At 58.6% G+C, this 69,153-nt stretch overlaps 1 protein-coding gene across 4 annotated transcripts; it reads right to left on the bottom strand.

The window, feature by feature from the left end:
• Positions 1-35,768: 35,768 nt before the first annotated feature.
• Positions 35,769-67,871, bottom strand: Nfam1 (NFAT activating protein with ITAM motif 1). 4 transcript variants are annotated; one of them, XM_071609423.1, is made up of 6 exons: positions 67,544-67,848; positions 52,732-53,067; positions 51,432-51,544; positions 47,065-47,163; positions 39,044-39,130; positions 35,769-37,659 (listed from the first exon to the last, which is right to left on the bottom strand). In XM_071609423.1, the coding sequence occupies exons 1-6, from the start codon at positions 67,659-67,661 to the stop codon at positions 37,600-37,602; spliced, it is 813 nt and encodes a 270-aa protein (XP_071465524.1). In that variant the 5' UTR covers positions 67,662-67,848; the 3' UTR covers positions 35,769-37,599. The 4 variants fall into 4 exon arrangements, with proteins under 4 accessions (XP_071465524.1, XP_071465525.1, XP_071465526.1 ...); XM_071609424.1 differs by lacking the exons at positions 35,769-37,659; positions 39,044-39,130 and adding an exon at positions 40,241-42,102 and having other exon boundaries at positions 67,544-67,855; XM_071609425.1 differs by lacking the exons at positions 35,769-37,659; positions 39,044-39,130 and adding an exon at positions 44,410-45,667 and having other exon boundaries at positions 67,544-67,855.
• Between the last annotated feature and the right edge of the window lie 1,282 nt (positions 67,872-69,153).

Genomic DNA, 69,153 nt, shown 5'->3' with positions numbered 1-69,153 from the left:
GCTGGGCAGCTTACAGCGCCAGGGCTCGGATCCCAGACATACGCACTTTTGTTCAAACATTCCTCGGGACACTTGGTACCCCCTGGCTGGCTGCCAGAGAGACCTGGGGAGGCAAAGAAGCCCAGGCTCCACCTCACCAGGATTCTTCAAGCAGCAAACTGCCAGGAGGGCCATGTCAGAAGTTAGGGCAAGTGCCCGAGGCCAGAAACGACCCCGAAAACAGTGGTCTGCTTCCGCTTTGTGTCGGTATGAGCTGGGCACCCAGAAGCAAGAGTCCCCACTGTGGGATGAGGAAACGAGGACACTGAGGCCTGGAAAAGCGAAGTCACACGCCCTAGACAGTGACCCTGAGGAAGTGAGTAGGTGCTGCAGCCTGAATGAGATCCACCCACCCCAGGTGGTCCTGCTGCCAGCTCCTGGCCGGAGGGGGGCTCACAGAACCCAGTCTCAGGCACACACTGGGACAGGTATGGAGCTGGACCTGTCCCCTCCCACTACCCCAGGAACTCCAGGGCTGGGAGACACAGGTCTGGAGGAGGGCCTCGTCCCTGCACCCCACCCCTTCAGCAGTCCAGTCTGGGTGCCCAGTGGGACAGGAACACCAGCTGGTCCCCCACAGCAGGGTCTAGCGCAAACAAGGCCTTCAGAAAAGCCTCCCCACTTCCACTGCCCGGTGCTTTGAGGCCCCGGGCATCCCTAGGCCCAGGAAGGCTGCTTTCAAAGGGTCCCAGAAGCTCATGAAGTCTGTCTCTACTTGTCCCTAGGTCTGTTTCTCCAGAAGGGTGTAAGAGGGTCACCTCTGAACCACCTCTGTGGGCACAAGACCCCACGCCAGATGTTATTCTGGTGACCGAGTAAGTGAATAAATGACAGAGCCAGTGCCACCCCACCCAGTGCCGCGGTCACGCCCACAGCAGCCTGCTCCCAGGTAGAGCCCTGGGTTCTGTCCAGTGAAAGGGACCGACTGTCTGAGATGAGACCAGCCTTGGCCCTCAACCACTGCAAGTCAAGGAAACTGAGGCTGGGAGGGCCGGGGCCTCGCCAGAGGGGCCTCGCCAGGATTCGAACCCGCAGGCTGTTTCAGCGGCAGGCGCTGCCCTGCCTACGTCCACCCGCTCACACCTCGATTCCACGCCGCCCTGCCCCCACCCCACCCCAAGGGACACAACCATGCCCATGCCTCTGACAAGGACCTCTAGCTACAGAGCAGTCGAGGACCCAACCAAGGTCAGATCGTGGCACACACAAGGCCTGGCTCAGCGGCTGCCTCCAGCCCCTGGCGTCTCCTCCACAGCGAGGCTGCTCCTTCCCCATCATCAGCGATAAAGAAGGGAAGGGGGAGGGGAGGGGAGCGGAGGGGAGGGGAGCCCCCCACAGCCCGCAGCGGGCTCCTTTCTGGTCAGGGGAAAAGCCTCTAATGAAGGCCCCACGATGCCGCTGAGCTGGCGGTGTCAGCCCGGGAGCCCCGCGGAGCTGCGGGCCGCGCATCTCTGCCCCCAATTAGCACACAGGTCCTCCATCAAAGCACACGCCTGCTGCCAGGAGCAGAGGCCACGGGGACCGCCCTCCCAGCAGTGGGAGGAGGCCGCCACTCTCTAGCAGGCCCTGGCCTCTGCCCCTTGCCTTGGGGGGTGGACCCCCAGCCCCCCCACTCGCTCACACCCTCTCCAATCAGCCAGCTCAGGGCAGACGCCGTCACCCTGGGGGACGCGCTAATGAAGATGGCCGACATTAATCTCTTCCCTCTCCCGACAGGTCAATTTATAGTTCCATGGGGAGCCCTGGCACTCGGCCAGAGGGCCTGACATAACTCTCCCTGTTCCCTGGGAGGACATCGGGGGTGGGCTTGATGGGCTGAGGGGGCTTGGGGTCCCTGGGGACAAGTCTTCCACCTCAGCACCCACCATAACTGCCTCAGCAAATCCAGGCTGGAAAGGACCTGGGCCCCTGGACTTGATGCCTGCAGGGACCTGAAAGCAAAAGCAGCCCTGGCTCCTCAGTCCAGGGCACCCTGCTCGCCAGGAGGCCACCCACCGAAGGGCCAGGAAACTCTGACTTTCTGCTCTCACTGACCACAAGGGGATTCTGAGAGCCCCTGTAAGGAGCAGTCCCTCGGCTTGTGCCAGGTTCCCAGATTCACACCTAAAGGATCACCCAGCTGGCCACCCTGTGCAGACCCTGGGGACACCCGAAGCCCACTTTACTGGAGCTGCCGTCTGGAGGGGGCGGCAGGCCTGACAGCACCCCACCCCACGGCGAGCCCTAGCACAGCGCTCCAAAAGCTGGGGCCCCAGGGGAAGGAGCACTCAGTCCTCCACCTGAGGGAGGGGGGCACGGCTGGGTCCCGAGGAAGCAGGAGGGGGCTGCGTGGGAAGGAAAACCAGGCAGGGAAGACCCAGTGCCCAGGGGCTCTAAGACCAGAGGACACCTGGATCTCAGGGGGTGAGGCTAGAGGTGGACAGGGGAGGTTGAGGCGAAGCCCAGCCTCGAGGGATGGCTCAGGAGTTTGGCCTAGTTTAGGTCTGTGGACAGCTGAGGAGCCTGCCAGCGCAGAGCTGCATTTAGAAAGACAGCTTTGGCAATGGTGTCCCAGACCCATGGTCACGGTCACGGTCATGGTGGGGGAGGAGCAGCAGGTACGTCCAGGCCAGAGAAAAAAAAGACAAGGCCCTGGGCAGAACCAACAGAACACCTCGTGAACTGCATGGGCAGGGGGTACCTGGGTGTCTGGGAGGCCACTGCCCTGCGGTCTCCAGTTTGAGGACTGTGTGGGAGTGATGTCACAGGCCTGGAGTGGACAAGGATGGACCTGGGGAGCTCCCAGCAGGCCCCAAAAGCAAGGCCTGTGCTTGGGAGAATCAGGACCCAAATGTGGGCCCCAGGTTCAAAATTCTGCGCAGCACTGCTCCTGCTCCTGAGGAGGCCCATTTCCTCAGGCAGAGACGAGGCCAGAGGAGAGGGCTGCTCAGGGAGGAAGCAGGGCCTGGCAAGGGCAGAGTGTGGGCGAGGTGTCCCCGCTGTGCTGGACAGAGCCCATCTACTGGAAGCAAGCCTATGGGTAGGGCTGCCCCGACCTCCCAGTTCCAGAGGCCAGCACTGCCCTGCACTTAGGTGCTCCCTGAATCCGCTGAATGGATGCCCCCTCCACCAGGCGGTGGACCCTCCTCCCTCCTCCATCAGGAGTGGAGCTACCAGGTCCCATTTCATCCCTGGGTGATACTGGGAAGGTCCCCTTTTCCCTAGGCTAGAGGCCCAGGCCCTGAGGGACTTGCTGAAAGCCCCTCAGCTTAGACGTCATAGTCACGACGGAATCAGGGTCCGACTGACCCCAAAGCACACTCTTATGGATAGGAGGAGAAAGAACAAGGCCTAAATAAAGAGCCCAGACGCTTACAGTGGCTGCATTATGGTGGTGGGACAATGGATGGTTTTTTTTCTTCTTTTCTACAATGAAAGATTCATCCGCTGACTGCTCACTCTGGGCCCTGTGTGCCCTGGAGGGGAGAGCCATGGCTTCGGCGTCGAGCAGTACCGGGGTCAAATCCGAGCTCGGCCACTTCCTATCCAGGAACCTGGAGCCAGCTCTTTGCCCTTTTGGCCTCCGTTTTCTCATCTGTACAATGGGGACAAACGCCCCCTCACTCCAGAGGAGCCGGTCACGGCTGGCGCACAGTAGGCACGCTGTCAGTGCCAGCCTTTGAGCATCACACCCCCGCTTTCTCGCCACCTGTCCGGCCTCCAGAGGGAACTTGAGACGCCCCCACGTGCCAGACGCTGGCGCTGGGCGGGCGCCGGGCCCCCGGGGCGGACGCCCACCCTCCCCGCCCCCCGCCGCGCCCGTGCTGCCCCCTTACCCTGGCGGCCGGAGGGCCGGCATCGGTCCCGCAGGAGAGCCCGGGCAGCGGGGCCGGGCTCCGGAGCGCGGGGCGCGGGCGCGGGCAGGGCGCGCGGGGGCGCGGGCCGCGCGCTCCGGGCCGTGCGCCCCGCGGCCGCCGCGTCCTCGCCTCCAGCGCGGGCCCCGCGCGCCCCGGCCGGCCCGGGGGCAGGCCCTGCGCTGCGCCGCGCGGGGTGGGGGGCGGGCCTCGCGGGCCCTGGAGAGGCGCCCGGGCGGCGCGGGCTCCCGGCGGGCGCGGGCGGCGCCGCTGCGGTGGCCCCGCTGCTGAGTGGTGGGACGCGATTTACTGGCTGCAATTCCCGGCGCCCCTCGATGGCACTTAAGAGAGACCGGGAGGGAGCCGGGGAGAGCGGGCGGAGGGCGGGCGGGCGGAGGAGGGGCGGCGGGAGCCGTGCGCGCCGGCGGGGGAGGGGCGCGGGCGGGGGCGGGCGGGCGGGAGGTGGGGAGAGGCCCGGATGGAGGCGGCGGGCGGCCGCGGCGCGCCGGGCTGGGGTAGGGGGGGGCCCTGCCTCCAGCCCCCGCCCACCCGCGCCCAGCCCCCCACGCGCCGGCGCCGCTGGGGGCTCAGGCCGGCCCCCACTCCAGCGGCCCACCCCACCCCGCGCCTTCGGAAGACCCGCCACCCACTCGCCCTCCTGCCCCCGTTCCCCCTGCACAGACCTCCCTTTAACCAGCTGCTCCACCCCGTGCACCCCCATCACCCCCATCACCGCCGCCACTAGAGATCAGGAACTCTTGGCCCACGCGCCCTATGCCAGCCTGAAGCTATGCTTGGTTTGACACCATAGTATTTTTTGTTTTTAATTGGAATTAATTCCTATCATTTAAAAATCAGGAATTTTCACATGAAAATCCACCTAACTGCTCAATTTGGATATGAGGAGTCTCGACAGAAGCCTCCCCCTCCCGCGATGCCACTTGGTAGCGGTCTGGGCAGAAGGCTGACCTGCAGCTGGCCACAGTCCCCACTAGGCCCACCTGCCCGGCCCTTGAGGCATGCGTGATCTCCCGCCAGCCTGTCATATCCTAAAGCCTTTGCAGGCCCTCTCCATGGGATGCGTACCTCTTGCTCCCTTAAGGCCCTCCTCTGGGAAACCTCTGGGCACTGCCCACAGTCCCTTCCTGCACCCACAGCACCCCCCCCCAGAAGGTAGTGGTGCCTGCCCTGCCTGCCTGCCTCCTCGCTGGCTGGCACCTGGGCGGCCTCTGCGGCTGCACTGCCACCACAGGGCTGCTGCTCTCTGGCTGGATTCTCCCTGAGTTCTGGCTCCAGGCCTGGCCCACAGTAGGCGCTCAATAAGTGTTGGCTTAGAGGCAACCAAAGAGGAATGGCTGGGATTGGGATTCCTCCAGGCGGCCTGGGCCGCGCTGGGCACAGGGCACTGGTCCCTGCAGCTGATGTTCCTTTTAAAAGCCCCAAATGTTCCTTCCGGGCAGCTTTTGCCAACCAAGAAAGCTAATGATTTCCACGCTTCATTTTTCTCCACCTTAATCCCACTGCCAAGGCTTCTGGGCCTCTGTTGCCACTGCCTTCCAACGGGCACCAAATCCCTCCCAAAAGGTGCAACCCACCTGGGGAGGACCAGGGGAGGCCCCACTCTGCTTCCCTGGCCCATGTGGGGTCATTTTCAGGTTGCAGGGCCACAAGGTTAGAGAGTAAGAGCTGGCTGGCGCTCCAGGGGAAGGTCAGTAGCCCAGACAGCTCTGATGAGTATCCTAGGCAGGTGTCTCTGCCATCATCATCATCATCCTGCTGCCTCCTGAGCAAAAGATAAACCTAGACGTAGAGGGAACCAGCCAAGAGCTGCCCCTTTCCGGCCACCAGAGACATCACAGGTATTACTAAAGCTCTGTCACAAACCCAGCCAATATCCTGGATCCCACTTTACAGAGAAGAAACAGAGTCAGAGTGATCTCGAGGTCAAGGCTGGTAGGGCACTAAGCCAGGAGTATGGGTGACCCTCCAGAGTGTCCCTGCCCAGAAGGGAAGTGAGACTCCCTCAGGGCTGGATCCAGAGCTAAGTGCATGTGGTGCAATTGGTCTGTAATGGGGAGAAGTAAGTACCTGCATCGCAGAGCTGGCTATAGACAGGTCTCCCTCCCGGAGATCTGTGTAACCTGTCCCCACCTCGACAACCACGCCCTCACCACAGCGGCCCTGCCAGGTGCCCTCATCAGTGAGCGGGCCAGGAAGCAGACCTAGCTCGAGAGTCGGCAACTCCCTGCAACTCACCTAAACACCTTCTTGGGCCTCAATGTGCTCATCTGTGATGTCGGGGAACAACCCATAGAGGGTGAACACCCCTGTACAGGCTACGGGGATACAAGACGGTGGACCAGCAAAGAGTAGGGACAACCAGGAAGTTAAATGCTCAGGCTCTGGGGTGAGCCAGCCTAAGTTCAAATCTGGATTTTCTGACCTGTCAGCAGTGACTCACCTGCTCAGGGCCTCCACTGCCTTCTCTGCAAAATGTGTCAGGGCTGAAAAGAAGACAAATGGATTTAAGACAAGGCTGGCAAGGAGTGATGCACGTGGAACCCTCAACACAACCAGACGACCATAGGTTCAAGATTTGCCACCCTGCCCAGGGAGGAGAAAGAACAAGGAGGGAGCAGTGAGATGCACAGGCCCAGCAGGGCCCAGTGGCACACGCCCATGATGCCAGGAGACCAAGGCAGGAGGATCACAAGTTCAAGGCCAAGCTGGGCAACCTAGTGAAACTGTGTCTCAATATGAAAAAGATTGGGGATGTAGCTCAGTAGTAGAGCACTTGTCTAGCATTTGTGCAAGCCCCTGGGTTTCATCCTCTGTACTGAAGAGGGGGAAAAAAAAAGAGGGGGTCCTGGAGCATTCCTGTCCCAGCTTTACTGCACAGTTATGCAGCTTTGAATAAGTCGCTTAACCTCACTGGGCCTCAGTGACTCTGTTTGTAAAATGGGAATATTAATGAGAGTTCCCACCTTGTCAGATTGTGCTTGGAATTAAATTAGGTAACTTGGGACCTGTGCTTAGATCAGTGCCTTACACTAGTGATGTTCAAGCAGCATTAGTTTGTTTCTCATTACTCAGTCTCAAGTTCACCGAGACTCTCCTGCTGTCCCCAAGAGAGTTTGATTTGTGTGTGTGTGTGTGTGTGTGTGTGTTTGTGTGGTTCAGAAAATAATCAGACCAACCTCCATTCAAATTCCACTTTTGCCAGCTGAGCTGGCTGGGCCCTCCTGGCAGGCCTCAGTTTCCTCAGCTATAAAGTAGGGGCATAGTGGCACCTGCAGCAGCCACCTCTTGGCACTGTGCCCAGGTAGCAGCCTTCCAATGCTTCTGAGATAAAGAGCAGACAGCTCAGTGGGGGACCCTGGCCACAACTCCAATGGTGGCCAGATGGGGCAGCCCTTTGCCTGGGATCAGAGCTGAAGCAGAGCTAAGTCCAGGTGTAGGGCTGGTCTATTAGGGGAGACAGGTGGGTGCCTGCTTTCCAGAGCTGGCTCTAGATGGGCCTTACTCCTGGAGTCATGTACAACCTGGACAGTCCCTTGTCTGTAGGTCTGGGAGCTCCAGGGCTGCCTAGTGACAGTCCTTAGTAGTAGTGATTGGGGCAGGTGGTTGGAAAACCAGCTGAGCCTCTCAGTCCCAGGATTATTCTGAAGGTTATGAAGAGGGACCTACCTGGACAGAGGGGCAAAGGACCCTCAGAGAGGCCTCTCCTGAGCCACCTTCCCAGTTGCAGTGGTCCCCAATTCTGCCATATCACTGTTACTATAGTAACAATCATTATTTTTAGTCATCTTCATTCACCTGTGGATTGTCTTCATCCTCCTTCCTCTGAGTTCCAGGAGAACAGGCGTTTGGGTCTGTCTTAATCCCTTCTGTACTATAGCCCAGCATCATACAGTGCCAAGTACATAGTAGGTGCTCAACAAATATTTGTCACTTAGTAAGAATTCTCAGATGGTGACAGGAGCTCCCCTTCCTGGCATACAGCCCAGTCTGGTCCCAGCTGCTGCCCCCTTATCTCCCCACAGCTGGGATCAGGAGGAGTCAGTCCCACTCTGAAGCCGGGGAGCATGTCACCCTCCAACAGTGCCACAGGGCTTCTTGGGTGAGGCAGGGACCTGGGCAATTTCCTGGCTCACAGCTCATTCCAGGGCTGCCTGGTGACACAGACTGGCTCCCGCAGGCCCAGGGAGGCCCTGTTCCAGCAGAAGCAGCCTGGGACTCCCGCCCCAGAGCCCAGCAGGGCTTCTCCAGTCTGCCCACCCCCAGAACTGGAGGGGCTTCATGGCTGCGCCCTAGGATGTCATCTGGGGGCTGGGCTCCCGCCCCTCCCGCGTACATGGCACTCCCCCGCTACAGTTTACAAAGTGCGTTCACAGACATTATCACGTCGGCTCCTAAACGCCCCCTAAAAACCACAATAAATCTCTCGCTCTGGCTCCCGAGCCCACCGGCTGCTGCGTAATCAGTGAGCAGAGAGGCCTCAGGGCCCAGCGCCTGCCAAAGCCGCCGCGGCGCCAGCAGGGGCAGAGGGGGGTCCACGTGGGCGGGTGGCAGGTGGCGGGTGGCAGGCCCAGCTGGGGCGCTGCAGCAGCGAGGAACAAGCCTGAGGCCCAATCCTGCAAAGGCGAAAAATGCTGTCTCAACCCAGAAGGTCTCCTGGGAGAGGGGCCAGTGGCCAGCAGGCCTTGAGGGGACAGACTGGGGCACGGGAAACAAGAGAAGGAGCAAGGTTAGGGAGCACGAGGGGACGCGGAGGGTTTGTTAGCCCCGTAGGAGCATAGTTGTGGCTCAGTGGTAGAGCGCTTGCCAGCACCGGGGCACATGCTGGGGTCTCCTGGGGACAACAGGAAAGTCCTAGCAGCTCAGGAGGCTGAGGCACGAGGATCGCAAGTTCAAGGCCAGCCTCAGCAACTTAGCAAGACCCTAAGCAACTGAGCCAGACCCTGTCTCTAAATAAAAAATAAAAAGGGCTGGGGATGTGGCTCCGTGGTTAAGATCCCCTGGGTTGACTCCCTGGTTCCAAAATGAAGAGTAGTGAGGCGATAAAAACGGTCCACTTGGGACCCAAGGACAGACAGCCCCAGCTGGCTCTTCGCACCACTCCCAGGTAGCAGCCCTGAGCCGCAGGGTGTTCAGGGTGCCCCCAAAGGGTGCTCCAGCAATCCAGGCCTTTGCAGGGCTGTTCTCTGCCAGAAACATCCTCGCTGCCTTTTGAAAGTCCCTGCCCTTCTGGAAGGGCGGTTCAGGACCCTCTCACCCGGAGAACCCTCCCCAGCTTGCAGAAGCTGACCAGGATCCCCTCTACCTGAGCGGTCCAGCCCCTTTTCCACTTTGTTCTTCCTTCCCCTGAGGGCAGGGGCTGTCTTGCTGCCTGGCAGTGGCCCAGAGCCGCTGCACACAGGTGGGTGAGTGAACCAGTCACAGGCGGTGACGTAACGGGGACACCCACACCCAGAGGGCCAGAGGCTAGACCCTGTGGGGCAGCCTCAGCAAACACTGCTTCTGTTTTCCGCCCTGGGCAGCTGCAAAGAAAGAATCCCCCAAATGTCTGAGTCAAATCAGCCAGTGGCTGCGGTCCGGCTTTCGTATTTCACATTTCCCTTGCTTCTCAAAGTCGTAGGAGCTCAACTTACAAACTGTGGAAAGTTCAGGAAAGTTTAAATAAGCAGGGAGAGGGAGGGCCTGGCCTGAGGGGGCTGTGGCTGCTCTGGCAGGCCTGGGCCTCTCTGCCTGCCACCCAGGGAGGCCTTGGGCTTGACCTCTGGGCTTGGAAGTATCTATGATGGGGTGGCTGTGGTCATATCATGGCACACAAGGAGCAGGTGGTGGCTTCTCTGTGGCCACTTCTCAGAGGACCCAGAGTGTTCCTGTCACAGCCTTCACAGGGCCTGCAGAGGGTGGGGCGTGGTAGGCCCTGTGAAGTATTGGCCCTGGGGTGTCTGAGGCCAGGAGACGCAGAGGACGTGGGGACTCATGAGCAGATGTCCACTCTCCAAGGTGAGGCCCCTTAAGTCCACAGCCCCAGGGCTGAGAGTTTATAGCTCGGGCCTGGCTCCTTGGCCTGGCGTCCCAGTTCCTTTCCCCTGCTAAAGGACTTGTATCCAGAAAGATGCAGAATTCCTACAACTCAACAACCCCATTTTAAAATGGGCAAAGGATTTTAAAAGATTTTTCTTCACCAAAGAAGATGTATAGGTCTTAGGTTGTAGCTCAGTGGCAGAGTGCTTGCCTCGCATGTGTGAGGCACTGGGCTTGATCCTCAGCACCACATAAAAATAAAATAAATAAAATAAAAATGCCATGTCCATCTATAACTAAAAATATTTTTTTTAATATACAAATGGTCAATAAATACATGAAGAGACACCCAGCATCATGAGCCATTAGACAAAAACCATAAGGAAATGCCAGTTTACACCCACTGGGAACAGGGTTCCTTTGGGGGATGGTTCTAATAAAAAGACAGGCAGTAACAAGTGCTGGGGAGGATGTGGAGAAATGGGGATATCCGCACATTGCTTGTGAGAAGTTTAAATGGGGGCTGGGGCTCAGTGGCAGAGCGCTTGCCTAGCACGGGTGAGGCCCCGGGTTCGATCCTCAACACCACATAAAAATAAATAAATAAAATTAAGGTATTGAGTCCATCTACAACTAAAAATTTTTTTTTTAAGTAAAAAGAAGTTTAAATGCACGAACACTGTAGAAAACTGTCCATCTGTTTATCAGAAGGTGGACTGGGCCACTAGATTACCTGGCAATCTCACTCGCAGGCATGCGTACACGAGAGAAGTGAAAACACATGTCCACACAAAAACTCGGATACAAATGTTTACAGCAGCGCTGGTCACGATAGCCAAGAAGTGGGAGCAACCCAAATGACCGCTAATAGACGAGTCGGCAGACAAAGGGCGGTAAGTCCACTCACTGGACTATTATCCGGCCGCGAAAAGGCCTGAAGTACTGGTTCCTGCCACTTCATGGATGGACCTTAAAACCATTATGCTAAGTGAACGAAGGCAGACACGAAGGTCACATATTGTCTGATGCCATTTGTGTGAAATGTCCAAAATTGGCAAATCCATAGAGACAGAAAGTAGATTAGTGGTGGCCGGGGGAGGGGAGGAAGGAGAGGAGTGATTGCTAATGGGAACAGGGTTCCTTTGGGGGATGACCGGAAGGTTCCGGAGGTAGACAGTGAAGATGGTTGGACACCTCTGAAGACACTAGAAGCCCCTGAATTGTATGCCATAAAGGGGTAAATTGTATGGTTATGTGAATTATATTTCAATGAAGCTGTTTAAAAAACACAAAAGGACCCCGACACTTTAATCTACCCAACAGGACCCCCGGAACTAGCGCGACCACCCTCCAGGCTCAGCCGCTGCCCCTCCTCCCAAGCCACCATCCCACAACAATGGGACTCAGTGGCGGGTACCAGACAGTGGGTGCCTTGACACCGGGACGCTGCTCCCTCCATGGGTCTGGCCACCCTGTGTGCCTCCCGCCACTCCTTCTTCCTGAGACACTCCTTCCCTGTCCTGCTCCCCCGCGGGGTCTCAGCTCCACGTCCTGGTCCCCGGAGGCCCTGCCTGCCCTGCACGCTGTGGCTGGTTCTCTCCACCTCGACGCAGCACGGAGAGGGCGCGGGATACCACGGCCACCGCCGGGACGGAGGACGAGAAGCTCAGGAGGAGGCCGGGTGCGCTGGGAGGTGTGGGCAGAGCCAGTGGAAATCAGGAAACCGGGAGGACGAAGAGGGTGGCCGGTGGGACCCAAGCACCAGAGGGGTCCCTTGGCTGTTCTGGACTCGGGGTGGAGCAGTGTGAGGCTGCGGCAGGAGGCCAGGAGGTTGTGGCCTTGGCCAGGTCTGGAGAGGCTGCACACGGGAGAGACTTGGGAAAGCACCGTCGTGGAGAAGAGGGGCCCAGGACGAGGACATTTCCTAAGCAGGGTGCACAGCGGGAGGAGCACTTCTAGGATGAGTCTTCTGAGGTGGCTGACTTAGCGCCCAAGCGGGCAGCACAACCCAGGTCCATCTGCTGGGCCCTGTGACATTTTTCATACCCGCCCCCTTGCCACCCCACCACTTGAGGTAAGGTCTCACCCCTACTGGGCCAAGGCCAAGGCCTGCCCACCTCAAACACTTTGCCCTTTCTCATTTACCCTCCACAGTTCCACCAAGTAAAAATCGGCCCTGGGTGGTCGCTCTCCAGCTCACAGACCCTCAATGGCTCCCCACGACTCGCAGAACAAGGACCAGACACTCTAGACAGGCCCACAGACTCCTCAGTGAGCCCCCCTGGCTCTGCAGGCTCCCATCTCCCCCAGACCCAGCTCTTCCCACACCCTCTTGCTGACCGAGTCTTGGCTCATGCGGTGCGGCCCTCCCAGGACCCTCCGCCCTTCTCCGTCTCCTCGGAGCTTCCTTCCCTCCCGCGGCCTCAGTGGCATGGAGCCTTCTGGAGTTCTTCCTGACAGTGATATTATTTTAAACGACTTGGAATGATGGACGATCCAATCACATGTAGTCTCACACTTGCTGAGTGACCTCAAATTGGGAAGAATTCAGAGTATCCATGGGTCCATTCTGTCCCGTGGGAAGGTGGCTTCAGCCTGGATGCATGGACACCAAGTCCAGAGGTGCGTGGGGTTCATGGAGGAGGCCTCAGCGCCAGGGACACCCACCTCAGGTGGTTGGGCGCTGGGAGGAGGGATGGTGGCTGGAGAGGAAGAAAAGGGCGAGGAGGGGCCAGGAGGGAGGTCCGGGGGTGGGGGCAGATGGTGGGGAGAGGGCAAGTGGGGAGGGCTCATCAAGCCCGAGCCCTCGAAGCCCAGCCCCCACTGGAGCAGAGCGGGGGGCATTTGCGTGGCCCTGGGGGCTCTCAGGTGCAGAAATCCCAGCCCTTTAACCACAGCCCCCCACCCCCAGCTGGAGCCCCTCTTTGCCACAGGCATCTGCCCTCTGACTTTGGAGGCACCCGCCCCCCACAGGTCCTCCTCCCAGCCCATCCCCAGTTCTGCCTCCCTCGGGCACAGCTGAGCCTCCAGGCCTCCCAGCAAATCGACCAGAACTCAGTGGCGGCAGCCCTGACACCCTGCTCTCTCTCGCCCAGCACATCCCATCCATCAGCAAATCCGGTTAGATCATCCTCACCGGCCCCTCTCCTCCTGCCCTCGCCCTTCCCCCACCCAGTAGAACTCAGCAGCCAGAGGGATCCTTTCAAACGGTGCCTCCAGGAGGCCTCGCCATCTGGCCCCCATTTCCTCTTGGAGCTCATCTGCTACCACCTCGCTCCCCGCCTTCCCGCCCTGATTGTGCCAGGCCCACTCCCTGCTCCCCACATCGCCGCCACCCCCGGGACCCCTCCCCGCTTTCTCCTCCGCCAGCAGTGCCTCCCCGGGAGCCATCCGCCTCACCTCCTGCCCATCTTTGCTCCAGTGGCACTCAGGAGGTCGCCTGGGGAACAGGACAGCGCCCAGCTCCCCTTCCCTGTCCGACTTTTCTCCTTAGCCCTTGTCACTCCTGATCACGACGTGGTCCCTTCCGTGTTAGCTCTTTGTCCATCTTCCTCAGTTACAGCGTGACTCCATGAGGACAGGGGTCTTGTCTACCTTGTGCACTGCTGTGTCCCCAGCACTGAGCACAGGGCCTGCAGGACGCATGTGCAGAAGGAATGAATGACCGAGCGCAGGTACCTCTCCACGGTCCAGCCTCAGCCCCATGGACTGGCCTGTCCTAGGCCCCCAGAGAGTCCAACATGCCCAGGGCCAACTTGGGGCTTGTCCCTACTGCTTGAGCACACCAGGCACCTCCTTCTGCCTGCCCGCCTTCCTTCCTGTACTAGGACAGAACCCAGGGGCCCCTTTTTTATTGAGACACTAAGTTGTCCATGCTGGCCTTGAACTTGCCATCCTCCTGCCTCAGCCTCGAGCGGCTGGAATCACAGAGTGTGCCACCACGCCTGCTTCCCCATGCACTACTCTAGAGTCCCCCACCGTCCCGACCTGAGCCCCACCCAAGGGCCTCTGCCCTCTCCCACTGGCTGCTGGATGGGCACAGCCACGGGTGGTGCCCCGAGCTGGACTGAGTTCAGTGGGAGACAAGCGGGGCAGGCGAACCCACGCTTGGCTCATAGCTACCTACGCTGCACCTCTCCAGCCGGCCAGGTGGAGCATCGTGGACTCCTCTGAAGGCCACCAGAAGCCACCAGGGACGCCTGGCACTTCTGCTCTCCCCCTCAGTCCTCTTCGTCCCTCCTTCCAGATGAGCCTCATGTCCAGCCTGGCCTGGTAGAGAGTGGACGAGGGACTGTGAGGCCACTCAACACACAGGGAGACAGCCCACAAGGGGTGGGCTGCCTGAGGCCCCCAGTGCCCCTGCTGATGACCCTGGACAGACGGTGCTGGTTCCTCCCATGCCAGTCCCCTGTGCCCAGTCGCTGGGCCAGAGTGGGGGGCCCCTGAACCCATCCCACTTCCCGGGTGCTGACTGCCTGGAGGCTGAGGCCAAGGAATCGCTGAGCAGCGTTTCACAGGGCCCTTGGCGGGTTCCCGGCAGTGAAGACAGGCCGGACACCGACCTGCAGACAGGGCTGGAGGAACGTGCCAGCTACAGACCGTGTGTGCGTTCACGCATGTACACACACGCACACGTGTGTGTGTTACAGGGCACAGGTTCATGAACTGACAGAACACTCTGGGCCCCCACATCTACTCCCCTCACCCAGCACTCCAGGGGTGGCCTGGACATGGGCAAGGACACCAAGAGGGAGGGAAGGGGTCTGGGCCATTAGCAAGGGGCATGAGAGGACAGAGGCCCACCCAAGAACGTCAGCCAGACTCAGGTGCCAAACCCGACTTCTCTAGTGGTCATTACACAGGCAGCCTCGACTCTCTAGGCCTCAGTTTCAGTCTCTGCAAAATGGGTCTAATAATCCCCTGTCCCAGGGTGGTCAGCATCAAACAAGATGATGCAGGGATCCCATAGTGACCATTGCTCCAGTTGTTGGTTTCCTTAGGGATCCCACGTGAGCAGAATGGGGTGCCCATGCACTCAGAAGCAATCACCAAGACCCCCATCCTGCCTCACCATGAAGTCAGCACCAGACACGAGGCCCGGCTCTCAGGGGACTCACAAATCATGGGAATGACATGCATGGACGTGTGTGTCCCAGCAGGATGACTTTCTGAGGCAGTGTGGTTTGCTATATCAGAAGCACAACCTCATTTAATCCCCTAGAGAACCCTGAAAACTGGGGCTGCTACTGCCATCCTGCAGATGAAGAAACAGAGAGGTGAGGTCATATGCCCAGGGTCACCCAGCAGGCATGGAGTTTGGAGTCAGGGTCTAACCACCACACCTAGGACAGAGACCTGCACAACCTGGTCACTGACCGCCCAGATTGAGGCAGCTCAGGGGTCTGTGGGTATTCTGGGGTAAGGACAGCATTGGGCTGTGGCTCAGGAAGGACTGACAGGGGACATCAGTGATCAGGGCCTTAAAAACATGAAGGCTTGGACAGGACAAGAAGAGGAAGGCCCCGCCAAGCAGGGAGGACAGCCTGTTTAAAGGGCCAAAGTGGGAGAAGGAAACCCCACCTCAGGCCTCCTCTCTGCCCAGACCCTGGTTCCACCCTCCAAGCTGATGCAGATCTCGAAGGGCCTCATATCTTCTTGCTTTTGCCCATGCTGTTCCCTGTTTGCATGCTGTTCCCCATATTCTTCTCTGCTCCAGGCTCAGGGGTGGCAGGGCAGGATTTGAAAGCAGAACTGCTAGACTGCCAATCATGTGACTGTCCCTCCTCACAGAAAGGGAGAAACCCAAGTCTGGGAAGATCAAAGTAGAGAGGGGGGCGTGCCAAGGTGAGGACAGAGCCAGGATGTGCCTGCGTTTGTCCTCTTGCCCAGCCTGGGATCCCCCATCGCACTGCAGGGCTCCAGAGCCAGTGCCCCTTTCACTGCCCTGCCCCAGGCGATGGCAGGACAGGGACAGAGAAAGCTCACTGACTTGGGGATCCCACGGCCCTAGGTCAGGGCCCCAGGTCTGACATTGCTCAAGTCAAGTAGCTTCTCCCTGAGCTCTGGCTCTCTCCTGCAAAATGAGACTGCGCCTCAAAAATTATTCAAAGGGGCTGGGGATGTGGCTCAAGCGGTGGCACACTCGCCTGGCATGCATGCGGCCCGGGTTCGATCCTCAGCACCACATACAAACAAAGATGTTGTGTCCGCCGAAAACTGAAAAATAAATATTAAAATTCTCTCTAAAAAAATTTATTCAATTATGTGTAAGGAAAGCCCCTGGGGCAGAGTAGGTGCCCACAGAAGCAGCTGTCTGCACCTGCTCTCTGGGTCCTGGTTGCAAAATGGACCTCTCTAGGTCCATCTCCTAGTCAGGAAGTTCTGAGGGGCAGCGGGCTCGGCCTCCGCCTGGTGGGGCATTTCTGTGAGCCCTGCCTCTCCTGGAGGCCAAGATCCGAGGAGGCCCACGTCTCCGTGCACAGCCCTGCTTTTGCAAAACTCACGTGGAAGCTCCAGTTACTCAAAGTGCCAGCCATGGCCCAGCCCAGGTGACAGGTGAGCCTGGGAGACAGATGCGAGGGACCAACGTACCCGAGGCCTGGACACCCCATCTCTACCGTCAAGGAAGAAGCTGGGGCTTGTGACAGGGGCTGCTCCACAGGGACTCTGTCCTCTGGCCATTACAGAGCAGCTCAGAGGCACCTTTCTGGGGGTCAGAAAAAAAGTAGGATGCCTTCCAGTCATTGACTTCCACTCGTTGACTCCTGGAGATTGTGACAGCTGGGAATTAATAGCCCCATCCCACAGATACGAAAACTGAGGCTTGGAGAGTCACAGAAACCTGGACGGCTCAGCATAACTGCCCTGTGGCTTTAATCTCCTGCCTCTCACAGGCAGGGGTTGCTTGAACTCCACTGGTGACTGACAGCTCACGCCCACCAAGACCCTCTCCCCACAGACCTGCTGAAAAGTTTTTTGTAGTGTGGGCTGAGGCTGGCCCCCGACACTCTCCCACAGGCCTGAGGCTGCGCATGGAGCCCGCCCCTCTGTCCCCCAGATAGTGAACACAGCAGTTGGCCCCAGGAGGACGTCCCCAGCTGAACAAAGATGGACCTCCCGGTGGCTGGTGTTCCTCCCTCGGGTTACTGTTCTCTGAGCCTCAGCTTCCCGAGCTGTAAAACAGGGACCCCCTGCTGCAAGGGGGTGGCTTTGTGGCTTTCAGGAGCCCAGAACATTCATCCCAGAAGCATCTGGAGTCTTCAGAGAAGCCCCCGCCTAGGGGAGAGGCTCCAGGGCTTTCCAGAGACCTGACTCACCTTCCCCAAAGGAGGGGTGGCCACGCGGAGGGCGGCTCCCCCAAGGCGGCGTGGTGAGCCTGTCACAGGCAGGGGCCTGGCTCTCCCAGCCGGCATGAGCTCACCAGGCCACCCAAAGGATGTGGCTCAGTCTTGCTAGAGGACCGCAGGGCTTGGGGCCAGACAGGTTCAGGTCTCTCATCTGCCATTTATCAGCTCTGTGGTGACAGCAGCTGTGGGTCACCTCTGTGCTCGGAGGCTCGGCTTCTCGGCCTGCTCTGTCAGGTCTGTGGTGCTCAGCAGAGGGTGAGGCCAAAGTTGGGTGGCCCATCATGCAGAGCCCAGCAGGCCCCTGACCAAGGCCCTGCTGGGGACAGCCGGCCCACCCTCACCACTGTCCTCCCCGCTCACTGAAGGAGGGACCGGAGGAACGCAGCCTGGGGGAAGGCACCCGCCGCACATTCTGCTCCCCACTCCCTGCTCCTCCTGGAGATGCCACTCTACCCTCGGCTCCTCCAAGCATGAGTCTCCGCCTCTCCGGAGCAGGACAGCACAGCCGCAAGGGGACTGCCAAGAGTCCACTGCAGGGACTGCAGGGAGCATCCAGAGCTCCTCTCTGGGGACACTGAGCCCCAGAAGTGGGTGAAGCATCCAGGATCCCGTGGCTGGGGGAGGAGAGCCTCGCTGCAGCCCAGGGCTGCCCCGCCACAGGGCCACAGTCCCCACACTTTTTATTTTTTAGTTTGAGACAGGATCTAGCTAAGTGGCTCAGGGTCTCACTAAGTTGCTGAGGCTGGCCTTGAACTTTGGATCCTCCTGCCTCAGCCTCCCCAGTCTCTGGGATTACACACATGCGCTGCCAAGCCTGGCTCCACTTCTCCTCCTCACACCTCTCCACACACACCTAAGTCGTTCCTCAATCCGTCCCCAGGCACTCGCCCTGCACCTCCCCTCCTGGGGCCTCTGCTCACACCAAACCCCAACCTACACACAGGCCGTCTCCACCCCCCGTGGGTCTTTTGAGCTCTAAGGCCCTGTCTAAGCAGGGAGCCCCCAGAGCTTGCTGTCCACCAGACCCTCAGCACCATCCAACTTCTCTTCTCCTTGAGGCCAGCTCAGGTAGACCCCCGCCTTCAGGGAGCCCCCTCCAATGGGCGGGACCACTTCGGCCTCCCAAGCCCGCTCCTGGACACCACCCATGCCACCTGCTTGGGATTTTTTGCTCAGAGTCAGTCTCCTCCCCTGCCCCCGGGCGAGGGCTCTGTAGACGGGGCAAGGGGTCTTGCTCAGAATCCAGCACAGAAACCGGCACAGACCAGCCACTCAATACCTGTCCCCCTGCACGTGCCTTCACCCCCCCACCCCACACCCTTAGTGGAGCATGTGCCCTCGGCTGGGAGCGGAAGACAGGCAGAGCCCGCTCAAATGAAGTTCACCTTCCAGTAAAAAGGTGTACCGGAGGAGGGCGATGGCAGGAAGTGCCACGAGAGCAGTGGAGTGGGACAATGACCTGGCAGGATGGTAAGGGAAGGTCTCTCTGCGCAGGTGACCTTTGATGAGAGCTCCAACAGAAGTAGAGGAGGGAGTGATGCCAACCAGAGGGAAGGGTGCCCTGGGCAGAGGGAACAGCAGGTGCACATGCTGAGGCCAGGTACCACGGTGACACGTGTCCTGGTGGGAGGGGGGAAGGAGGTTGGAGAGGGCAGGAGCCGTAGCCACCCTCAGGAGCACTCTGACCCTGAATGAGCTGGGAGCCACGGCAGGGTTCGGGCAGAGGAGCCCAGGATGTGACCTCAGTTCCAAGGGGATCACTGAAGAACGGGCTCCGAGTGGGTCAGAAGGAGGCAGGGAGACCCGGGAGGAGGCCAGCCGTGCAGGTGGTGGCAGTGGGTGTGGGAGAAGGGTCACGGTGCTGATGCAGTTTGAACGCTAAACCGATGGGATCTGCCAATGGACTAAAGGCACAGGGAGACAGGGAGACCAAGGAGGCCCTGGAGGCTCTGGGCCTGAGCAGAGGAGGTGAGGGGAGGCCGGGTGCGCAGGCCCAGGACTGACTTCACCAGCGCAGTGGGTGACCGGCTGAGGTAGAGCCTCTGGATGACCACCCGAGCGGAAATGTAGCCCAAGGCGTTGCCTGGACGGGCCTGGAGTTTGGAAAAAAAGTCCACACTGGGGTGGCACCCCCTACGAGTTCCCATGTCTCCGCGGTCCACCACCTGACATGGCCTGCAGGGCCTCGTGGGGTACAAGAACTGGCCACATCCCAGATCCTGGCTCCGGGAGAAGTGGACAAGGGACCTGGAGAGCCACCATGGGAGAAGAGCAGGGAAGCCCCCTTGTCCAGTGCCGCGAAGCCTTGGCTGAGAGATGGGCATCATGGAAAGGCAGGTGCCCCAGTTTCGGGGCAAGGCGGGAACAGGAGGAGGAAGACCCATGCAGCCAGGTTGGAGGGCATGAGCCCCGCCTCGTCCAGTCAGGGCTCTGGGGCTTTGGCAACACACCTCACCTCGGAGCAGGAATGACCGCCCTCCTTTCACGGTGGGTGTGAGAATCCAATGAATTCATCTGCATCAAGGCCACAGAACAAAGGGTGGCAGGTGGCAGTCAGTGTGAACTACCCACTAGTATCGTAGCCAAAGACAGTGGTGTGCCCAGCAGCTGGGGAGGATGGATGCAGCACAGAGAGGCGACAACAGCCTGTGGGAGCCAGCACCAGGCACACGACGTTCAGCCGAGTGGGGGGACTTGGCTCCCTTTGGGCAATGTGGAGCCATGGAGAGTTCTGTGTGGAGAATTGAAGGGACGGTCCCACAGTCCTTTATTATCCTCTTCCCGTGCTCAGCTCGACAGGCCCCCTCCCAGCCTGGTCCCACGCGGGGACCATGTCATGACAGCGAACACTTGGTGCACACCCGCTATATCCCAGGCCTTCTGAAGCCATTAATCCCCTCAGCAGCCCGTGTGTGAGCATGGGACTATCATTACTGTGGTTTGACAAATGAGGAAACCAAGGCACAGAGACTGTCACAAAGATCAATGGCGTCATGCAGATAGCAGGTGGCAGAGCCAGGATGCAACGCCAGGCAGCGGACTCGACTCCAGAATGCACACAGGCCTCTCCCAGCTCTGGGACCAAGGTCGGCCTGCTGACAGTGGCCGGACCCCGGTGTCCTGCCAGGCGCAGCAGCACGGGTTCTCTCAGCAGGCCGCGGGGTCTTGTGCCTGCCTGTAGAGAGAGAAACAGAGGTGGGGTGACTTGCCCAGGGGCCTGCAGCGGGTCCACAGAAAAGCTGGACTCCAAATGCCCAACACAGAGTCGGCTGAGCTTCCCTACACCTGGGCCTGCTGCACAGTGAGGGCTTTTCCCTCCCTGTTGAAGGGGGACACAACGAATCACCTTCCTACGCTGCCCCGGGGCTTGTGTCACAGTCCCTCTACTTCATCCCCTCTTGACTCTCCTTTCAAAGATTTTTCATCTCAAGAAGTACCCTGGCCTACAGGTCCCTGTCCCTGCCCTGTGGACACACTGTCTCCCCTCAAGCCCCACCAGGAGAAGTCTCGAGGGCTTCACAGCCAGGACACCCAGCAGAGGGAAATACAATGTTTGTAGCCCCAGCAGGTCCCAAGGTCACTCCATAAAAATGGATTCCTGGAAACACACAAACCAGCAATTTACCCTGAGAATTTTATTGGCCTTAAAAAAAAAAAAAAGCTATCTCATTTGAATAATGAAGAGAGAGAAACCACTCCCAGTCCCCCTTCCTGATGAGTGAGGACACACACTGTCAACAGAAACGTGACATTCTTGGGGAGCTCCGGGTCCGATTTCTTAGCCACTTTTGTTTCATAAAACCCAGCATTTCTATTAAGACAGGATGATGTCCACACACTTTGCTTGTTTTTAAGCAAACTGTCTAGCATACGGAGAAAGGCTTCGTTTTTGTTTTTGTTTTTAAAATTTTCTTAGACAAAGCTCTCATTCCCGACTTCACGCCCGCCCCTCCGGCCCAAGGGGAAGGGATTTCCAAATCCATCTGATATGTCGGCTTCTTTGTAGCATCCACTTCATCGCTCAGAAGCCAGCCATGATGTCATAAGCCCATCAGATTTCCGGCAGGGGGAAAACGCTGGGGAATTGGAAAGAATGGATGTTTCTTCCCCGTCAGGAGGCGGGGGAAGGGGCTGGGTGTGTTTGGGAGGAGAAGCCTGGTGGCCGGCGGGCGGGGGGGAGGCAGGCGCAGTGTTTGTGATATTAAATGTCAGGCAGAAACCTGAAAAGCCCAGCCACCCAGATGTTTTCTCCATATCCAGATGTCGGGCGCGGAGCAGACCGTGCCCCCCTCCCAGGAGGCGCTCGGCATTTCGGCGGCTTTGACCTCGGGGCTGCAGCGAGCACCGCCAGGAGCTGGACACCCTCGGCTGCCCACCCTCGGGTCTGGAATTTTTTTTTCCTAAATCTATACACATGGATGACAGGAGTAACTAGGTCCAGATTTTTAAAAGCCGTTGAAGCAGTGATTTGAAAAGTTCAGTCCTTGGAATCGGCTGCCACAGAATCCTCTCTGCGAGCCAAAAAGGAGGGAAACATCCCCAGCCAACACACACACACAAACATATGCGGCTCCTGAGCCACAGGACTTAAAACCCCACACACAACGGCGGGTCTGAGAACAAGGGCGCAGACCTGCACGGAGGAACCAGGAGCCTCCCCCAGGAGCCCGCCTCCCCCAAATCAGAACAGCACGGAGCAGCTTTGTTCTTCCTGACAAAGCCCCTCGCTTCCAAGGCACCGGCAGTTGCCAACAAAAGCACAGAGTAGAACTAATTTACACTCGGCTCGAGGACTCATAAAGTACAGGAATGGAAATGGCTTTGCCGGGGAAGCCCCTCCCCACAGCTGGCAACAGGACCCCTCCCTAGGCTTGGGGGAGCCCTGTAAGCCACAGACAGGCAGGGTGCTGGCCTCCTGGTGGCCTGGCCACGCGCCCTACTGGGGGCCACCTCCTAGACCTGTGACATCACAGCTAATTGCCCCTGAAAATGAGCCAGGAACTCCAGGCCCCTCAGGGCCATAACCCTGCGACTTCACAGGGAGCCTGGGAGGCAGCTGGGGAGGGGAGCGCTCCAATTAAAACCCAGGAAAAAAGAGTGGCCAAGGGGACCAGGGGATGGCATCTGGCAGAGGGCAGGAGAGGTGAGTGGGGGCTCAAGACTAAGGGTGGGGGCCTCCTTCAACAACCCCTGTGTTTTACAGATGAGGAAATCGAGGCCCAGCATGGCAGAACGGCCCGCCCAAGGTCACCAGGCTAATTAGCTGGACAGCCAGTACTGGGGAACAGAAGACACAGGCCTGGCACCGCACCGCTCTTCCCTGAACGTTATCTAATTTAATCCTCAAAGCACCCTACGAGGAAGGGATTACCATTAACCCCAGTGTCCAGAGGAGCCAATGGAGGTGCAGAGAGGTTAAGTCATGTGCCCAAGGTCACGCAGCTTATCATCAGCAGAACTTGGCCTGAACTTCTGTGTCACCTGATTCTGAATCCAGTGCTTTTTCTGCTGGGAGGGGGGAGGCAGTCAAGACTTAACTGGGAGCAGTGAATCTGATTTAAATACATATTTAAAATGCTGGTGATCCCCACAGAACAGAAGGGAGTAAATCATTGCAAATTAATTTTTTTAAAGCCATTCCAGGCAGGAGGGCTGGCTGGCCGGGTGGGTGGGTGGGGAGGCTGCTTTTATTCTGTCCCTGCCAGAGCCTGGATAAAGCATGGAGACGTCTCTCTAGCCGTGCGTGGCGGCAGCTCAATCCCCTGAAGCGGGGCGGGGTGGAGGGGGGACGTGATAAAAGCTTTGTCGGGCATCTGCGAGAGCATAATCTGCCACAGGAAAGGTGCCAGGCGCACAGGTCTGCTGGAGCCAGGGGAGGGAGACGTTCAGAGTGTACAGAAAACGTGAAAAAATAAAAATAAGAGTCAGTCCCTCTGTGCTGATTCCTACCTTCCAGCTCCGAGTTCCAATGAGCTGTGGGTCTCCTGAGCACTTACTTGGGACCCAGAGATCTGGCTCCAGTGCAGGGAGGTGCTGCCTGGGGTGGTGCCTGCCCAGGATGGGGGGGGGCGAGGCCATCCCTGTGGCCCTGTACTGTGGCCATCTGGAGGGCTCCCACTAGCACCACCTTCTCCCAGAGCAGTGATAGAAGGCAACAGCCTCTGAGAGCTGGAACAGAAGGACCGGGGTAGGCCAGCCTGAGCCCAAAGGCAGCACAGGAGCCACCTCTGGGCCTTGTCCCACCAGGCCACTCTCCCCACAGCAGTCAGACCAGGCCTGCTGATCTCTTTCACGTGTTTCTGTGAACCACAAATGGGGTGTGGAGCCCAGGCCTGGGGCCAGAGAAGGGGAAAGAAAAGTTTCTGCCATCTGGACACCTGGCCCGGCTGAGCAGCTCCTGTTTTTCTGGGGGAAACCTATTCATCCTTAACGCCCTTTGCCTCCCATACACCCAGAAGAGAACTGGCTCCTGACCTCGTGGCACTTACAACTGATGGCAGATGAACATTACCAAGTAAGGACACAACAGCGTCCACAGAGGGAGTGGTCCCCAGGCTATAGGGGCCCATTAGAGTGGAAGTGTCAAGCCAGAGAGGACGGGAAGGCTTCTTGGAGCAGGTGACACTGGCCCTAAGTCCACAGAATGAGGAGCATTAACACCTCTATTCCTGTCTTCCCTTCTCTGACGGACATCCACCCAAGGCTGCCCTCCTCCCCAGCTCTTGTTCCCTTCTTCACTGTGTGTTGTCCATCATCCATGTCCCTGCCCTGGGCTGAAGTCCTGTGAGGCAAGAGACATGGTCCATCTTATTCACTGCTGTGTTGCCAGTGCCTTGCACATAGTAGGTGTTTCTAATTTTTTTTTTTTTTTTTACTGGGGATTGAACTCAGGGACAATTTACCACTGAGCTACAGCCCCAGCCCTTGTTATTTTTTATTTTGAGACAGAATCTTGCTAAATTGCCAGACTGACCTATAACTTGGCATCCCCAGTAGCTGGGTCCACAGGAGTGAGCCACCACACCTGTTTCACAGTACATATTTGTCCATCAAAAGAATAAACACATACAAAAGCCTTGTGGTAAAAGGAGTCACAGAGAAGAAGGAATGGGGGCAAAGGGCACAGAGGGGGAGGGGAGATGAGACTGGTCCCCTCCAGGAGAGGGACATGTTGTTGTAGGTGTCTCCTAGACACGCAGGTACCTGCCAAGGAGCTCCTTTCTGCCCTTCCCTGCAGCAAAAACGGGGTACAGTGTTTCCTTCCCCTATGGGAGAGTGTCACATAATATCCTCCCTGCCCTATCTTCTGGGGAAGAGTACCCTGGGGACAAAGCAGGTGGGCACCAGCATCCCCTCCCCAGCACTCTCTTGGCTACCTTTCCTCCTCCATTCATTCCCTGGATGTGCCGCCACCTAGTCACAGTGGCAGTAAGAAGCAGATCCAGAGGTCCCAAGCCAGGGCCTCCACGCCCCCCACCCCTAGGTCCACCTGCACACACTCATGCCTGGCCCCCTTTCTCCTGACTGAGGCTGGGTGAAAGGAGATGGTAGAGCCCTCTGATTTCCAGCGTGTGGTGGGGACACCAAGTTGGCCCATCTGCCTCTGATTTCCCACACGTGCGACGACGCAGACACCTCAGGCGCCCAGCCAATCCTGTGGGATGGAGCAGGAGTTGAGTGAACCGGTTCAAAGGACTCTCAGTGAATCCCCTCTGGTCCTGCTCTGGGACTCTTCACAGCCAACTCCTCCCACTCCGCGGCACGTGAATTCCAGCGGTGGAATCTGGGGCTTGGGGATTCACCCAAGGCGCCCCGCCCAGGGAGGGCGGCTGAGAGCGACCGGAGAGCTCCGTCGGCCCCCGGCGGGGACCCGGGCCTGCTGGGCAGTTCCGAGCGCGCCCAGCCCTGCCTGCGGCTCGACGCACTCCCGCAAACTTTCTGCGCCTGGGACCCGCGGGCGTCTACACCTGCTTGCCGTTCTGAGACGCCTCAACCTCAGGCGCGCGACTGCACTGCCTCATCTGCCCCCAGGTCGCTGCAGCGTGCCTCAGCCACACATAGGTCCGCGTCTGCCCAGACTCACCAGCCGCGAGTTAGCGGGACGGCCAGCCTCAGCCTTGGGGAACAGTCTTAACCACCTCCAGATTTTGGAGGCGCCTCAGCTGCACCGCCTCCGCTCGTCTACACCGCCTTGACAACCATCAGGTCGCTGAAGACGCTTCAGCTTACGGACCGCGTCTACACCGCCTCGGCCATCCCCGGGTCACCGGAGATGCCTCAGCTCAGGGGCCGCGTCTACACCGCTCAGCGCTCACGAGACCCTTCAGGGGACTGAGACGCCGCGACTGCTGCCCATTGGGGGATGATGCCCCCGATCTTCTCCGGGTGCCCCACATCCCGGGCGAAGCCAGCCGGGGCTGCTTACCTTTGCCCTCGCCCTCACGCTCCTGTTCTGGCTGAGCCGTCTCTTTCACACATTTTGCAATATTGTCAGTGGCCAAAAGGAATGTTATAAATCCTCCTGCGTGCACGTGGCTGCCCTCCCCAACCCGCTTCAATGCCTTTTTCGTCCTTTAGGACAATACTCGGCCCCAGCTGCCGGCCGCTGGCCACGGGGCTCCAAACAGGCGCGGCTGGCCGCGGCGGGGCGGGGCCTGGGGCGGGGCTGGGGCGGAGAGAGGGCGGGGCCCGGGCGGGGCGGGGCACACCGGCCCTGGCCGCCCTCCCCCGGGAAACCACAGCCTGAGACTAAGGCTCCTGTTCCAGCTCATGATTGGTCGACAGGCCGGCAATGCTGGCGTCTGATTGGCTGAGAGGAAGAAGGGCTCAGGCTGTGGTGGTAGTGGTTTGCAGATTTCATTCTCCAAGGCCTTTTCTTTCCTGCAGCCCCTTTTGCTCTTTGGGGCCCTCCTGAATTCTGCAGCGTTTTCCTCTCTGCTTCTATGCTCCCCTTCATAACGCTTACTACCACCCCCAATGTACTTGCGTTCTTGTCCTTCTCTGGCACGTAGCACTTTTAAGTACTGGGTTTGTACTGCTCACTACTATCTATATCCCCAGGGTCCTGCACATAGTAAGTGCTCAAAACGTTTGTTGATTAAATTAATAAATTAATGGAAAATGTGTATATTTAGAGCTTCCCCCCCCCCCAGTACTGGGGGTTGAACCCAGGGGGGGCTCCACCACTGAGCCACATCCCTGGTCATTTTATTTTTTATTTTGAGGCAGGGTCTTGCTGAGTTGCTCAGGCTGCCCTCAGACTTGTGCTTCCTGCCTCAGCCTCCAGAGTTGCTGGGATTACAGGTGTATGCCACCATACCCCACAGAGCTATCTTTAATGCTATCAACATCGCTTGGGGGAAGGAAAGTGCAGGAAAAATGCAGTCACCTGCCAGAGGGTGGCTGAGCTGATACCAGGACGTACTTACAAAACTGGACCCCAGTTCTCTACACAAAGATGTCCTGTGAGGTATCAGAGCCTGTTTCTCCTGTACTGAAAGAGTGTTGTATGAGGGCAGAGATGGGTATTTCAGTAAAGGTGCTGCAAGTACCCAGCACAGTGCTGGGCAGTATCAATTAGCCCATGTTAAAATCCTAGTTTCCCTTCATGGAAACCCACTCCCTACCCCAAATCATGGGGAAGTTAGAAGTACCCTGCTCAACCCAGGCTGCATTGCCCATCTCTGACAGTGGGCTTGTGGGGACAGTCGTGAGGACTGTCACTGAACAAACTAACTTGAGCAGAAATACTGTTCTTTCATGGTGGTGTACTTGGGAATCCCCTCATGGGGTCCCTTTGATGGGGGGCGGTATCTGAGATGGAACCGAGGGAGAGGGCTTCCTCTGATGAAGGAGCATGTAGGATCTGCTCCTGGAGAGGGCTGGAGAGGGTTAATTGACCAGAAAAATGCTTACGGAGATCCTGTCTCCTGCGTGGTGGGTCGCCAGAGGCAGGCACGCAGAGGAGCCGGCTTGGTAGCAGATGAATGAGTTCTTCCTCTGTCTGTGACTTTACATGGCCTTCTTACAAGGACACCAGTGGTTGGATTTAGGACCCACCCTAATCCAGTGCAACCTGATTTTAAGTTAATTGTATCTGCAAAGACCCTATTTCCAAATCATGTTCCATTCACAGATACCCATGGTCAGGTCTTGGGAAGCTATTTTTTCAATGAAGCTCAACAAGACAAGAGCATTTGACTCTGAGAACAGAGGAGCAGAGCCCCTGAGGCTGCTCAGGTGGATTCCCTTCCCGGCTGGCCACTGCTCTCTTGGGCTTCCTTACCTCCAGCTCATCGCGATCCCAGCACCTAGCCGCTCCCTAACCAGAGCAAGGAGGAAGGCAGCCTTGAATACCAGGCCTTCTCAGGCCTGCCCTTTCGACTGGCCCAACCCAGCACGATGCACTGAGTAGGGCCCTGCCTGCCTGTCTGGTCCCCACCCCCACCGCATCCGAGATGGACAAGGACAATAAAAGCTATTTCACAAGCAGCTGGTGATTAATCACCAAGTTAATTAAATAGGCAGTAATTGCACTTCAATTCCAGGGGAAGGAATAATGTCTTGGGCAGGGGTGGGTGGTCAGCCTAGGTCCCCTGACAAGGTGGGGCCGGAAGACAGAAAGGGTTTGAAAAGGCAGGAAGAAGAAGCCAAGCAGCAATTTTAAAGAGTGGGTGCTACCACCAGAACTGAAATGGTTATTTGTCAGATGGTGGGGCTACACGGTTAAGCTCATCGCTGCGCTTTTGCGTGTCTGAAATATTTCATTAACAACCACTACCACACACACAAAAAAAGTCAGGGGGAGGGTTAAGTATTTCTCAACTCTAGTTTCGGATTTATAAATGGGCTCAAAGACCAGTGTGCCTCACTTTACACAATAGAGAGGGCCTTAAAATAATGTGTAAATCGAATCCCGTTTGCCCACCCAGTACATCTTAAGGCCGCTGATGCTCTGTCTTCATTTCTGATTGATTTTCCCTGGCAGAGGCGCCAAATTCTTTGCTTTAAGTGTCAGGCTCTCTCTGTCAAGTAGTTAATGACCTATAAAGCACTTAAAATGTACTGGAGGAGATGCTATTTGGAGGCACCCCGCTGCGTATCCTCTCCTATTGTCAGTAATCACCCCTCATTTATTTGCTCTTATTGGTTTAGGATTTGCTATCAGGTTTCCCTAAAGCTGAGCCCACCAGGCAGGGTCCAGTTCTCTGGAGGCCCAGATGGGTGCTGGGTTTGCTATCCAGGAGCAATGGCAGCAGGTGTGGCCTCTTTTCTCAAGAGCCCTTCAGTTTGGGTGCCTTGGTCAACTCTTGGCCACATGTTCCCTGGCTCTGCCTTTCTCCAGCTGGGTGACCTTGGGCATTCACTGCCCCCCTCCCAGCCTCGATTTCCTTATCCACAATGCCCCAGAGCTGGTGCCTGTCCTTGGGCAACACCCAAGGATAACACCAGCCTGCAGAGGTCAGCTAGAGAAGAGGCCCAAGGTCAGTGTGATCACAGAGGCCATGGCAGACACCTGGTCAACTCCAAGGCCAGAGTTGGGAGGAAGCATACCCAAGGGGTAAGCCTCTGGCCAGAGGGTGAGGAGAGCTTCCCAAAGAGAGCTGACTAGGCTCCCCCAGAAGGCGAAGTGTATTAGCTTTCTGTGGCTCCTGGAACCAATTACCACAAACGTGGTGGCTTAAGACAACACACATTTATTCTCTCACAGCTCTGGAGGCTGGGAATGCAAAATAGTTTCAACTGGCAAAAACCAAAGTGTCCGCCGGCTACGCTCCCTCGGAGGCTTTTGGAGAATCCCTTTCATTGCCCTCTCCAGCTTCCAGAGCTGCATCTCCTGGCTACTGCCCCTGCAGTGAGCATCTCCAAGCCTCAGTCTGCTCCAGCGACACATGGCCTTCTGCCTGTAATCTCCCCCCCACGCATCCCTCTTATAATAATCCAGGATAATCTCCCCATCTCAAGAGTCTTAATCACATCGGCAAAGTCTTTGCCATGTAAGGTAATATTCACAAGTTCCAGAGACTAGGAATGTGGACATCATAGGGTTCTGAAACCATTGCTGGGGCTTAAACCTCAGCCACACCTTCCACCAGCTAGGGGGACTTGAACAAGTTGCTATATATTGCTGAGCCTCAGTCTTCCCATCTGTAAAATGGGACCAGTGCTCATCTCCAGATAAGTCAGTAGGCATCTAACTATCAGGCAGAGGGAGCTTCCTGTGCAAGCCTGGAGGTTGAGAAAGGACCTAGAAGGGCCCTTCTGTAGGAGGGAAGGAGGGAGGGCAAGAGAGGGGACAGAGCAGGGCAGGCTGGAGTGGAGGGGGAAGCTGGGCCAGTTCCCAGGAAGCATACATATATGTACTCTGACTTGGGGACCGTGGGCAGGGGACACAGAAGGAGTGTAAACAGTGATGTTTTGTGTTGTTTCATTGAAGTCAAATTCATAGAGTAAAACGCACCCTCTTAAAGCCTCTCATTCAGTGGTCTTCAGCCTGTTCATAAGGTGGGCCAACCATCACCACTATCAAATCCCAGAGCATTTTCATTATCCCATAAAGAAGCTTGTACTCCTCGGCAGTCCCCAAGAGTGGGACAATGGAGGATGGAGCATCCTGAAGGGTCCCCACAGTCTCAAACCCAGAAGGAAGACAGGGGCCCCCTGAGCACTGAGTTGTGGGGGGTAGCGAGGTGGACTCAGGGCGAGACCTTCCTGATGCCATGACCCTCCTCAGCCCCCCAGCTTCCTCACCCGGTCCCCTGGGGCAGGAATAACCCAAAGCCCTGGACTGAGGGGAGGCTCCGGGCTCACTGGGCAGGCAGCACTGCGGTCACTGTTTCTGTCTCTGGATCTGGTTCCTCCTTGGAACTCAGTGTGTGCACTTGTCCCCCGCCGCTCAGAGAGGCCAGCCACTCTATCCCAGCATGTGGCACATCAGCGTCCTCAGCCACAGGAGGCAGTAGGCTGCGGGGCTGCTGCAGGCAGGTGCAGGGTGGGGTGGCCCTGGAGCCTCACTGAGCAGCCCTGAGACTCCCCCGCTGATCCAGACACGCTGGGTGGCTGTGACCCAGCGGGATAAAGAGGGACCCGGAGGGGCTTCTCTAGGGCTTCCCCGCCCTCTGTCCTGGCTGGGCTCACTCCTGCTGGATTCTGGAGGGTCTCGGGCCCTCCGTGGCCAGGGGGTCTGGGCCTGCCTAGATGCAGCTGAGACAGGAGGGAGGCCATCTGGCGAGGCGAGAGATCATGGTCAGGACATTGCTGAGCCCGCTGAGGCATCCCCTGGCAGTGACAGGGGCTTCTGGGATCAATTAGCAGAACCACCCAACAGGGCTCCCAGCCCTGATGCAGTCTGCAGGCACGCGTCACCAGAGCCTCTTGACAGCCTTGGCGGCCAGGAGTTGGGTGGGGGAGTGCTGCTGGCCTTTCCCCCTGCCTGGGCCTCGCCTCCCACGCCTTGGCCCAGAGCCTCTTCCTGCCTGGCAGACAAGAGGGTACTGGCCTTCCAGAACCTTCCTGAGCCTGATTTTTATTGCCTCTCTTCTCCCCGTGTTGAGGATATAACCACGCGTCTGGCTTGATTTTCACATATGTAAAATGGGTCACATACTAATTAAAGATCACTTCTTACAAATTGAAAAGAAAAATCATTCTCCTTTTGCAGCAAGAACAGGCACTGAATTGCCAGCAAAGAAAAGGATCAATTTATTCTCTTTTGCTTGTTTGTTTTGTGTTAGAGATTGAACCCAGGGGCGCTTAACCAGAAAGCCATATCCCCAGCTCCCTTTCCCCTTTTTTGGGGGGTACCAGGGATGGAACTCAGGGGCACTGGACCACTGAGCCACACCCCCAGCCCTATTTTGTGTTTTATTTAGAGTCAGGGTCTCGCTGAATTGCTTAGCGCCTCGCTGTTGCTGAGGCTGGCTTTGAACTTGTGATCCTCCTACCTCAGCCTCCTGAGCCACTGAGATGACAGGCGTGCTTCACCTCACCCACCTTGTTGTTTATTTATTTATTTGTTTATTTTTAAAATATTTTTTAGACGTTGATGGACCTTTATTTTATTCGTTTATTTATATGTGGTGCTGAGACTTGAACCCAGTGCCTCACACATGCAGACAAGTGCTCTACCACTGAGCCCCAGCCCCAGCCCCTCGTTTACTTTTTAAACAAACAAAAGGCTCAGAGTCAGAGCTCTGACTCCTGAGTCAGGCACAAAAGGGGAAAAATAATGTTCTCCGTGGAGGTGACACTTGGACCTCCTGGGGAGCGGGATGTGTGTGGACTGACTTGCTGTGATGTGGTGAGAGGACCAACGAGACTTGGTGAGGGAGAGGGGCCCCCAGAGGCCTCATGGAGCTGGTGGGATTTGAACATCAATCCTTGGGCAAAGAATGGGTGAAGGTCCTCGGGACCAAGAGAATGGGAGGAGCACAGGCTCAGAGGTGGGGATTCGGCACAGTGGGTACAGGAGCCACGGATGCGGCTTGGGTCCCGAATGAGCCCGCTGACCCTGGTGGAAACGGAGGGGCCTCTTTCCAGCCCCAGCACAGGGCCTGGCGCAGAGTCAAGCTGAACCATGTTGGTGAAAGAATGAAGGGTGACAGGGGCCCTGAGGGCAGGGCTAGGGTCAGCCTGGATCCTGCGGACAGTGGAAGGCTCTGGGAGGTTGCAGTGGGTGTGAGGTGGGCCCCACGTGGCCTTGGGTGTCCAGGACCCCCAGAACTATTTGCGGAGAAGCCTGTTCCTTCCCTGTGGAACGATCTTGGACCCTTCCTTGGTGATAATGCAATGACCATGACCACAGGTTCCTACAGGGTTTTGAGAGGGTCATGGCGTGGTCATAGCTCCACCGCAGAAAGGTCTGTTTGGTGCAGAGACAGGGAAGCGCTGAAGGAGGAGGGGGTGGAGGGAGGCTCTGATGGTTGAGCTTGGCAGTGGGAAGATCGGGGATAGGGGAGAAAAGTCACCCCTGGGTCAGGACCAGTGTGTGTGTGTGTGTGTGTGTGCGTGTGTGTGTGTGTGCGCGCGCGCGCCCCTGCATGGGTGCATGTGGGCAGCACTGTGTCCTGAGCCAAGAACAGGAGCTCAGCTAGGGTCTGACCTACAGGCCCAGAGTGTCCAGTGGGGGATGGGGACGGGGCAGGTAAGGGGAGACAGAGAAAAGTCCAGCAGTCCCTGGCCCCTCAAGGCCCACGAAGTAGTAAAATAAAATCAGACACAGCCACTTGCAAAGTAAGTTTTCAGGTAATGAGAGGGTTGTAAAGCGAACAATGCCAATTACAGCCTCATTAGCCTGGATTATAAAGCTTCTAAGGGGTGACTCGCACCCCAGGCCTGCTGGGCGGGAATTTCCAGAGAGACCTGGGATCCCAACGGCCAGCTGCCAGGCAGGTGCGGCTCAAGGACCCCCTGGGCTGCCTCCACCGACCCAAGGAGACTGAACACCGGGAGGCAGGAGGGTCCCTATTTTACCGCCAACACACGTACAATTTGGGAAACCTAATATGAGCCTTGTCAGCATGACAGTCTAACTGAAGGAAATGTGTCCCTCCGCGGCTCTTTCTGCAACCCCCCACCCCGCATCCATCACCCTCACCTGACCCGTGGGGGCGGGAGAACCACACAGGTTTGGAGCCAGCCCAGGTTTGCCCTCCCCGGGCTCTGTGACCCTTAGCCAGTCAGCTTCCCTGAGCTGTAGTTTCTGCTTTGGTAAATTGGGGCTATGGGTTCCCTACTTCCTAGCACTGTTTTCAGGATTAAATCAAATATCATGGCATGACCTCTGTGCCTGACTATTGGGCACCGTCATTGGGACTTTAAATGCCCACACCCTGAACCCCAGGAGCCCCTTGCCCTTTCCAGTCGACAATGTTTTGTAGCCTGGCACAATGACAGGAGCCTGTAATTCCAGACATTCAGGAAGCTAGGGCAGGAGAATCCCAAGTTGGAGGCCAGCCTGTCTCAGATTTAAAAAGTGAGAAGGGCTGGGGATGCAGCTCAGTAGTAGAGCACTCCTCCGTTAAATCTAAGAACTGAAAAAAAAAAAAAAAGTTTTGTAGATGTGTCCAAGGAGGCGCACACTAGAATGTTCCCCGCAGAACCTTACTCGAGGTTGAAAAATCGTAAACAACTGAAGAGGCCATTGGTAGGGGCCTGATTAAATCAGGATCCATCCGTCCTGTGAGTCCTCGGCTGTAATTAGAGTCTGGCAGCTCCTACATGCTGGCTCGGGCACATCCCCACCACGTGGGGCCGCGTGAACAAAGCCAGAGCTGACAACTCCTACAGAACAGCTCCACCTCAGCTCTCAGAACCCCCGCAGATGCCCGGTATGTCCCCATAGGTGTGCATAAATGTGATAAGAACCGTGAAGAACGCTGGCATTATCGTGGTGTTGTGACCCTAGAATGGCAGTGACTTGGGAGGCTGAGGCTTGAGGATCATAAGTCTGAGGCAACTTAGCAAGACCCTCCCTGTCTCAAAGTAAAATTAAAAAGGGGGCTGGGGATGTGGCTCAGGCGTAGTGCCCTCGCCTAGCATGTGGTACAGCCTAGGTTTTGACCTCATGTGCCACAGACCTAAATAAAAACAGCAAAGAGGAAAACACTCCCATGTGACCTCGGGGTTACCTCTGGGAGGGGCCTAGGGTGGAGGCTGGGGTGTGGCAGGCACAGCAGAAGGAATACCTCCTTGCTGTAGCTAAAATGCTCTACCACAGCATGTGTCTGTGTCCTCTGCTCAGACACTCGCTCAAAATGGGCCCATGCCAAGTGCAGAGAGTACGGCCTGACCCGCACACTGTCAAGACTCCGCCAAGACCCAGAGGCCAAAATCACGACCACAGTTCAAGGGAGGAGTGAGAAAGGAAGGTGTCTCAGAGCTTCACGTTGATGTCCCCAACACTGAAGTCTGGCTTCAGAGCTGGCCATGCCCCTCTGGGCAAATGACATCCCCTAGCATTGGGCAGCAGGGGGTACACCTCAGCCTGGCTGGGCTGAGGCAAAGGCTCACCTCTCCTGGAGGAGCCATCTGCCAAGAGAACTATGGAACTACATAAAAATCCATCCCTGAAATCCCAGAGGCATCCTCAGAGGGGAGCGTGGCCTTTAAATTAGATGGGGAAAAGGAAGGTTTGTCGGTAACTTGATTTCAGGTTAGTGAGGGCTGGAGGCCAGAGCGGTGGCAGCGCCCGGCTGAGGCTGCCCGCGGAAGTCCTGCGGTCCTGGCTGGGAAGGGAACCCAGCCTCACGGAGCATCAGGATTGGAGCCACGGGCACATGTTCCCATGGAAACTCAGCTGCACAGAAGCCTCTGGAATTTTTTTTTTTCTTGCTGAAGAGGGGCCACTGCTCCTGCACCCACTTCAGGATCCTGGGCTCGGTTTCCAGGAAGGATTTTCTCATGTTCGCGTGTGTTGGGAGGAGCAGGCGCTAGGGAGGGTGGGTGGCTGAAACCCTCTGGAGCCCCAGACAGGGGCCATGATTTCTAGCCATTTATCACCCTGGAAGAGGCCAAGGGTAAGGAGCCTGCCGGGTCAGAAGTCCTTGAAGACTCAGATGCCCTGAGGCTCTGAAGAGCAGGTGGCCTTGGAGGGTGGGCAGGCTGGGCCAGAGGGAGAGTGGGCTGTCCCTCGGGGCAGGGCAGGGGCAGGCAGAGGCCGCATCACTAAGACCCTGAGCCACAGGGCGGCCCTTTGGCCTGGGCCTCCTTCCCTCCTAAGCTCTGTCCACGCTCAGGACGGTGGCAACCACCCTTCCTTGGCGGAGCTCCAAGGACCCCTCCCCCCTGTCCTACTCTATCATCTTCTCCTCTTCCGGGGACCCCCTGGCCCCAGAACCCCTCTCCTCCCTCTCTGCTCTCCTTGCCCACGCTCCGGCCCTGGACAGCTCCCGCCTGTCGCCTGAGCAGGCTGCTTCTCCACAGCTGTGGCGTCCCGCCCAGGGAAGCCTGTCCCCCACTCAGCACACTCCCTGGGCTCTGCCCAGCAGCCTGCTTCTCTGAAGGATGAATCCGGGAGGGAACTGCACCCGCTGAGCCCTGCGAGAGCCAGGGAGTCCTCCACCGTCCTCTCAGACACACCGAGTGGCCTGAGGGTCACTGGAAACCAAGGCTCGGGAGGGCCAGGCCTTGCTAAGTCACACTGTGGCTGGAAGTGGAGCTGGGGGCCAGGAGGCCCAGTGGCCACCCTGCCCTAGAGGGGCAGCTCCTCTCTCTCTCCCGAGTCACAGCTGCTCCCTCGCTGTCTCCTGCTCCCCTGGACCCTGCACCAGCTCACCTGAGTCTCTCGGTCCTGGCGGCCTGGGGCCAGGTGCCCAGTCTTCTGTGCTGCCCACTGGGAGTCCCAGGAATTCTCCCCCCAGCCTCCCTCCCGTCAAAGACCCTCTCAGAGTCCCCCCTTCACCCTCTTCCTCCTCTTTCCCCCTCTCTGCTCACTCACTGGAGCCCACGGCACCTGCTGGCCCCTGGCTCTGCACCCATCTGGCAAAGTCTGTGTCCAGAGCTCAGTACTCCAGGGTGTCTCAGGCCACAGACAGGAGCCGGGATTTTATTCCACGTGAAATGGGAACCAGGGGTGGTTTTGAGCAGGGCAGGGATCCTGGAGCTGCTGGGTAGAAGAGACCGTGGGCAGGGCCACTGCAGGGGGCTGTGATGGGGGGCCTGGGCCAGGGCACACTGAAGTCCCTGCCAGGGTCCCCTCACTCCCCTGGAGAAGGCTGGAAAAGCCCAAGTCCCAGTCAGGAGGTCCAGGGGTCAAGGACAGAGAGGCCCAGGAGGCGGGGAGGCAGGCCTGGCCAAGAGGCTCCTCTGGTCCTGCTGGCTGCAGTTTTCACTCCCCTGACCCCCACCACAGGCTGCTGGAGGCTGAGCCTGAAGCTGGCTCTGAGCGAGGCTGCTGCCCTCCCTCCACAGGATTGGACCTCACCAAACTCAGCCTCCGCAGCCCAGCCTGGTGATCCTGCTCCGGGCGGCCTAGAACCAAGTCAGGAGGCCAACGACCATCGTATGGGCCCAGGGAGGCCCCGTGCCACCTAGCAGAGTGCCTGGGGACATCTGGAGGTCATCAGGGCCACCCTCAGCCTTCCTTCCCCCACAGAGGACCTGACCTGCCGAGCAGGAGGTGCTGACCGAGTGCTGGTGGCCCAGGGCTGCTTGGGTCCCCCACCCTACATGGGGATATCATAGTGGCCTTGAGGCACCCTAGAGACTTCTGGAGCAGCCTGGGAGGTGAGGAAAGACTGAGCCTGGGGAGGACCCAGGGGGAGGGGACAGATGACCGCCTGTGTGACCCTGAGCCCGCCTGCCTGGGGAACAGTGGTTCAGCTACCTTGCGGGGCTGCTTCCAGGGTGAGACGAGGAGTCACTTGAGCACCCGGAGGAGCAGACAGGCTCTGGGTCAGGCCCTGGGGAGCCACTGTTCTCCCAGCCTCCACCGCAACACAGAGACCGTCTGCCCATCCAGGGTGGCCAGGCACCACGCCAGGCAGCTGGACTACCCCGGGAAAGGGGAGGGCTGAGGCAGCCGGGGTGGGCACGGTGTCCCATCTGGCTCAACACAGGGGGCAGGAATGGGGCCGAGGACGGGAGTCAGAGGAGGCTGGATGGAGCTGCAGGTGGTGGGCTCAGGACCTGCTAGACAGAGGGTCGTTGGGGGATAGGGTCTTGGGGTGGAAGGGAGGAGCCAGGCCACGGAGACAACCCGGGGAGCCTCGCGGGGAGAGGGGAGAGCTCTGGCCACTCACCCAGCTCCTGCTCAGCTGGGCCTCTGCTGCACCCTAACACACCAGAACCCCCTTCTCAACAGCGTGCACAGGACCCTTTCTGCTCCAGGCCCCAGTCTGACGACAACCGCTTGCACATCCTCAGCCTGCGTATCTGCCCATTGAGCCCCGTCTTGAGCCCCATGCTTCCCATGCCAGCCTCCTCCTCTGGGCAGGTGGGGTGTTCACCTCTCCCCCCTTGCACTCAGCACCGATGGGGGCCCTCGCTGTGTTCTCTCGGAAGACTCATGGGCTGCGCAGCAAGATGCCGGCTGGCACCAGGTGAGCCACACACACGGCTCTGTGGGCAGGCCAGGGCGGGTGAGGAGGCCTTCAGGAAGAGGCTGGGTCCAAGCGAGCCCCCAGGGACTGAGCAGCACTTCGCCAGCTGCAGCAGGGGAGGGAGATGGGACAGCCCAGGAAGGACCTGAAGATGGGAAGCACTTGTCTGGGTGCAGGATGAGGGCCTCGGGTGTGAGGCTGAGGCCATGGGGCGGGCCCTCACTCAGGTCAAGTTCTTGGGTTCAGGTCAAGGCCACACCCTGGGCTTCTGATCCAGGACAAGCCCCACGGCTGGTAGAACCTGGCCTAGAGATTTTCATAGACCAGGTTCAATTCCCTGTCGTCCTCAAACCTACGCAGCCTCTCCTGGGAAAGAAGGAATGGGGAGGAATAGAAAGAGGGAGAAAGGAAGGGGTGGGGAGAGAGGAAGGGGTGGAGAGAGAGGAAGAAGAGATAAGAAAAAAGAGAAAGGGATAAAGAAGGAAGGAAAGAGAGAAGGAAGGAAGGAAGGAACATTAGGTAGGTAAAAGTGAACTTGCAGTAATTTAGTTTTCATGGGAGGCAAACACATCACTTCCTGCCCCCCACCCCAAGGCCACCCCACTAGCCTCTCCTGTCACCACGCTGCTGCCCCTGCCCCTGCCCTCCAACTACATCGGCCCCCTGCCTGCCTTGGGGCTTCCCTGCATGCTCTGCCCCACGCACCCCACTCCCTGACTCCCTCCCCCTCACCTTGCAGGGCTCAGGGTCTCAGGGAGCCCTCCCTGCCCCCAGCCCTGGCCTGGGCCCTTCTTGGAACCCACCCCTCACCATGGGACTTTATATGTCTCTGCGTGTCCGTGGGGTCAGTGACTTTGTTCTTACAGGCCAAGGCTCCCAGAGGACAGGGACATACCTCGCTCCTCTGTCCAGCACCCAGGGACTGGACAATGGTAGGCACTGCCTGACATCTTTAGGGGACCTCGAGGCCCTGCTTATCAGGGCCTAATCTGGAGCTTGAGAATGAGATTCACCATGCAGTCCCAACCTGGGCTGGGGGGGCACCCTGCACACCCTGCCAGCTCTTCCATGGTGCCTGGGGACCCCCCCTTGGGGGCTCCTATCCGGCTTGACACCCTTTGCACTTTATAACGTTCAAAGCTCCGGTGCGGGTGTTACTCTTTTGGGTTCTGGGATGGATGGTGTTGCAGGAAAACATCACTCATCCACTTTGCAGATGAGCAAACTGAGGTTAAAGAGAGAAAGTGTGATTGAGTAATTGACCCGAGGCCCCATCATGGTCCCAGCAGAGCCCTGACCAGGCCACCCAACCTGGCACAAACTCAGACTCCAGCTCTAAATTAGCGAAGCCCAGCCTGGGGACATCTACGTTCCCAGCACTGTCGACCAGATTGGCCTGTGTAGACACTGCGCTGTGCCCCTCAGGGGTAGCTCTAATGGCCACACTCATGGTGCCCACTCCTGGGCAGCCCTCTCAGCACAGCCGTCTCTCCTTGTGGCAATTCTGTGAGGTGGAGACTGTTTTAACTCTTCAGTTACAGACCAGGAGACAGCCCAGAGAAGGTAGTACCTTGGTCAGGGATGCACAGCTGCTGGGGGTGGCTCGGAAGTCGGAACCCCCTTTGCCTTGGGAGGGGGCTGGGAGACAACAGCTGGGGTGAGTTCTGCCATCTCCGCAGCCCCACTGTACAGACGAGAAGGTAGGGGCCCTGGAGAGCCGGGCCTGGCCTGCGCCCCAGCCTCCACATACCTGGGAGGGGCGGTTCCTGGCCGAGGGTGGGCTGCTGGCCTCGCTCTCGATGTAGGCGTAGACCTCGGGCTCGGGGTGCTCCAGGGCCTGCGGGAGAAAGACGGGGCGCAGGTCAGAGGCAGGTGCGGGGGAGCCGCAGCCCCAGCAGCCAGCCTCTCTGCCCGTCACTGTCCCGTCGTGTTGCGGGAGGCCAGGGGCAGGCAGTGCCATGCTGGAGTGGCCACACTGCCCCACGCACTGACCCACCAGGCCGTCTCTGCCACCTCACCTGCTCCCCTGCTCGCCCAGGGCCACGTCCTCTCTGCTCCAACCACCTCCTCAAGGACCTCAGCAGAGCGTGTGCTGGGCCCCGGGTCCAGACGCCCACTCACCTGGCAAGACGAGGGTCCCTGTCTGCCCCACCAGCCTGCCTGTCCTTGCCCTTGAGGGCACGGCCACCAGCAGCTCCTGGGTGACACTCACACCCACTGCTCCCTTGGGCACCCACCTGGCATCCGCCTCACTCCTGGTTCAAAGTCCTTACCCCTTCAAGGGTCCCAAGCCCACCCCACCAGCCTCTCCTGCCATCCACACCGTTAGGCCTCCCCCTGACCCACTGCCCATCGGGGGCTCACGGATAACCCAGGGTCCTTTGGGGCCACACTCCCCACCCGTCAAGCCTGGATCCTGGGGGGAGTCTGGAGCCCAGCTCCGGCTCTCGGTGCACCCCCCCCCATCATTTTCCTTGTACTCCTCCGCTGCCCCTCCCAGCCACCTGGTTCCAGCCATTCCCACTCCCCATTCTGACCACAGCCCACGCAGCCCAAGGCTCCCTGGTGAATGGGGAGCAGCACTGGGGCCAGGGCTGGGAGCCTGGCCTCGAGGCCCCCTGTACTCAGCTCCATCAGAGACTGGCTCTCCCCAGGCTCCTGCCAGACTGGGAGCCCCTGAGGCAGGGACTGTGTCTGGTTTGTCTCTGATTCCTGAACCTAAGCTGCTCTTGGCACAATGAGAGCACCACCAAGTCAACTATGAAGGGGCCACCTCCCTCATTTGGGAGTATCCCAGGGTCACACTCTCTTGGCCCAACCTCCAGAGGCCTGACCACAGACCTTAAGGTAGTAGAGAAAACCAGGCTTTGACGCCAGATGAGACCAAGTTCAACTCCTAGTTCTTTTTTTTTTTAAGAGAGAGGAGAGAGAGAGAGAGAATTTTAATATTTATTTTTTAGTTCTCGGTGGACACAACATCTTTGTTTTTTTTTGCATGTGGTGCTGAGGATCGAACCCGGGCTGCACGCATGCCAGGCAATCGCGCTACCGCTTGAGCCACATCCCCAGCCCAACTCCTAGTTCTAATATTTGCCAGCCAAGGGCAAACCCTTAAAAAAAAAAACAAAAAACTCTGTGCCTCAGTTTCTGCATCTATAAATGGGAGCTATCTTGAGGTCCAATGCAGGATTAAATGAGATATTATACACAAGGGGACCAACACAGAATTGGGCAAATAGTAGGTGCTTAATGAGCAGTGATTGAATGTCTTGAAGAAAGATATAATTGTCCTCCTCCCTCTGAAGCCCTAGCCTGGACTCACCCCAGACCTCACTGGGCTGCAGAGCAGAGCCCCCCAACAGCCTGAGCAAGAGGCAGCAGCCTTCCCTTCCCTGAGTGTACGTGTCATATGGATGCCGGCTGGTTGCCAAGGAGGCGGTTTCCCTGGCAACAGTCAAGCAGGGGTTGCTGAGGCAGGCTGGAGAGACAGGTGGTGCTCAGAGGCAGGAGGAGGGCGGGGAGGTGGGAGGGGAGGAGGGCGGGTGGCGCTGAGGAGCAGCGGGGCATGAAAACCCGCGTAATCAACCATTTGGCACTTGGGAGACCCTCGCACTTCAAGGGCATCTGACACAGGGATGCTGGGGTTCCCCAGAGGTCCTGTTTAGGGGATCTCTGAACCAGAAAGAGCGTGGGTCTTGGGAGAGAGGTTTCTAACCTGCCTCCTTCCCCGAGGAGGAACCCAAGGGAAGGAAACTTCCAAGGCCTTCTCTGACCCGTGCGGGTCCTCGCGCCCGTCCAGAGACCCAGGACGAGGTGTGCTGCTCAGTGGCCTGCACTCCCCACCCCTCCCCCAGGCCCGGGCCTCTCAGGTCTGACAGGCCGGACAGCCCCTCTGGGCTGGGCATTTCTGGTCGCAGAGCGGGGAGAAGCAGCCTCCTTGCCACGCCTCAGCGGGGTGGCAGGTCTGGGTCACAGGCGGCTCCTTCTGCCCCACCCAGTGCATGTGGGCTGCCTAGCACAGGTGATCCCCAGAGGCCGGGGCTATCCGAGCCAGAGAAGAGCACTTGCCCTGCGACCCTGCAGGCCTCAGACCCACAGAGTGAGCGTGCTGTGGCCAGGGCGGGTGCAAATGTGGGGCCGAGAGCAGCAGGGATGGCCACCAGCAGCTGCGAGTGCAGCCTGTGGCGAGGCCTGACCGGCTGGGTCATCACCTGCAGAGTCTGACTGCAGCAGCAGGCTGTGGAACACAGGGAGGAGGCAGGGCTGGCCTCTCAGTGGGTTGCCCGTGGGCTGTGCTGGGCAGTGGTCATTGGTCTAAGACTCAGGTCCTACGGCCTTTTGCCTCCTGCTGCCCAGGGTAATGGTGCTGACCTGCATGGTCACCAGCCAAGCAAAGCTGTGGCGTCAGTGCCAAGGCCATGGTCCTGGTGGGCTGAGGCAGGGCGGAGTCAGCTGCCTGGGGCCTGGTGCTGGGTCCCTGGGTGAGAGCTGAGGGTGCTGCATAGAAAGAGCTGACTCTAGGGAGAAAGAGCACCTGCTCTAGGTCGGGGCTCACGCGTCTGAAGTGAGTAGTCCCCTGCTCTGACGCCGTGGGGACGGCTTTTCCAGCACTGTGTCCCAGTTGGGTGTTAGAAAGGTCCTTTAGAGGCAAAGAGGAGCAGGGAGGGCTGGAAGAGAGAGCAGGAAGGGGACAGGGCCAGGCGGAGGGGTGGAGCTGAGGGGAGGGGACAAACGCTACCCAGGGAAGCGAGCTCCGCACCGATGCCCCACGGTGGCCACGATGTCCCTCTGTCCTGCACCCCGGCCACCCTGAAAAGGAAGAGACGATTCTGAGCACCTCTGTGCGCGGGGCGCTGGCTGCTGTGGGGCGGGAAGGAGGCTCCAGTCAGAGACGGAGAAAGGCCACAGGGTCTGGCTGGGGGTGAGGGAAGGAGAGGTCAGGAGAGCACCGGGAAGCCCTCGAGCAGAAAGCCGGAGGGAGACGCCCGGGGCGCAGAAGAGCCAGCGTGGGGCGCTGCAGTGGGTGGGCAGCACGCGGGGACATGAGCGCTTGGAGGTCGTGAGCTCTGACTTCAGGTGCCAGGGAGCTTCCAAAGGACCATGTGACTTTGAGAATTACTTCAAGGACTCCGTGTGCAGGGATCAGGACGGACTGGGCCCCAGCTCCTGGGCTCTAAACCCGCGTGCCTCCTCCTGGGCTCTCCGAGGGCCTTGCTGAGGGGGGCTTCTCGCGCACATCCACCTGCCCTCCCTCCCTCTTCCCTCACTGGGATGACACCTGCCCTGCAGTCTGTTGTCCCTCCCAGGAGTCCCCAGCTCCTCGCCGCCTCCCCTCTCAGGGACTTCTCTACAAGATCGCGGCTCCTCTAGTCCCCCTTGCCCCTCGGGGACCTCGCCACCAAGGCTCTGAGCAGAGGGGCACAACCTGTCAGTGGTTTAATGGGATCGCTCTGGCTGCTGCTATCCTAGGCAGACTGGGGACAAGGATAAAAATAGGCCACTGATTAGAGACCCACAGCAGCTCTCCAGGCAAGGGGCGGGGGAGGCCAGAGCAGAACCGGATCTGGATACGGTTTGAAGCAAGGTTTGCCGATGGGTCAGATTTGGGCGGTGATCAAAAGAGAGAAGGAAAGGACAGCTTCAAAATGTCTAGCCTGAGCCACAGGAGAACAGAGCACCGTTTCCTACGACGGGAAGGGCTGGAGGGAGATGCGCTTGTTGGCTAAAGAATTGGAGCTTGGTTGGAGGTGGATGCCCATTAGACATCCAAGTGAGGAGGGTCTGGCCTCCAGAGATGTCCGGGCTGGAGATACAAACTTGGAGGTAGGTGTTCAGCACCTTGAGGCCAAGTGAGGTCACCCGGAGAGGGGAGTGAGGAGCGAAGTCAGGGGTCCCAGCACTGGGCTCTGATGGTCACTCAATGTCCTGGAAGTGGGGCAGTGAGCCAGGGCAGGCTCAGGAGAGAGCAGAATGTCCCAGAATCAAGTGAAGACAGTATCAAGGGGGCTGGGGATGCGGCTCAAGGGGTATCGCGCCCGCCTGGCATGCATGCAGCCCGGGTTCAGTCCTCAGCACCACATACAAACAAAGTGTTGTGTCCGCCGGTAACTAAAAAAAATAAATATTAAAAAAAAAAGACAGTATCAAGGAGGAAGGAGAACTCAGTGGTATTGAAGCCAGATTTAAAGTTAGGTAGTCAGTGTAGTTAGATAAATCGGGTCTAATGCCGAGTGAAATCTAAAATGGAGGCCATGCTGGCAATGATTCCGGGAAACGCAGGACAACTCATGGAATGTTAATGAAGTCCTGAAAAGGCCCTAGGCCAAAGTCCACCTCAAAGAAAGGTTAATGAACAGCCCCCAGCAAAAAGGTGCTGACTCAGAAGTCCTTCCTGACCAGATTACTTCTTTGGCCCACCTGTGTCCCACCCCTCGGTCCTTCCCACCTACATTCCATCACTGAAAGAACTATAAAAAGGGGAGACAACATCCCTTCCACGGATTCCACCTCTTGGGTCCCCTTCTTCCTCCGGGAGAAGTCTTTTCTGCTGTCCTTTAATAAACTTCTAATTTCTACTCTGACCTTGCCTCGGCGTGCTTCTTTGGTGTTATTCTTCAACATTGGGGAAGCAAGAACTCGTCACCAGTCAACAGCGGTAACAGTATCAGTTGCTGTTGATTCTTCAAGGAAGAGGAGAACCAAGAACTGCCTGCTGGATTTCACAATTTGGAGTCATGGGTGTCCCGGAGGAGGGAGACTGTTCTCTGATTATGACAGAATCATCCAGAAATAAAAAACAGAATGATCACTGGGTGTGGTGGCGCATGCCTATAATCCCAGCTGCTTGGGAGGCTGAGGCAGGAGGATCATGGGTTCAAAGCTAGCCTCAGCAATAGTGAGGCACTAAGCAACTCAGTGAGGCCCTGACATTAAATAAAATACAAAATACAAAATGGGGCTGGGGATGTGGCTCAGGGGTTGAGTGCCCCTGGGTTCAAGCTCCAGTACCAAAAAAAAAAAAAAAAAAAAAAACAACCCAGAAAGAGCTCCAGAAAATAATAATTAAACCCTTGTAAAGTAAGCAAAACAGTTTTAAATAACCAGAAGGGCAAGGAAGAATTCTCAATGGGAAGTTTAGATTGAAAGATCATAAAAGTATGACATATCCAAAATCTTATGGGGCTGGGGATGGAGTTAAGTGATAGAGTGCTTGCTTCCCATGAGAAGGTCCTGGTTTGATCCTCAGTATCGAAAACAACAACAACAAAAATAGAATCTCCCCTGAATCTTTATGGGATGAAGTTAAAGCCATACTTAAGGTGAAGTTCACAGCCTGAAATGCACAAATTAGAAAAGAATGATCAAAAACTAAGTAGCTGGGCACAGTGGCACACACCTATAATCCCAGCAACTCAGGAGGCTGAGGCAGGAGGATCAAAAGTTCTGGGCTACTTAGTGAGACCCTGTCTCAAAATAAAAAATTAAAAGGACAGGGGATGTAGTTCAGTGGTAGAGCACCCCTGGGTTCAGTGCCCAGTACTGCCCAAAAAGAAGAAGAAGAAGAAAGAGAATTTAAAAATCCTTCCCAGAGGTCTTAGGCAGTACAATAAAGTAGGGGAGAGAAAAGGAGGTGGGAAGATTAGAAAGAAAAAAGTCAAATTTTGATGATTCATAGAGGACATGAATAGGCTCCAAGAAAATCCAAAGGAATCTATAGAGAAAGTATCAGAATTAATGAGTAAATTCAGCAAGATCACTCTATATAATGCCAATATGCAAATCAATCACATCTCTGCATACCAGCAGTAGGCGACTTGAAGACAGAGGTTGTACCTGTGCCCTAAAACCTCATCAAGAGGGTTCATGACACCATCGGCGTAGTCTATGACAGTGCTGGGCGCATAGTAGGCACACAGCCAACGTCTCCTGAGACCATTCTGATTGTTGTTAATGTCATTTTTCTTTGCCCAGGTCCAGTCCCAGCCGGTGGACCCTTGTCTCAAGGGCTTAGCAAAGTCCCGTGGTCTCTTGTCACACCTCCTTTATGGTCCTGAACCCCTCCTGGGACCTGCAGACAGTTGGGCCTCTGCCACACTCTCGAGTCAGCTGACCCCCAGAGGATACTGCACACAGGCAGCAAGATGCTTCAGTTGAAAGAGAGTCTCCTCCATTAAAAACAACCTTAGAGAAGGCTATTTATTCATGTGGAAAAATATTCATGAGAGATTGTAACATGGGGAAGCTGCAAACTCCAATTTTCTTTTTTTAAGAAAAGTGCCAGGCGTGGTGGCACAGGCCTGTCCTCCTAGCTATTTGGGAAGGTGAGGCAGGAGGATCCTGAGATCAAGGCCAGCCTGGGCAACTTGGTAAGACCCTGTTGCAAAAAAAAAAAAAAAAAAAAAAAGACTGGGGATGTAGCTCAGCAGGGGAGTGCTTCCCTAGCAGGCGCAAGGCCCTGAATTCATCTCCAATATCACAAAAGAAAAATAAGAAAGGTCTAGGAGCTGGGGGTGTAGCTCAGCGGGAAGCTCAGGTGTGAGGCCCTGGGTTCGATGCCTAGCATGAAACAAGTGAGTGCATATATAGGTCCCTTTCTATGCATTTATGGAAAAAAATATATATATACACATATATGTACATATATACACTCCTACGCGTGTGTGTGTGTGTGTGTGCATATCTGTGTGCACGTGGAGGCAAAGGTGTGCCCACCAACAGTGGACACCAGTGCCCTCGTAGGGGAGTCCCACCAGTGGCTGGGCGACGGAGCCCCTGTGGGGGAGTCTGAGGCCACATGTGAAGGAGCAGCTGGCGGGAACCCTGGGGGCGAGGCGAGGGCCCTTTGAGAACTGCCGCGTTCTGGGAGCTGTTAACGCTGCCCCACGGCCACCACCCGGTCCCCCGCCAGCGCTGCCGTGAATGTGCTCCACGTGGGGTTTTGTGGCATCGGATGAAGCCCCGATTCCGCTGTGAATCAGTGGCGGGGACAGGAGCAGCGGAGGCTGAGAATGCCCGCCTGGGGAGGCCGCGACCCTGCAGGGCTCTGAACCCCCAGGCCCGCAGGGAAGGGAGCCCAGCCCGCGGCTCTGGGTCCCACAGGACGGAGACCGGCTGACACTGGTGGCGTTTGTTCTCCACCTTCCCCACAGTGAGCACGGGCTTCCCAACTGGCAAAGAAGGTTCTCGCCCTCCTCAGCCCCAGCCCCAGGGGCAGGCCTCGTGCAGGGCCTCCTCTGCCTCTCCCCCACCAGAATGATGAAGACCCTGGTGGAAAACGCTTGCGACACAACAGGGTGTGGGACGCAGGGTCCCAGCTGTGTCCCGGCTGTGACGGCGAGGACAGAGGCAAAGCCCGAGGCGGGGAAGGCAGAGTGAACAGTGGGAAATCGCCCGTCTAGCAGGTGGCGGGCGCCTGGCCTCTTCTTCTCATGGTGTTTGCTGTTGCTGCCTCGAAGAGGCTGTGAGCCGGTGGACGTCATTGGTCAGAAGGAAATTTCTTCATTCCCCACCAAGTCTTTCCCTCACTGGCCCTGGTTCCAGAAGTGGAGGGGGTGCCAGGGAGGGTGTCTCCCTGTGCAGGCCCACCAGGGGCCCATGCATGGGCTCCCCTTGCACCTTCACAGACATTCCACAGGTAGGAATTCCTGTGCCCATTTTTCAGATGAGGAGCTTGAGGTTCAGACAGGTCCACAGCTGGCACGGACTGAGCCGGGGAGTTGGACCCTGAATGAGGCCCGAGCGAGGTGGAGGAGCCCAGGCCCTGGGACTCACCGTGTAGATGGATTCAGCCGCAGCCTGCGTGGGTCTGCTGGCCGAGCCTGGATCCGGGTGCTCCTTGGTGGTGTGCTTTTCTGGAACCAGCATCTGTTTCTGTGGAGAGAAAGGAGCAGGCTGCTGGGGTTGGGATGAGCAGCTCCCGGTTCCTCTACCTCACAAACCACCAGGAGAAAGGGTGGCAGACGTCACAGACCACGCAGAAATCCATCACTCACACCTTCCACCCGGCCTCCAGCACCTACAGGCCACCACGTGTGTGCCCGCGAGTGCCCGCGAGTGCCCGCGCTTAGGAACCCAAACCCACGGGGGCAGAGGATTGGCACAGGGGAGGCAGGGGCTGCAGGGCCTGGTGCCAGCGTGGCAGGACCCAGACCTGGAGCTGAGACTGTGGGTGGGCCCAAGCACGTGCCAGTCAGCTGGGCCTCGGGTCCCTCTGCCCCTTCCTGGCTCTGGCCTGGAGCAGGCCATGCCCCGCCCACCCCTGGCCTCCAGAAATAGCCCTCCTTTTTGAGACTGTTCAAGTGTTGAAGCGACGGCGAGGGCGAGCCCGGGGCGGCCAGCATACCCTGTCAGGCGGAGGTGCAGCCTTCCTGGCCTCCTGGACTCCAGGGCCTTTGGAGAGATGGACAGTGAACCGACGGCGCTACCAAAATGTGGTGCGTGAGCTGAGGGGCACGAAAAGGAGGAAACCAGAGGCCCTCCGAGGCCATGATGGCAGGATCTGAAGACAGAATCCATCAGCCAGGAGTGGGGCGCGTCCCAGGCACAGGGACCAGCACGCACCGGGACTGAGAGAAGGTCAGCGCGGCCGGCAGGTGGACCTGCCCAAGGTCAGGACGGCTGCGTGGACGGTGTGGGGGGACGGAGGGCAGCGAGCGGAGCCCCCGAGACACTGGTGGAGCCGGGCCGGCCTGGGGAAGGCCAAGGGCCTGGGGAAGGCCAAGGGCCAGCGACAGTCGGAGGCGCAGAGGGGTCGGCCGGACGACCCTTCATCGCAGGCACCACGCTGCTAAGAGTGGAGTGACACCGCCTCGTCGTGGGGCAGGAGCTAATTAAAAACCCTGGCGGCCTGCCAACCCAGCCCATTTACTCGGGATTAGCTCTGAGAGCCACTTAACTCCCAGGCAGCAGACGGCGCCGCCCCAGTCCCAGCTGTAATGGCTGGGAACACGGAGCCGGGCCCGTCAACCAACCTGCAGCCAACCAGCCCTCCGTCCCCTCTGCTCGGCACAGGAGGAAGTGAAGGCTCAGAGAGGGCAGGGGCCTTGCCAAGGCCACACAGCCGGGAAGCATCTGAGGCAGCACTCGAACCCAGGCCCGCGTTCCACCGAGACGCTGACCGACTTCACCTGGAGGTGTTCTCCACCTGTCTTGCTGAATGCAGGTCTCACGGACAGGGTTGGACAGGCGCTGGCATGTGTGCGGTACTTTACAGTTGACAAAGACCCCTGGGACTTGTCCTTATTCTCATTTAATTCTTGTCACAGCCTGAGGAGGTGGGCATGGATGGCTCACCTAACCAAGAGGAGACTGAGGCTTGTCCAGCCGGGAAGTGGCTGCCCTCCGAGCAGGCCTAGGGGTCCTGTCCTCAAATCCCCTGCACTGCAGCCTCTGGAGGCCACCATTTCTGTCAGAGGTGATGGTCACCCCGGGCACCTCGGTGCCTCTTCTTGTCAAGACAACTGGGATCCCAGTCCTCTCCCCGGCGAGCCAGCCGGCCCGGGGTGGCCAAGGGTGGGGGATGGGAGCTCCCAGGCAGGGCTCTCCTGGGGTCCCCTGGGACCAGCTGTCCGGAAAGTGCGGCCCCTGGATGCCAGACACCTCCCCAGGCGCACGCTGGACCTGGCTGGGCACGGAGGACACCATGGTGTGGCCTCCTGGGCCTCCTTGTGGGTGGGTGGGGTCGTCCCTGACATCCAGGGAGGCGAGTGCCCCTGGGGGTCCCAGGACGGAGCCCCAAGCCTGCAGGCGAGGTGGTGTGCAGAGGAGCAGGACGGGAAGGGGGAGGAGAGCCAGGAGGCTGCCAGGCAAGGTCACAGAAGGTCGAGCCGCGTCTTGACCCTGTGGGCAGCGGACCCACCAGGGCAGGGAGCGGTCAGGTTGGCATTTTGTAGGCTCCCTCTGGTCCCCCAGGCGCAGGGTGATCGGAGGTTGGGGCAGTGGGGAGAAGGTGGGGGGCCTCCCAGCGGGGGCTCAGGAAGCCTGGGCCCGGCAGAGGGGGCTCCGTGGGAGAGCAGATGGGGGCCACTTTGCTGTCGTCGCAGGTGTGAGAAGCTCTGTCCCTGGAGCCAGCTCTGCCGGGTCAAGCTGTGGGCGTTTGTGCTTTCAAAGGTGATTTTTTTTGTACCAGGGATTGACCCCCAGGAGCACTTAACCACTGAGCCACACCCCAGCCCTTTTCGTATTTATTTAGAGACAGGGTCTCGCTGAGTTGCTCAGTCTGGCTTTGAACCTGAGCTCCTCCTGCCTCAGCCTCCTGAGCTGCTGGGATTCCAGGCGAGGGCCACTGTGCCCGGCTTCTCAATGGTGATCTCCAAGTGGAGAAACCAGCCAGGGCAGCCCCCCGGCCGTGCCCCGCTCCGCACACCAGGGCTGATGCTGCCCGTGGCTCGGGAAGCCTGGCCACCCTTAGGGTCCTCCTCTAAAGTAGGAGGGATGGTGCTGCCTTGCCCCTGTTGTGCCCGGTCACCTCCAAGTCACTTCTGGTGTCAGTGTGCCTGTCACCTGTCATTCCACCCGCAAGCCCTGACTAGGTGCCAGGGCTCCCCAGGACACACCAAGTCCCCACCCTGCAGGGGCCGTGCTCTGGAGGAGCGAGCCGTGTGAACCCAGAAGCCAGCACGGTCAGCGGAGGACGGGAGGCAGAGGCCTGTGTTCCAGAAGAGGGGTGATAGGTTGCGGGACCAGGTGGGCAGCAAGGGAGAAGGGGCTGGCCCGGGGCAGCCTGTGGGGTCAGATGGGCTGAGAGGGGAGGAATACAAGCCCAAGGCTTGGGCCTGAGGGTCTGGTGCCCGAGGCCATTGGCTGAGATGCGGAAGACTGCGGGGTGTGGCGGGGTGAGGGGGTGGGGGGCGTCAGAGGGCTGCTCTGGACATCAGATGGGGAGGCCTTGGGCTCCACACAGCTCCCTGGGGGGAGCTCGGAGGGCTATGGGGGTGTCGCGGATGCATGGGGAATGTAGCCCCCGGAACAGAGTCCCCCCCAGGGAAGAGCTCCGAGGAGGGAGCCTGGGCTGTGCCAAGGCCCTGTGGCCCTCCAGCCAGGTCAGGGCTCCTCTCATGCAGGCGCCGTGGTCACCTCCATTTCCAGGACGGAGGCCTGTCCTGGTCTCTGAGCACCCGGGCTCCCCTGGGGCCCTGCACTCCCCTTGCAGCCCCGAGGCAGGCGCAGCTCTCCTGCCCGGCAGCCCCACTGGGGAAACGGAGGCATGGGGGAGGCCAGCACCCTGCCCACGCTCTCAGAACTGGCAGATAAATGGCAGAGGTGGCACATAACCAGGCCGGGGCTGTCTTCTTCCGCGTCCCCCAACCTCGACTGCCACAGTTTCATAACAGGTCATAACTGTTTGTCGGGTAATGGTCCCACCAGACTGTGAGATCTTAGCCCATTGTGTTCCCCCTGGTAGCCCCTGGTACAGGGCCTGGCATGCAGTAGGTGCTCAGCTAATATCTATTAAAGGAAGAAATGCACGTGCTTAATAATGGCTGTGCAAAGGCCCTGTGGTATGGGCTGCACTGGGGCAGGGAACACGCAGAGACAGGCACAAAGCAAGGAACCAGGGCCGGGCAATGAGAACGAGGGCACCCCACCCAGAAACACTCTTCCCAGGAAGGTGCCGACCACCGCACAGCAGGGACCAGCAGCCAGATGACGAGCAGGAGCTTGTGCGCCCCCACCTGGACCCCAGCCCCACCCTGCCCCGTGCCTCACGCTCCCCAGCCGTGAGATGGGAAGAAACCTCCTCACAGAGGGGACAGGTGAGGGCACGTGGGGACGCTGGGCACATGCTCTCTCGGGCTCCTTTTCCTTCCAGGTTATTGGGATGAAGAGACCAGGCAGGAGCTCCCACCGCCTGAGCCAGAGACGCTAAGCGCGAGGACTCGCGTCCCCCGTCAGGTTCTCAGAGGCCCGAGGACGGGGAGACACAGGGGAGTCCTGGTTTCTTGCAGTACGCTCGGCAGGGGCCTGGGGGAGGCGCAGGTAGGAGGGATGCACGAGGGTCCACAAGGGACAACGTTTACAGGAGCAGATGTGCCCTTGCCAGGGCCCAGGACGCCCTGCGTGGGGCTGTTGGGCAGCCCCTCTGCCCTGGGAGGCCCGCGGCCCACCCTGTGTGCTATTGCTGTGTGTCTGTCCCGTACCTTTTTCCAGAGCAGCAGAGCTGTGCCCAGCACGCCCAGGGCAGTCAGGAGGCCGGTGAAGCTGAAGAGCAGGGGCTTCTGGACGCTCTGCGGGGGGTCCCGGTACCCTGTGTCTAGGAGGAAGGGCAGGAGAGCGGAGGGTTAGGGCCCAGGAGGAGCCAGGGCCCAGCCTCACCAACCCCGGCCCACAGCCCCACGCTCTCCTTCACCAGGGACCCTCCCCACAAGGCCCCCGGGTCCTCATCTCAGGCTCGCTTTGCTGAACCTCAGGGGTAAGTGGCCTGCCTCAGCTTTCTTGAAGGACAAGGACCGTGGCCTTTCTTCTTTAGGGCCTGCCTTGGTGAACCGGCTCCCCGGGGGCTGCCTGTGGGACCCAGGGTGAGTCACGTCGTCTTTCAGGGGCTCCGCTTTTCTCTATTTAAAACGGTGATAACGCGGATGGGTGTGGTGAGGGTTGGAGACAGGTTGGTACTGGGACTGACAGGGGGCTGGGGGGACTCACGGGGCCGCTCCCAAGCCCCCATCCATCTCTCCTTCTCTTGCTCCTGCTCTTTATCTGGTTGGCACAAACAGAGTGCCACCCAAGGGGCAGGCGCATCAGTGCTATTTATCAAAGTTCCTCCTATTGCCTGACACCGGCCCCTTGGTGCAGGGCCTCACTGGGCCGCACCAAAGTCCTTGACAGACTGGGTGCAGTGACACGGGCCTGTAATCCAACAACTTGGGAGGCCGAGGCAGGAGGATCACAAATTTGAGGCCAGCCTCAGCAAGTTAGTGAGACCCTGTCTCACAATAAAAAATAAAAAGGGCTGGGGATGCGGCTCAGTGGGAAAGTGTCCAGCCCCTTTCAGTGGGAATCACAGAGGCAGGCCAGAGAATATGGCTTTGGTGATAGGCTTGTTCTTAACTTTCAGGGGTCTCACGTCTTTAAGAATGTGATCAAAACTCGGAATTTATTCCCAGAAAGATGTACATGAACCAAGTGCTTATTCATCCACACACCTGATTCTGCAGAGACCCCCCTCCCCCTCCGCCGTAGTGCTCATGGGACACTGAGACCAAAAGGCCAGTGACCTCTCTTAGGTCACCTGCCAGAGGTGGCTAGAGGCAGAGCCACAGCCCAGCCCCTCCCCAGCCCCTTTCTACACCTTCGGGCAGGGGGCTCTCTGGGGATGCTCTGTTCTGCTTTGCCAACACCGAAGGTCAAGGCCGCCAGCTCCCCCCTTCACATCCTGGGCCCCCAGCTCTGCCAGGTGACCCCAGCGGCCCCTTACCCTGGAGGAGGCAAGAGGGGCCTCACCTCTGACCAGGATGAAGGTACTGTTGCCAGTGACGGTGACGGTGGAGCTTGGCCAGAGGAGGCAGCAGTAGTAGGAGCCTGTGGCCGAGGCGTTGGGCAGCCTGAGGGTGACTCTGCAGTCCAGCGTGTAGGTCTGGTTCTCGGTGCCCGAGGCGGGTCGGCAGCCGGTGGGCTGCTTCCTGCTGGTCCTGCCCTGGAGATCCACGTGGAAGTAGCTGACAGTGAAGGGCTGGAATTTGGGGGTGTACTGGTAGGTGATTTTGCAGGTGAAGGAGACGGCGGAGTTGGCCAGGGAGGCCACAATGGGGAGGCCAGTGTGGGTCACCGACTGCCCTCCTGCAGGAGAAGCAACAGGAGACAGGTCACATGAGGCTACCTCCACCTCAGCTGCGTCCCGTGAGGACCAAGGGTCACTCCTCCCATGCCCTCACCATGCACAGATGTTGTGCTGAGCACGACACACACAACTACACCTCTCCTGATACACCCCGAGGCCAGGCAAGAGCCCTGTTTTGCAGAGGCAGAGACTGAGGGTCAAAGAGGTCCAGTCACTAGCTCCTGATCCCTCACCAGGGCTGTGCTCCCAATCCCTCGCCCCTGCCAAAGGCCAAGAGGCTGCGCTGAGTAAAAGCATAGCTGGAGAATGAGGAGCAAAGAGGCAGGAAAATGCGATGAACCCCCGAGTTTCCTGGCAGTGCTCGGTGCGGGAGCAGGTCCTCCCACACCTCTCGGTGCCAGAGGAAGAGGCAGGTGGCCAGGCAGCCGAGGAGACAAGCCTTTCCCAGAATCACAGCTCGGGGAGGATGTGTCAAGTTGCTGTGGAGTATGACAAGTGAGACCCCAGAGGGGAGCCGTTTCCAGCAACGCAGAGTGCTCCCCGTGTGGCCGCTCCAGCCGTGACCGTGACGCTCAGCGCTCGGGGCAGTCAGTTCCACAGCTGCCGCCCTCCCCCTCCCACACATCAGAGCTCTCAGGAAAAAATCGAAGACCCCTGGAGCCACGGCCGGCCTGGCTGGGGTCCTAACCCTCCTGCGGGCCTCTGAGATGCCACTCCACACCCAGGCTCGCGGCGCGGCCGGGCTCAGCACTCCCTCCCCCGGGGCCTTCCTGTCCGGCAGCTGGGGAGCAGACAGTTTTAAATTGAGGTCGCAGCGAGCAGCCGAGAACACGCAGGCCGCCTTGTTAATCGGGAGAAGATCGCGCGTGTGAGAGGCTCAGAGGGAGCCAGGAGATTTATTTTGCTGGAGAAAGTGAGGCGTGGGCCTCCTGCCGGTGGAGGGGGCTGGCCTGAGGCCAGGCCTCTCTTCTCAGGTCCCTGCAGCTCAGCCCAGGGTCCCTGGGGGAAGCCAGGCCTTCCAGGAGACCCGGGGCGGGATGAAGATGGCTCTCCATGCCCGTGTAGCTCTGGATGTGTTGAGATTTGGGGTTTCCTGTTGAGCACTAGATACGCCCTGCCCCCAAAGATCTGAAGACTCGGTTCCAGAGGACCCACCGGGTGTCCACTGTCACTTTGAGTCATTTTGTGATGATTAACATGACAGCGCTCACTGTGGCAATAGCCACTGAGCAGGCAGCAGGCCCCCTCTGGGGCCCCTGTGGCTGCCCCGGGGCTCCCCTGGTGAGCAGGTCAGGAGAGGGTGTTGCAGGGTCCTTTGTATTCCTGGACTCTGGGGCAGGTTACAGTTTTGCAAAATCAACATATTAGTTTTGTCATAAAACAAGGAGCCTTGCTTCAGAACAGAGGTTATCTGAGAGGCAGCAGGCAGGGAAGAAGGGGCGGGGGCGGGACCCCCTGGGGTCCCCTGGATGCTGGGAGGACCAGAGGGTAGGGTGATCCATGAAGGACTCCACCCAGCAAGCCCCAGGCACAAGCCCCTTCTGGCTCTGAGCTCTGACTCTTCCTGTGGCCCCCGTAATGGCCTAAGGCCCCCAGACTCGGCTCAGGAGTGAGGGCAGCGGGCCCAGCTGGTCCAGGGTCTCCTCATGAGGAGTTGGGATGACAACCCCATCAAAGCCACCAAGGAAATGGCCCCACCAGGGAGCTCACTGAGACCTCTCTTCTGCTGGGACCTGCTGCTCCTCCTCCAGTGCATTAAGAGGCCACCCAGGACTGGGGGAGCGGGGACCTCCTGCCAGCTCCAGCCCCTTCCCATCTGTCCTGCAGGAAGACGTTCATCTGATTGTCTTGAAAAATTCTCCCTATTTGAGGTCCCCTCCTGGAAAACGGGGGGACCTGCACTGCAATGAGGCTGATCTTCATGAATCCTGGGACATCTGTAAAAACAGACACCCATTGTTCCATAGTCTCCTGCGATTCGTTATTGTAAGGTCAGAGGTTAGGATCGTCAAAAGGGCCAGCCCTGGCCCTGGTCAGCTGCAGGGAGCAGAGGCTGGGGAACGAGACCCTCGGGCCTCTGATGAAACTGCCGTCTCTCCAGAAAGTAGAGAGAGGAGGCGGCCTGCAGGGCTCCAGGAGTAAGCACAGCCCATCCTCAGACATCAGGCCCACCCAGGGGCACAGGGCTGCGGGGACCCTGAGGCCCTGGCCTCCCCATGATCGCCTGCTCTGCTCCTTTGCTGGGCCTCAGCACCCATGCCCGGCCCACGGCAGCTGCCCAGCTCCCACACAACCTGAGCCCCAGAGGCCCCTGGGGTTTGGGCTGTGGGGATCCAACCCTGCTGTTCCAATGGGCTGCCCTCTAGAAGCCGCCCCAGTTGAGGTCAGTATGGCAGGGAGGCCCACAGTAGGCCCACAGTTATTTACTTCCCCGTCCACGAATGCTGTTCAGTTATCACGTCTTTATGCCTTTCGCTAATCAGGTGGGTCCTGTCCTGGGCCTGGGGGGCTCCCTGATCCTACAACATCCCAGAGTGACAGGCAAGGCTGACGTGGAGCAGATGGAACCAGGGCAGGAGGACCGGTGGTCTGTCAGGGGTGGGGAGGGGCCTGTTGGTGACCTGGGCATCAGGAGGGCATTCATGGCCTGGAAACAGGAGCACACAGTCAGCAGGGAAAGAGCATGATCTGGCCGGGTACGACACAGGCCCTGTGTCAATCAGACACCACCACAATTTGTCCTTTGAGACAACAATTGCAACCCCACTCCACAGGGAGAGAAACAGAAACAGATGGTCTCAGAGGCCCAGAGTTACAGAATGCAGGAGTGATGGAGCTGGGCTTTCCTCGGGGCCGTCTGTGCTGAGGGAGAACCCAGGCTGGGAGCAGCAGTCAGAGACAGAGCCACGTGGGGGCACGACAGGCTGTGGGACAGGTGTGCGCCCGGCAGCACCAGGCGCAGTAGCCACCAGATGGGTTTGTCAGACTCTAGGCAGAAGTCCTAAGTGTGCATAGTCGATGGCTGAGAGGTGACTGCGAGAGCCCAAGGCCTTGTGGAGTTACACCTCTGGATTATGTCTCATGGATCTTTGTCCCTTGTCCTGGCAAAGCCAGTGGGTCCCTCCTGGGTCAATGTGGGCCAGGGACAGTGAGCTGGCTCGGCGTCCTCTGAGACACCGCTCATGCAGCTGCCTGGAGGGACACACACCCCGGAGGACTGGGGGGGGGGAGTGAGAGCCGCTGCGCTAACACACCCAGGGGTCCCTGAGTGGTCCATGAAAGTGCCCCCGGAGACCACCCCAATACTGCAGGTTTCCAGAGCACAGCAGCACCCTGTCCCCAACACCTGGTGAGGAAGGACACTGTCCCCACAACGCTCCTCTGCCCTCCCTGCCTCTGCCCAGAGGACCATGAGGAGGGGTCTGAGTGGCAAGAGACAGGAGGGGCCTGGTCCCACTTTCACACAGGCCCCAGGGGGCTGGGGAACGATGTCAATGGTCATCAAGTCAGAGTTTTGTCTATTACAGGGTTGAAGGTTTGCAGAACTAGGACTTAGCCTTGACTCTAAGGGGCCAGAGGACTGTGACTTGTTCAGAGTGACTGGAGCCACTGAGCCCACTGGGGCAATTCTTCCCATATGGAGGGTCTAAAGGGCCCAGGAGCAACTCCACGTTCTTTTTCTGATCATCCTCCAGACCCTGCGGGCTCTCGGGGGCAGTGGGCTGGTAGACGTGGTGCAGGGGTAGACACTGGGAGGAACCTCCACCCACAGCCTTGTCTGGAGGGGTCCGAGATTGGCAGGCACTGGGCCCGGAGGGGGCGGGGTGGGGAGTGAGGACAGCGCCCCTGCCGGCTGCTCCTTCCACAGCCCAAGTAGGGAAAGGAGAGGGGGAGCGACTTGAAGGTCAGGTGCAGGGGGCACAGGGCCGAGAGGGGAGGAGGCACCTTGTGGGTGAGGGCCTTGGGAGACAGGGGCAGGGGGAGGCTGGGGACAGAGCCAAACAGAGACAGGGCTAGCAAATGCTTGTGTCGTGGCGCCTTCAAGGGCCTACCCTCCGCAGCGCCACCACCCGGCCCTGCCCTCGGAGCTTTGCTAGTCCTGCTTGGCCTCAATCCTTCCTCCCCCACTTCACCCCCCACCCGGCTGCAAGCAGAGGTGCCCCGGCTGGCAGCCCAGGCCACTGCTAAACCTGCCCAACCACGTTTCAGGAGTCCTCAGGGATGACACCTCCTCTACCCCGCGATTCTCTGCAATTTTCCAAGGCTCAGGAGAGGCGGAGAGGAAGCCTGGAGCTGGGCCAGAAATGGGGCGGGGACAGAAGAGGCACAGAAAGCCCAGGTTCCGAAGGCAGCAGACGCAGATTTCGGTGCCCGCTCTTCCACTAAAAGGCTGTGCAGCCTTGGGCATAGCCTTTACCTCTCTGAGCTTTGGTGTCTCCCTGCAACACAGGGAGAGGAACAATGGCATCCTGAGGGGGTTCCTGTGGGATTCACTGGGACCAGGAACTCACGTGCCTGCCACGAGGCCCGGCTGCCTCCCCTCAGCAGACAGGGAGGAGGCGGGGACGTCGGAGCTCTCTGCAGAAGCTGTCCTGCCCTGTCTGTCCAAGTGACCCAAGTGGCCCACAACATAGGCAGGACAGAAGCCCCAGGGGCCTGTCTCTGCCCGGGCTTGTCTGCCACCTCAGGCCCTGTCTGACTGACCCTGGGTGTGACCCCGGCTCCCCCTCCCCCTGCGGTGTAGCCTGAGCGGCAGAGCCCCCTCCCCTGCCCCTCCTGGTCGCGCCTGCTCTGCCGTGGTGGGAAGACCATCTACCACCCGCTGCTGCCGGGTTCTTCCTTTTCCGGTTCTCCTTATGAGTCTGAGGCTCCTTGAACTGCTGTCTGAGTGCTGGGTGGAGCCCCCGTGGGTACGCCCCTGACGGCTACCGCCCAGGTGAGTCCCTGGTGGAGGGATCGGGATGCACAATCAAGGAACTTGGCCCCTCCCCCCACCCGGTGTGTGGCCATCTGCACCAGCTTTCCTCTGGTCACCCCTGCTCAGGATCTGACCTCCCGCCCTGGCACGATACCGCCTTCCTCGGGGCCCCACCCAGCCCCGGGCCCAGGCAGCCCTCTCTGCTGGGCTCTGAGCTTCTGGGAGAGGTCCCCACACCCATCGTACTCCTGCCCTGCTTGAACCGGCAGCGGCTCCCTGCTGGAGGAGACCCAGAAAGGAGTCTGAAACCAATTTACAGGGTCAAGACAAGCAATTAAAAAAAAAATTGAACATGGAGCATTTCAAGCATAGCAAGATCACCATTTGTGACCTTCTGCTTTCAGTTATATTCATACAACTGGGCTCAGACAGGATCACGCTAAAACACACTTCTCTCAACTTTGGGCCACTATTGGAAAAAATAGAAAGTCCCTGGGCCAGAGGATCCAGTCCACGGCTCCCAGGCCCCGCACAGCCCTGCCCAGCTGCCCGCTGTCCCTCACTTACTCAAGCTATTCCTCTGCTGGGAACATTCATTCTCCCAGGTCCCCTCTTTGAGGCCATCTCCGTCTCCAGGGGAGGCTCCCTGCGCCACTCCTGGGTGCCTGGCTCCCGAGCACAAAGCACACTCTCCAGCTTCATTCTGAGGCCACGTGATGAGGAGAGCTAACTTCCCCTGGGCACAGTCCCCTTTTCTGGATGAGGAAACTGAGGCTCAGACAAGGGATGAGGTTTGCCCGAGCGGCTGGCAAGCGGTGGAGATGGGATTTTGGGCTGGTCTCTCTGAGCGTGTCACCCCACACACCTCTCCACTGCTCTGGGCTACAGTTTTTAAAATCTCCAAGCAATCAGAACGAAATGAAGAAAAGAAAAAAGAACTACCTCCCTGAAAGAGAATTAAAAATTCAGAGGCCATTTCCCTGAATGTGGGTCATCTCATAGGCAGACATGGCTGGCAACATGCAGGTGTTTGGGGACAGCGGTACTCAGAACAAAGCCTGCAGCATTAGGGGGTTGCTACTGTCACCCTGGCTCAAGTACAGCCCGCGACTCTCAGAGCAGGAGCAGATAGAGTGTCCCTAGAGGGCCAGGTGGCGCCCCTCCCTTGCTGCAGAGGAATGCACACCTGAGTTGCTCGGTACAGGTAACTGAAAATGCTCAATAAGCGCTTAAGGAACGCCCCGCGGCCCAGGATCTCCCCCTCCTCCTCCGCCCCAGCTGCCCTGGCCTCCTTGGCAAGCTGCTCAAATCCAGCAGCTCTCGCCCAGCTCCCGCTCTTCCTGGACCGCAATCCCTTCTACAGCGCGGAGCAGGGCCCAGGCGTGCTGATCAAAGGGATGCATCCCGACCTAGGTCGATTTTAAAGGAAAACTCTTTGATTCCCCGGCTACAGAAGAAAGCCGTTCCCACGGTCTTTATTTTAGGCCTGGTGTTTGCCCTCCAATTTAATTTTGGCATCTCTTGAAGCGGGGGGCCTTTTTAAAAGCCCTTCTGAAGGGCCCCTGGGAGGACACCGACCAGGCTCCTGGTTTATCCAGAGCTGCTGCCATGTGCCCGAGCCCGAGTCCCAGGATGCCACAGAAACCCCCGCAGGCTGTTCAGGACACAGGCGTCAAATGTGGGCACATGGCCAAGCGACTGGCGCAGGAGGGGCAAGCCACCTTTGAATGGAGTGTGTCTTACAGGGTTTTAGCGCCAGTGGCCTCGGAATGGCGCCCTCAGACTGGCTGTCACGTCTTTCAACACCTCTGAATCACAGCGCCGCATACAGATGTAGCTGGCTTGGGTCCTTCGCACAGCGGTGCTGGGTCCCACTCTTGTACCTCCAGCTCTGGAACCCATGGCACAAGGTGGCCACGAGGGGACACAAACCATGCGTGGACTGTCAAAGGTCTGGTCCTGTATAAACTCCACAGGTGCCAAGTGGGGATTTACTGCCGCCACCTCCCCTCCAGTCGTCTTGGGAGGTGAGCTCTGAGAGGGTGGCTTGGGCCCCGCGGGGACTGTGTCTCTGTGCCCACCTCTGCGTCCAGAGGGCTGGGGGCAGGGCTCTGCTTCTTGTCTCTGAATGGGGGCAGCTGACATGGAACAGACTCCCTTGGGTGCACCCTTCAGTGGGGAGTGGGTGCCCACCCACAGTCCCACCCCTGGGAAGGACTTGACTGATGGAACTGGAACATTCTGGGATAAAGGAAAGCCCTGGGGGACCCCCCATCAGCCTGGGAGCAGGAAGGGGCTTCCTGGGGAGGAGACCCTGGACTGGATCATTGGTTTTTGTTTTTTAATTACAATTCTTCAGTCCATCCCACCTCCCACCCTGTCTCCTTCCCCTACAAGAGTGAAATGGGCTCACCGTAGAGATTCTGCAAACCACAGGGAAGGATCAGAAGAAAGGTGGGCTTGTCTGCGGCTCACCCCCCTGACAGAGCGGCTGTGCACATTTGATGTCTTTCTTTCCCATCTCTTTACCACGCTGAACTTTGAAGGAAGAAAGAGTAGGGAGGCAGCCAGGTGGGGGAGGGGCGTGGAGCAGAACTTTCAGCACAAGAAAGCTCTTGGGTGAAGCTTCTGGAAGTCTCGACACAGGGCAGGGAGTCGGGATCTGCAGAGCAGGTAGCTGGGAGAAGGTGTTGTGGCTGGGGGCAGGGCGAGGAGGTGCTGGAGAGGTGGGAGGTGGGCCTCCTGGGAATCTGGTGGAGCCTCCGAGGGATTTTCCTCTGGGAGGTGGCGTGACAGCCTTTGCATTTTAGAAAAAGAACAGGAGAAATCTACCGAGAGCCGCTCTGTCTCCTCTACTCTCTGCGCCTGTGCCTCTCGGTCCTAGGATGTCTCAATCCCAGCCGCTCCCCAGGATCCTGCAGCCTGGGCACAAACTCTCAATTGCCCTCCCTCCTACCTCGTCCCCAACCTGCCAACCCCCGACCCTATCCCCGGCTGACCACAGGATGCTTTCCACTGGCTGCCTCTGCTGCCACCAAGGAGGCCAGCAGACCCCTGCCCCGTGGGGCTCCGCGGCATCTCTGGCTTTCCTTACACAGCCCATCCCTGAGGTTGGGTGCATGATCCTTGGCTCGGCCCATAGCCTCACCTGCCCCTGGAGGCCTCTGTCACTCCCCAGGCACCTCTGAGAGCCACAGGTGAACACCGTGGGGAAGCAGCAAAGGAGTGGAGATCAGGTTTGTCAGGGGCTGGGAGAAGGGCCAGGGGACACCATAGAGAAGGTAGCCTATGCGATGACCTTGACAGAGACCTTAGAGGTCACCAGGTGACAGGACACTTTCCAGGCCAAGGGAGCAGTAGAACAAAGGCTCAGGGAGGGATGTGGCTGGATTCTCCAGGGAGGGGGGTCAGCCGGCCACTGAAGAGCAGGCCTGGCATAGGGAGCTGCCCAGGAGGAAAGGACAGCTGGGTTGACAAGGGGCGGCTGGTGGCAGTGAGGCTGTACACCTCGTTCCCAATCTGCCAACACCCCTACCCTACCCCTACCCTACCCCCAGGCTGACCACAGGATGCTTTCCACTGGCTTTGTGGTGCTTTGTGGACCTACTGTCTGCTGGTCCCCTGGCTGCTTAGGACAAGGGCTGATTAAAGGATACTCATGTTTTAAATTTGATGTGCTGCCAAGTGGTCTTCAGAAATGTGCCTGTCAACCCTGTGACCAGCACTGCAGCCCAGGGTCCTCCCGACTATGTGAGGATTGGCCCACCTGGTGGGAGGCACCCCTGCCTCAGCTCAGTGTCCCCCTTCCCGTAGCCCTTCAGTGGCAGCAGTGCCTGGCCCTGAGTCCCCAAGGCTCTGGCTCTGGGCCCCCTCTTTTGAGCCATCATACACAGTCCTTGGGCAGGAGAGCAAGTCCCAGCCAGGCCCACCAGGCCACCTCTCCTGGCTCTTCCAGGCACCCTGCACAACCCCCAGCCCTAGAATGAAGCCCCCAGGCACCGTGACTCATCCAACAGACCCTCAGAAGCCAGGAGTTCCCAAGTCCCAGCCAAGATTCCCCACAGCACAGCTGGCCAGGGGCCTTCCAGCCTTAGACCTGCAGCCCCGTCTGTGCCTGGCCCTGTGCTGGACTCAGCCTCAGAGATTAGACTCAGGCCCGTCCCAGCCCTCCCAGGACCTCCTGTTCTGACAACATCTAGGCACAGCCTGGGTGTGTCCAGGGACAGTGCATCACTGGCACCTGTAGGAGGTGTGGGAAGGCCATGGTCAGACCCTTGACCTGTGAGGATCCTGAGCCCCAGGCCCAGAGGAGTGGGTGGCAGGGGGCAGTTGCTGGGGTCCAAGGAGCCAGGTTGGCAGGGCACACACTCACCTGCCCTGGAGAGGTGAGCACCAAGTCCCACCACTCGCCTTGCCCTGGAAACCTGTACCCACAGCTGAGGCCTCAAGACCCCCCGAGGGTCACAGGTGCTGGTCCCTGAGGCCATGAGTGGAGCTGGATATACCTTCTTGTGCTGGCAAGAGGCCTGCGTGAGAGGATGTGGGGACCTCAACAGTGTGGGCAAAGGAGGCTCAGAGTAGCCAGGTGACTTGGCTAAAGTCTCCTAGGACTCACATCCAGACGTTCAGGCTGTCCTCACCTGAGGACAGGTGAGGACAATCCAGCTTCTGTCCCCCTGCCCCAGGCTCACCTGGAGAACCCCCTCCCTTTCCTCTGGCTTCAGCCTCACCCAGTGTCCACCGGCCAGATTCCCACACTCCAGGGCCTCACCTAGGTCCACCAGGAACAGGGGAAATGTCAGATTTTGTTTTTAGACCCACGTTTATCCAGATGCCGTGACTACTCTCCCACACAAGACACGCGGGGCAGGGGCTGGGGCGGCTCAGTGCACTTGCCTAGTGTGAGCAAGGCCCTGGGTTCAGTCACCAGCACCCCCCAAAATTAAAAATTATATATGCTTACAATACACAAGGAACTTTGTATTCTGTCCAACTCAGAAAGGAGTCTGAGATCCAGAGTGGATAGGGACCCTATCTCACCCGAATGATCACCTAGACCTGTCTTTTCCCCTAATGCACCTGGCCAGGGACCCTCTAGCCCTGGACCTGCAGCCCCTGGTCTGTGCCTAGCTCTGTGCTAAACTCGACCTCAGAGGTTAGACTCAGGCCTGGCCCAGCCCTCAGCACCTCCTGTTCTGAAGCCGTCTAGATATAGCCTAGGTGTGTCCAGGGACAGTGGTCACTGGCACCTGTAGGAGGTGTGGGAAGGCCACGGGCAGACCTTTGACCTGTGAGGATCCTGAGCCTAGAGGAGGGGGTGGCAGGGCCAGCTGCTGGACCCTGAGGAGTTTGGCTGGAGGGCACACCCTGTCAATCCCCCAGGGCATCGCATCTGGACCCTGCTCAGGGCACCTCCTGGGGCTGTCTGACTGTGTAACTCTTGTTACTCTGTCCTGGGCATCAGCTGGTGCCAGGCACCAGGCTGGAGTCCACAGAATCCCTGCCCCAGGGACACTCTTATCCACACAGGAGGAGCAGCTACACTGGAAACACACCCCAGAGTCACCTAACATGCACACGTGTTCATAGCCCTGGACAGGCAGCCCTGGGACGCCAGGATTACTGGGGGAATGGCCGTATATTTACTGGGCAGGATACTCTGCATCGAGAGTCCAAAGCTGTTTTCTGAACAGGGCCAGGTAGCAAACATTGCAGGCTTTGAGGACCTTGTCACTTGCACCACAACTACTCAACCGTCACCATAGCACAGCGGCAGCCCTGGGTGACCTAGGTACAAATGAGGGTGGCCATGTTCCAATAAAACTTTATTGGTGGATGTGGCCATTTGAATTTTGTAGAATTTCACACCATCAAATATTCATCTTTTGATTTTTTTCAATTATTTAAAAATATTTAAAAAGCCACCCACAACTCAGGAGAGGCAACGGGCTGGATTTAGGCACAGGCCATGGTTTGCTATTTCTGCTCTGCGGCCGTGAAAACAAACGTACCATCAACTAGATGCACCTTAAAAAGCATAAATGTTGAACCAAGAGGCGCATCACCAGAGAATACATGCAATGTTCCTAGATATGCAAAGTTCAAACCAGCGCACGAGGCTGGGGGCCTGACTCAGTGGTAGGGGGCCTGCCTTGCACCTGTGAGACCCGGGTTCACCTCATCCCTAGCATCACACACACACATGAAAGGCCAACTCCTCCCTATGGCTTAGGGACACGCACTAGATAGAAAAGCTATAAAGAAATGCCCCAAGAGTCAGGAGGCTGGTGCCTCTGAGGGGAGGTACCACCCTCAAGAGGGTGTCTTTGGAGGAATGTTCTGGAACATTCTGGAATGACCTGGACTGTTCTCTTTCTGACCTCCTCGTAGTCACACAGGACTGTGAAGTGTTCATATTCAGCACAGGACTTTTCTGTATGTGTTTCACATTTCACAGTCACAACGCAGAAAGCAAGGAGGACAGGCGCTGCGGGGACAGTGTCTGAACCCCACCTGACGGGCGTCTGTAATCTGCTTGGAAACGATGCGGCCTCCCACTGCTCTGCCAAGAGACTCTCCAGTCAGACGGAACCTCTCGCCGGTCCTCCCCCGGCCCTGCCTTCTGGCCTCCCTGCCTTTGTTCACGCTGGGCCTGCCACCGGTGCCCCTCCAGCCGGCGGCCTTCCCAGCGCTCCCTGGCCGCGCTCCAGCAGGGCCCTGCGGTCCGTGCCCGCCTCTGCTTCCCAAGCTCTTTATTGGGATTAGACAAAGATGAAAGCAGAGGCCAGCAGTGAGGGAGGCTGGCGGCGAGAAGGGAGGCAGGAAGCCCTGGCCTGTAAAAGGCAGAGCATCGTCCACCTTTCAGACAACAAAGGGGCTGCCACAGAGGCAAACCCCCTCAGGCGAATTCCACCCAGGGTCGTTCTCAGGGTCGTTCTCGCTGTTTCACCAGGCTGAGAGTGAGGCCTGTGGCTTGTTCTCCGCTGGCCCCTCCAGCACCTTGAACTGGTCCTCCTCAATGGATATTTGATAAATAAATATAGCCCAGAGTTCTGGAAAGGCCAAGAAGAAAAGGAACCGATATTTGTTGAAGACACCGAGGACCAGAAAGGTTAAGCAAATTGTTTGAGGTGACACAGCCGTCAAGAGACAAGAGAAGGCTCTGAACTCAGGTTGTCTGGCCCCAAAGTCCTTGGGGATATCTGAGGCCTGGCAGAAAAGGGTGAGAAGCTGGGCCTCTGGCTCAGGTAGTTCCCCTCTGGGGGGAGCAGTTGCCCATGAAACCAGATGGCCTGTGGCTGCCAGAGCCTTTGAGAGACACAGAACTCACCGAGGGCTGAAGAGGCCCGAGGGTCACAGACCCGAGTCCCAGCTCACCCAGGAGAAGGAGGAGGAGGAGGGCCATGCCAGGGTAGGCTGGAGACCACCAGGCCGGAGTCTGTGGGCTCTCCAAGATGTCCTGAGTCTCCATTGGCTGTGCCAGGCTGGCAGGCAGCTGACAATACTGATGTCCCAAACAGCAGGCTTGGCCTTATTATTGTACCCATTCAACAGATGAGCCATTCAAGGCACAATGACATTAAGTAACCTGCTCAGAGTCCCAGGGCAAGAGGTACGGCTCAGACTGAACTCAGGCTGAATGTCCCTGGCTCATGCTCTTAACCCCAGATCATGATCCCAGAGACTCAGGAGACTGAGGCAGGAGGACTGCGAGCTGGAGGCCAGCCTTAGCAACTGAACCCTGCATCCTGAACCTGGACCTCAGTGAGGACACTGACCATGCCCCCTCCGGCAGGACGCAGCGAGGGGTGGACAGTGAGGGGTGCAGGCCCGTCTGCGTGGGCACTGGGGAGGGTTGGAGGAGGGGGCAGGATTCCTGCTGTCAGCCTCAAGCAGAAGCCTGGGACAGGAGTGTGGGGGAAGGGCATGGAGCCGCAGATAGATGAAGTGGGGTGCCGTGTGCTGCCCCAGTGGGTTCCGGGGACCTTCCCCTCTTGTGAAAGAGCAGGCAGAGTTTCTCTGCGGTGCAGCGTTTGTTGCAATCCTGGGCAAAATGTCCGCTTTGGTTCCCACTGTTACAAAAGAGCTTCTCCGCAGAGGCAGCTGCGGCCCCAGCGCCTGGCGAAGCCTCGGGACTCAGTGACAGCGTGTGCCAGGTGTCTTTCAGGGCAGGGGACCACGCAAAGGGAACATGATGGGGACTGGGGGAAATGAAGAGGACCAAGTGGGAGTTGGAAAGCCTTGTCACCAACAAGCAGCGGTCCCCAGGCTGGTCCTCTTGGCACCCATCTGGTGTGTGGGGCAACGTGGGACGCACGGGTCGCAGGCTGGGCCCAGCCTACTGTAGAGACACACAGGTCGGCCCTGGCCTCCTCAGGGTAAATTCATTTTTTGGGTGGAGAATGTTCTTTGCCATATGTTGGGGGGAGCCCCAGAGCCCGTGGCCAGTGGTCCTGGCTGGGGCTGAAGTGACTGGGGTCAGAGCCCGACCTCTACTTGCATCTAGGCCCTGGGCAAGGTCACTGGCCTCCCTGGACCTCCATTTTCCTGTCTTTGAAATGGTGCTGGGGAGGACACTAAGTACCCCACAGGGTGTGGTGAGGGTGGACGGGGTGCCGCCGGTTGAGGGCCTGAGAGAGGCGGATCTGACCCTCGGACGATCGTGGTATAAACGCTCGCTCCCCGAAGCCTCCGAAAAATCGAAGCGAATACAGAGGAAAAGCCCCTGACCTTCACAGAGGGGTGACCACCGTGGGCCACGGGCCAGCTGTGCCCAGGCCAAAGAAGGACCCGAGGAAATCTGGCAGAAGTTCCTCAGTGCTGCCAGGAAGCCACAGGGAGCCTGAGGGACCCAGGGAGGCTGCCCTGGAGAGGACACTCCGGAAGACCCCCGCCACCTGGGTGAACGGCCCCCAGGAAACCCACCCTAACGCCTGGTTTGGATCCAGGCCACCCAACTTCTGGGGGAGCCTGGGACCAGGAAGGGGCAGCAGCAGTGGCCCCCGGAGAAGCAAACGCCTGTTGTAAAACACTTGGCTTTGGGTTGTACTACAAGAAGTGGGAGGGGCCACTCTCTCCCGTCACAGTGACAATTTTGTACCCCAGGGTGCCGTGCTCTGGGCGGCTGGCAGCTGGCCTCCCCTTCTCTCCCTGGCTAATCAGTGTCAGCGACAGACCAGGCAGGCTCGGGCTGCTTGCCAGGTCCAACCCAACAGCCACATGACAGTCCTGAGGCGGTAGGCTGTCCCTCCCCAGGACCCGGGCCCCACCCTGACACCCATCGCCCACCCTCCTTGTTTAAGGCCAGCAGGCCCTGCTATGCTGGGAGGGGGGTGTAACACAGCCACAAGGGGGACAGTGCTGTTCCCGGCCCTCCAAAAGCCACCTGGGCAAGGCATTAGCTAGACATCTTCTAGGTCCCTGAAGGGTCCCCTGTGAAGTCTGCAATGTGCAAACAGCAACCAGCAAATCCCCAGAGACAGGTCCCAGGGAGCCAGGGAGCCAGCGCTCCGGCTGTTGTCACCCACAGGAGGGCGACGAGAGGAGACAGACGGTACCTGCCAGCTGCAAGGTCCAGGGCACCAGGAGCCACCCCAGGATCCGGGAAGCCATGGGGCAGCCAGGAGGGTGCAGGGGGCCCGCCGCGGCCTGCCACCACAGAAGCCGTCTTTGCATCCCGGGCTTCCTTGGTCAATGTCCCTCCTTCCTCTTTAGTTCCCAGGAGGGCACGGCCCACAGCGGCAGCCACGGTTCCCTTTCGTGTTCCACAAGCTCCTCCCTGATCACCCTTCTGCTTCCTCAAGGCCGCCCTTGGCTACCCCTGGCCATCACCCGAATTTCCTCTCTAACAGTGGGGGTGGCGACAGATGGGAAGTCTGGGACTCGGCCAGGTCACACAGGCAGAGCAGAGCTGGGGCGGGGACTCGGGCCTCCCCAGGAGGCTTCCGCCCTCCTCAGCCCCTCCCAGCCGGGCCATAGAGAGGAGGTAACCAGGTTTCCGTGGGTGACCTCAGGTCCGGGGTAGCACTTCATTTCTGAAACATTTTTCAAACAACCACAAGCTCGTCCACAAGAACTTCCCCTTTGAATCCGGGAACCCTTGATAACGTGCTACTGAGGAGTGGGCTTTTTCGGTGGGGGTGTGAGTGGTTGGGGAGATAGGAGGCTGGTGGAGGAGGGGCAGGCTGCGAGGGTTAGGGGACAGCCCCACGTTCTCAGCTGTGGACAAGGCCCAGCATCTGCTGGGGCTGAAAGACAGGCTGCCGTCCTTAGCCCAGGGAGGGCCTCTGGGGCCTCTGGCAGAGGCCCAGGGGATGCCTCCCCATGGCTTCACTCCATCCCCCCACCGTGAGACTCCCCGCTACTTCCCCCACCGCAGCCCATTGCAGCTCTGGCCTGGCCTGGCGGCGCCTGGCGGCAGAGAAAGGTTGCTGCCTGGGTCCCCCCCAGCAGACTGGGAGGCCTGCCCCCTTGGCACTCTGGAGCCACTGCTGGGCTGGATGAGGTGGGCATCTGGAGTGGCAGAGGGAAGCGACCCAGGGTGGGGTGCGTGGGTGGGATGAAGTTGGCCTCCGAGTGCACTGTGCCACCCGCCAGTGCTCACCTCCATCAGCGCCCACCAACGCCCCCGAGAAGAGGCTGTTCTCAACTGCACAAAGGAGACTGTACCCACGAGGAGCTGAAGCAAGTTGCCCAAGACCACGGCAGATGGAGGGGCCAGAATCCAAGGCCAGGCTGCGAGGTGCCGGGGCCTCCTCCAGCCCCGCTGCCCCTGAACACAGCTGGGTCTCCTGGCTGCAGCCCCCAGGATGTCACAGCAGGGCCCTGCCAGGGCTTTGCTCCCATGCGTTCCCCGTGGCCACTTTGCACGTGATCCATGACAGCCCAAAGGTGCTTCCCGCCAACACCAGGAGCACAGGAGGATGGCAGGCAGGAGCAGGGCCACCCCCAGGAGAGGAAGACGGATGAACGCGAGACGTTCCAGCGCACGAGGGCGGGCCGGGACCCGGCGGTATTGACTGTTGATCCATCACCGTGATACATGATCGCGTGTGTCACAGCGAGACACAGATAATCTGCTTCCTGCTGCTCCCCAGCTCCTGGGGGGAGCAGGTTGTCTAAGCACCTCGATGCCATGGTGATAGACGTCATGTTAATGCCGCGGCGC

This window comes from Marmota flaviventris, chromosome 3 (assembly GCF_047511675.1).
Source record: "Marmota flaviventris isolate mMarFla1 chromosome 3, mMarFla1.hap1, whole genome shotgun sequence".
Taxonomy (NCBI): Eukaryota; Metazoa; Chordata; class Mammalia; order Rodentia; family Sciuridae; genus Marmota; species Marmota flaviventris.
The sequence above is the reverse complement of the archived record's forward strand: the minus strand, read 5'-3'. Positions and strand labels throughout refer to the sequence as shown.

Excerpts from the sequence above, each read along its gene's own strand:
- Nfam1 (XM_027954571.3), bottom strand. The coding sequence starts at position 67,661 with ATGCAAAGACGGCTTCTGTGGTGGCAGGCCGCGGCGGGCCCCCTGCAC. Across the intron at positions 53,068-67,543 it reads CTGGACCTTGCAGCTGGCAG|GAGGGCAGTCGGTGACCCAC; the intron begins GTACCGTCTGTC and ends CTTCTCCTGCAG. Across the intron at positions 49,132-51,431 it reads CTCTGCTGCTCTGGAAAAAG|GGTCAAGACGCGGCTCGACC; the intron begins GTACGGGACAGA and ends CGCTGCCCACAG.